This window comes from Siniperca chuatsi, linkage group LG6 (genome assembly GCF_020085105.1).
Source record: "Siniperca chuatsi isolate FFG_IHB_CAS linkage group LG6, ASM2008510v1, whole genome shotgun sequence".
NCBI classification, from domain to species: Eukaryota; Metazoa; Chordata; class Actinopteri; order Centrarchiformes; family Sinipercidae; genus Siniperca; species Siniperca chuatsi.
This window is the reverse complement of record NC_058047.1, coordinates 432,335-504,152: the sequence shown is the minus strand read 5'-3', so window position 1 is coordinate 504,152 and position 71,818 is coordinate 432,335. Positions and strand designations below refer to the sequence as shown.

General features: G+C 45.3%; 5 protein-coding genes across 6 annotated transcripts in view; 1 reads left to right on the top strand and 4 right to left on the bottom strand.

Annotated features, from left to right (window-relative positions):
• The window catches only part of zbtb37 (zinc finger and BTB domain containing 37), a 14,867-nt gene extending 10,052 nt beyond the window's left edge, over positions 1 to 4,815 (bottom strand). The window contains exons 1-2 of the mRNA XM_044200329.1: positions 4,437 to 4,815; positions 1 to 881 (exon numbers count right to left, since the gene is read on the bottom strand). The exon at positions 1 to 881 is cut by the window's left edge and continues 58 nt beyond it. Of these exons, the coding sequence (XP_044056264.1) occupies positions 1 to 862 (862 nt within the window). The 5' untranslated portion in view covers positions 863 to 881; positions 4,437 to 4,815. The remainder of the gene's footprint in view (positions 882 to 4,436) is intronic.
• An 8,456-nt stretch (positions 4,816 to 13,271) lies between these two features.
• On the bottom strand, positions 13,272 to 18,807 carry s1pr1 (sphingosine-1-phosphate receptor 1). Its single transcript, XM_044199687.1, has 2 exons — positions 18,670 to 18,807; positions 13,272 to 17,547 (listed from the first exon to the last, which is right to left on the bottom strand). The coding sequence occupies exon 2, from the start codon at positions 17,428 to 17,430 to the stop codon at positions 16,309 to 16,311; it is 1,122 nt and encodes a 373-aa protein (XP_044055622.1). The 5' UTR covers positions 17,431 to 17,547; positions 18,670 to 18,807; the 3' UTR covers positions 13,272 to 16,308.
• A 20,311-nt stretch (positions 18,808 to 39,118) lies between these two features.
• dph5 (diphthamide biosynthesis 5) lies at positions 39,119 to 51,941 on the top strand. 2 transcript variants are annotated; one of them, XM_044199693.1, is made up of 7 exons: positions 39,123 to 39,396; positions 42,631 to 42,755; positions 43,853 to 43,961; positions 47,040 to 47,160; positions 48,136 to 48,175; positions 49,479 to 49,582; positions 51,521 to 51,941. In XM_044199693.1, exons 1-7 carry the CDS (start codon positions 39,262 to 39,264, stop codon positions 51,751 to 51,753), a joined length of 867 nt encoding a protein of 288 aa, XP_044055628.1. In that variant the 5' UTR covers positions 39,123 to 39,261; the 3' UTR covers positions 51,754 to 51,941. The 2 variants fall into 2 exon arrangements, with proteins under 2 accessions (XP_044055629.1, XP_044055628.1); XM_044199694.1 differs by lacking the exons at positions 47,040 to 47,160; positions 48,136 to 48,175 and having other exon boundaries at positions 39,119 to 39,396; positions 51,471 to 51,941.
• On the bottom strand, positions 51,939 to 62,826 carry slc30a7 (solute carrier family 30 member 7). Its single transcript, XM_044199686.1, is given in 12 exon segments — positions 51,939 to 52,499; positions 53,186 to 53,335; positions 53,448 to 53,538; positions 56,773 to 56,908; positions 57,525 to 57,575; positions 57,752 to 57,835; positions 57,838 to 57,972; positions 58,065 to 58,194; positions 58,316 to 58,403; positions 58,540 to 58,653; positions 62,152 to 62,253; positions 62,529 to 62,826. Coding segments are annotated over 12 exon segments (1,209 nt in total). The 5' UTR covers positions 62,609 to 62,826; the 3' UTR covers positions 51,939 to 52,451.
• Positions 62,827 to 68,306: 5,480 nt separating this feature from the next.
• The window catches only part of vcam1b (vascular cell adhesion molecule 1b), a 15,795-nt gene continuing 12,283 nt past the window's right edge, over positions 68,307 to 71,818 (bottom strand). Inside the window, exons 9-10 of the mRNA XM_044199680.1 lie at positions 70,432 to 70,692; positions 68,307 to 70,270 (exon numbers count right to left, since the gene is read on the bottom strand). Of these exons, the coding sequence (XP_044055615.1) occupies positions 70,110 to 70,270; positions 70,432 to 70,692 (422 nt within the window). The 3' untranslated portion in view covers positions 68,307 to 70,109. The remainder of the gene's footprint in view (positions 70,271 to 70,431; positions 70,693 to 71,818) is intronic.

The following is a 71,818-nucleotide window of genomic DNA, read 5'->3' as shown; positions in this document are numbered from 1 at the left end:
CCGTCATCAGTGTGCTGCGTCCTGACGTGTCGATCATCACGGTGGCCCCCTCCTCCACCGGCCCCCCATCCTCCTGGTGCTCTCCTGCTCCGATCCACTCCTCCATCCTCTCCGTCTTGATCCTCACTCGGTCCATGCCGCTGCCCTCCTCAGCGCTGCCGGTCCGCTCTGGCTCGCTGCTCGTCTCCACGTACCACTGACCGGCCCGGTTAATGCGAAGGATCGGCTCTTTGCCCGCTCTGCCGGCGGCAGCCCCAGCCCCCTCCAGCCCACTGTGCTCCACCGTCGGCGGCGGGCTGAGCGGCTCCTCAGCGGGGCTGACCGCCTCGCACGCCTCTGCACCTCCCCGTGGGCCAAGGAGCCGCAGGCCGCTGTGATGGCCGCCTCCTCGCACCACGGCCTCCAGGGTCCTGTTGCCCCTGGAGCCCCGCGCCGCCTCCTCCTCCATTGGCTCCTCATCCAGGTCAGCCAGGCTGATCTTCAGGTGGATGCCCTCCAGGATCTGGGTGCAGCGGTCGATGATGTGCTGCATTTGCAGGAAGCTGGCGGCCGTCAGGTAGCTGATGATGTCGGCGAGCTGCAGGCAGAGGCGGCCTGTGTAGCAGAAGGACAGCAGCTGCTCGAACACAGTCGGGTTGCGGATCACCGTCAGAGAGACGGTGCTCATCTGGCTCAGAGACATGTGGTCCCGGAAGTACGGCGAGCTGGCGGCGAGGACCACCTTGTGTGCCCGGAAGCTCTGGCCCTGCACGTTGACCACGATGTCGCAGAGACGGCCCTGAACACGCAGCTGGTTCAGGTGAGACAGAACCGAGTTACTGAAGTCGGGGATGTCCAGCTGGATGCTGCCGGTACGCTCCATGCTGCAGCCTGCAGGGACACTGCAAAACCAGGAACAGACCAGGATCAGATCAGAACCAGATCAGCATCAAACTCTAAAATACAAGTGTTATAATCACAGTGTGGGATTGGTGAACAGCATGTCACAACAGATGTTTTCCATTACAGGCAAAATACCTGCAGTGACATCACTGATTGGGGGTGTGGTCAGAGGAGACACCTGCTGGAAAGTTTTAGCCCAAAGCAGTTTCCAGTCTTGAATGGTTCAGAGTAGGTTTGGGCCATATGACGATACAAAGAAAGATATTTTAATATCTCTGGGTGGGAAAATCTACGAGAACTGATTTATGGTTTTTGGAAATGTCACAATAGCAAAAACAATTCGTTTTTATATCGAAATTGTAATTTCAAAGAGTGCAGTTTTCTAATTACCAGACCTGTAATTTAAATTATAACGTGCAAGACAGACAAAAGTGTCTTAACAAGATACAGCTGTTGATTTCAGGATTATAATAACGGGTTTACAGCCTGGTTAACGAGTTTACAGCCTGGTTAAAAACGGGTTTACAGCCTGGTTAACGAGTTTACAGCCTGGGCACTGCCTGGTTAATGTGTTTACAGCCTGGTTAACAACATGCTTAGAGCCTGGTTAACGAGTTTATACCCTGGTTAATGTGTTTACAGCCTGGTTACTACCTGGTTAACGAGTTTACAGCCTGGTTACTGCCTGGTTAATGTGTTTACAGCCTGGTTACTACCTGGTTAACGACTTTACAGCCTGGTTAACGAGTTTACATCCTGGGCACTGCCTGGTTGATGTGTTTACAGCCTGGTTAACATGCTTAGAGCCTGGTTAACAAGTTTACAGCCTGGTTAGGAACATGTTTACAGCCTGGTTACTGCCTGGTTGATGTGTTTACAGCCTGGTTAACAACGTGTTTATAGCCTGGTTACTGCCTGGTTAATGTGTTTACAGCCTGGTTAACATGCTTAGAGCCTGGTTAACAAGTTTACAGCCTGGTTAGGAACATGTTTACAGCCTGGTTACTGCCTGGTTAACGGGTTTACAGCCTGGTTACTGCCTGGTTAACGAGTTTACAGCCTGGTTAAAAACGTGTTTACAGCCTGGTTAACAAGTTTACAGCCTGGGCACTGCCTGGTTAATGTGTTTACAGCCTGGTTAACAACATGCTTAGAGCCTGGTTAACGAGTTTATACCCTGGTTAATGTGTTTACAGCCTGGTTACTACCTGGTTAACGAGTTTACAGCCTGGTTACTGCCTGGTTAATGTGTTTACAGCCTGGTTACTACCTGGTTAACGACTTTACAGCCTGGTTAACGAGTTTACATCCTGGGCACTGCCTGGTTAATGTGTTTACAGCCTGGTTAACAACGTGTTTATAGCCTGGTTACTGCCTGGTTAATGTGTTTACAGCCTGGTTAACATGCTTAGAGCCTGGTTAACAAGTTTACAGCCTGGTTAGGAACATGTTTACAGCCTGGTTACTGCCTGGTTAACGGGTTTACAGCCTGGTTACTGCCTGGTTAACATGTTTACAGCCTGGTTAACAACATGTTTACAGCCTGATTAACAACGTGTTTACAGCCTGGTTAACAACATGTTTACAGCCTGGTTAACAACGTGTTTACAGCCTGGTTAACAACATGTTTACAGCCTGGTTAACAACGTGTTTAGAGCCTGGTTAACAACGTGTTTACAGCCTGGTTAACAACATGTTTACAGCCTGATTAACATGTTTACTGCCTGGTTAACAACATGTTTAGAGCCTGGTTAACAACATGTTTACAGCCTGGTTAACAACATGTTTACTGCCTGGTTAACAACCTGTTTACAGCCTGGTTAACAACCTGTTTACTGCCTGGTTAACAACCTGTTTAGAGCCTGGTTAACAACATGTTTAGAGCCTGGTTAACAACCTGTTTAGAGCCTGGTTAACAACATGTTTACAGCCTGGTTAACAACATGTTTACAGCCTGATTAACATGTTTAGAGCCTGGTTAACAACATGTTTACAGCCTGGTTAACAACATGTTTACAGCCTGATTAACATGTTTACTGCCTGGTTAACAACATGTTTAGAGCCTGGTTAACAACATGTTTAGAGCCTGGTTAACAACATGTTTACAGCCTGGTTAACAACATGTTTACAGCCTGATTAACATGTTTAGAGCCTGGTTAACAACATGTTTACAGCCTGGTTAACAACATGTTTACAGCCTGATTAACATGTTTACTGCCTGGTTAACAACATGTTTAGAGCCTGGTTAACAACATGTTTACAGCCTGATTAACATGTTTACAGCCTGGTTAACAACATGTTTACTGCCTGGTTAACAACCTGTTTACAGCCTGGTTAACAACCTGTTTACTGCCTGGTTAACAACCTGTTTAGAGCCTGGTTAACAACATGTTTAGAGCCTGGTTAACAACATGTTTACAGCCTGGTTAACAACATGTTTACAGCCTGATTAACATGTTTACAGCCTGGTTAACAACATGTTTACAGCCTGATTAACATGTTTACAGCCTGGTTAACAACATGTTTACTGCCTGGTTAACAACCTGTTTACAGCCTGGTTAACAACCTGTTTACTGCCTGGTTAACAACCTGTTTAGAGCCTGGTTAACAACATGTTTAGAGCCTGGTTAACAACCTGTTTAGAGCCTGGTTAACAACATGTTTACAGCCTGGTTAACAACGTGTTTAGAGCCTGATTAACATGTTTAGAGCCTGGTTAACAACGTGTTTAGAGCCTGGTTAACAACCTGTTTACAGCCTGGTTAACAACATGTTTACAGCCTGATTAACATGTTTACAGCCTGGTTAACAACATGTTTACAGCCTGGTTAACAACATGTTTACAGCCTGGTTAACAACATGTTTACAGCCTGATTAACATGTTTACAGCCTGGTTAACAACATGTTTACTGCCTGGTTAACAACCTGTTTACAGCCTGGTTAACAACCTGTTTACTGCCTGGTTAACAACGTGTTTAGAGCCTGGTTAACAACCTGTTTAGAGCCTGGTTAACAACGTGTTCACAGCCTGGTTAACAACATGTTTACAGCCTGATTAACATGTTTACTGCCTGGTTAACAACATGCTTACTGGCTGGTTTGCCTGCAGGACTCGGTGTCGGTACTTTTACTGCAGTAAATAAGTGAATCTGCAGTTTTAACCTGATCAATGAGTTCTGGCTGATGTTCAATAAAAGATTTAGTTCTGTAGAAAAACACGTTCCAGCACCTGTCCTGAAACTCAGGTACCAAACTTCAGCCTGAGAACACCTGTTCGGCAGGATACATGTTCTCTTCAGACCTGAATCTGGGCCGGAGTTAGACCTGAACCTGTGTCCTGTCAGAGCCTGGGATGCTGTAGTTCAGGTTCTGCAGACAGACCTGAACTCACCTGTCTGACATGTGACACATAAAAACACTGTAACAGGTTTCAGTGTAACACCTGTCCCAGTCTGACAGCAGGACCCAGAACCAGATCAGGACACGAATCCAGATCCGTGCGGGTCTCTCTCAGGGGACCAGATAACCCTCCAGGTGTGTAGCCGGACTCTTACCTGAAAGGGGGGGCAGGGGGAGATCGGGTCTGGTTTCAGGGTTCGGTGCAGTCGAGGCTTGAGTCCTGCAGCTAGCTGAGCATCGTTAGCAGGGCGGGAGATGACGGCAGCTCGGCTCAGCACGGCTCGGCTCGGCCCGGCAGCCTGCAGCTCCACCCGCCGCTCCTCCAGGCTCCAGCGGCGGTCGTGACGGGTTCAAGGCCGGGGAACAGCAGCTGAGCTCGGCCTCCGGTCCGTCAGCAGCCGCTCTGCCGCCATTCCGCTGGAAGTCAGACTCGGTTCAGGTTCGGTTCAGGGTCGGTTCGGTGTCGGCGGACTGCTGCTGCTTCTCATCTTCCTTTTTCACGGCAGAAGGGCCGAGGCTGCAGGAAGGAAGGAGGGAAGGAAGAAAACGCGCGGGGCATGCTGGGAAATGCTGTTCATGTCCTGCAGGAGAGCTGGTTCAACGGCTGTTTTAGAGACTTCACTTCCCGGCATGCATCTGTGATGAGAGGGGTCATGATGGCACTCAGTTTGGCAAAGTGAGGTTCACACACACACGCACACTCACATGCACGCACACACGCATGCGCACACTTTACAAGAGCAGTGTGGACATCAAGTATCTCAGTGAAAGCCTACATATATATATTTATATAGATATAGATAGATAGATAGATATATAGGTGTATATATAGGATTTGGGGCTACAACTGTATATATATATTATTATATTATATATAATATAATTATATATATATATATTATATATATATATATATATATATATATATATATATATATATATATATATATATATATATATATATAGTTAGTTGTAGCCCCAATAATTTCTACTATGCAGTTTTTACGATTGCTGTTAAGCTACTGTCAATTACACTGAGCACTTCCTGCAAGGATTTTTCACATTAAAAGCCCACCGGAAAAGGCTGGGATTTGTTGCCTGCAACGTTTGTTTTTGACTTTTCTTTAATGTGTAGTTTTGTCATCGGTTCAAATAAAATCAGGCTCTTTAACCACAAACACCGTCTGTTTTATCGACTCTGTGTTTGCGTCCGTGCTGGACTTGGACTTTGGCTTGAGCTGGATGGTAAATGGACTGTATTTGTTTAGCGCCCTTCTAGTCTTCCGACCGCTCAAAGCGCTTGAACTGAAGTGAACCGAACTGAAGTGAACTGAAGTGAACAGTTTGTTCTCTGCATGTGATTTGTGTTCTTTGCTCAACAAACATACTGAGATCAACAGACAGCTCTAAGAAAAGATCCAATCAGAGCTGCTGTTGCTGCGGTGTGGATCGGACCTCGCTTCCTGTTCAGACACACTGATTTATCGGTTTTACAAATACATGTTTGCATTCATTAAAGGTTCTTCGTGTAACTCTCAGACAACCCTTGTTAATAATGACTCCTTCGGCCGCTAAGTGAACTGCAGTCGGCGTCCTGCTGCTCGCGCTCTGTAGGCGCGAGCGAGCATCGGCGCCGGCCAAAAGTGACATAACACGAGACTGAACGCTGAAATGAGCACGGAATGAATTATGAATTATAATAAATTATAATCATATTTAGAGTAACGTTCCTATATTTTATTTGGACCATCGGCTGCATGATGCTAACTAGCTCGCTGTTTGCGAAGCGCTCATTTCATCCCCCTGCACCTGCGGAAGCATGATGACGACAAAAGGTTTGAGAGACAAATGACAAAACAAGGATTTATAAAAACAGAATTAGATTTGTGAAAGAGAAGGATATCAGCGCTAGGTCCAGGTCATGTTTAGCCTAGCTTAGCAATAAGACTGGAAGCGGGGGGGTGGGTTGCTAGCCTAGCTTAGCAATAAGACTGGAAGCAGGGGTGGGTTGCTAGCCTAGCTTAGCAATAAGACTGGAAGCAGGGGTGGGTTGCTAGCCTAGCTTAGCAATAAGACTGGAAGCGGGGTGGGTTGCTAGCCTAGCTTAGCAATAATACTGGAAGCAGGGGTGGGTTGCTAGCCTAGCTTAGCAATAAGACTGGAAGCGGGGGTGGGCTGCTAGCCTAGCTTAGCAATAAGACTGGAAGGCGGGGGTGGGTTGCTAGCCTAGCTTAGCAATAAGACTGGAAGCGGGGTGGGCTGCTAGCCTAGCTTAGCAATAAGACTGGAAGCGGGGGTGGGTTGCTAGCCTAGCTTAGCAATAAGACTGGAAGCAGGGGTGGGTTGCTAGCCTAGCTTAGCAATAAGACTGGAAGCGGGGTGGTGGGCTGCTAGCCTAGCTTAGCAATAAGACTGGAAGCAGGGGGGTGGGTTGCTAGCTTAACAATAAGACTGGAAGCAGAGGGGGTGGGCTGCTAGCCTAGCTTAGCATAAAGACTGGAAGCAGGGGTGGGTTGCTAGCTTAGCAATAAGACTGGAAGTAGGGGTGGGCTGCTAGCCTAGCTTAACAATAAGACTGGAAGCAGAGGGGGTGGGCTGCTAGCCTAGCTTAGCATAAAGACTGGAAGCAGGGGGGTGGGCTGCTAGCCTAGCTTAGCAATAAGACTGGAAGCAGGGGTGGGTTGCTAGCTTAGCAATAAGACTGGAAGCAGGGGGTGGGCTGCTAGCCTAGCTTAACAATAAGACTGGAAGCAGAGGGGTGGGCTGCTAGCCTAGCTTAGCATAAAGACTGGAAGCAGGGGTGGGTTGCTAGCTTAGCAATAAGACTGGAAGTAGGGGTGGGCTGCTAGCCTAATAAGACTGGAAGCAGAGGGGGTGGGCTGCTAGCCTAGCTTAGCATAAAGACTGGAAGCAGGGGGGTGGGCTGCTAGCCTAGCTTAGCAATAAGACTGGAAGCAGGGGGGTGGGTTGCTAGCCTAGCTTAGCAATAAGACTGGAAGCAGGGGTGGGTTGCTAGCCTAGCTTAGCATAAAGACTGGAAGCAGGGGGTGGGTTGCTAGCCTAGCTTAGCAATAAGACTGGAAGCAGGGAAGGTGGGCTGCTAGCCTAGCTTAGCAATAAGACTGGAAGCGGGGGGGTGGGCTGCTAGCCTAGCTTAGCAATAAGACTGGAAGCGGGGGGGTGGGTTGCTAGCCTAGCTTAGCAATAAGACTGGAAGCGGGGGTGGGCTGCTAGCCTAGCTTAGCAATAAGACTGGAAGCGGGGGTGGGTTGCAGGGGGGGTGGGCTGCTAGCCTAGCTTAACAATAAGACTGGAAGCAGAGGGGTGGGCTGCTAGCCTAGCTTAGCATAAAGACTGGAAGCAGGGGGGTGGGCTGCTAGCCTAGCTTAGCAATAAGACTGGAAGCAGGGGGTGGGTTGCTAGCCTAGCTTAGCATAAAGACTGGAAGCAGGTGGAAACAGCACAACTTCTGAAACATCTGACTCTAGAGAAGATGGAGAACAAGATTTAACTAAACGTCAGAATTTTCAGATTTTTGCTTTTATGCGAACTGGTCCTCTCCCCAGACCATCACACTCTGGCCTTCCCTGGACTTTGAGGTGTATTGCTGGATGTGTGTATAAACATACAGAAGTGGTTATAGATATATACAATAACGATAAGATGCAGTTATTGATAGAAACACAAACAGGAACAGCCTCCCAGTGTGAGCTCCTGATTGGTTACTTAGCCAGTCATGAATCCTGTTGTTTTATTGGGTGTTTTTACACAGTTGACTTGTTAGAGTTTAGTGTTTAGTTCATGTTTAAAGGTCCAGTGTGGAGCGTTTAGCGGCCTCTAGTGGTGAAACTGCAGTTTGCAGCCATGTGAACACCGCTCGCCTCGCCCTCCCCTTCCAGGCGTGCAGGAGAAACTACGGTGGCCACGAAACTCACGAAAAACGTGAACGGGCCGCTCTAGAGCCGGTGTCTGGTTTGTCCGTTCTGGGCTCCTGTAGAAACATGGCGGCGCAACATGGCGGCCTCCGTGGAAGGGGACCCGCTCCCTCTGCAGATATAAAGGCTGATTCTAAAGTAACAAAAACACAACGGCTCTTATTTTCAGGCGATTACACACTGATGAAAACACACTTATGAATATTATATTTCTGCTGCTCCTAAATGTTGCACGCTGGAGCTTTAAGTAAATATTAAAATGCTTAAAAAGTAAAAACTTATTTATTTGCTGATTTCAAATATTTAATAATAATTTATTAATTTTCTATTGACCGACCGCCACTGATGATTGGAGTCGTGGATATAAACTTATGGAAAATAACAATAAAAAGCTGGTAAATGACCACAGAGTGACGTGGTGCTGCTGTTCCTGTCCTCTCCTGCAGGTGGTGCCGGTCTGCAGGTGTGGACCTGGTCTGGAGCTGGAGACTCTGAGGAGTTTCAGCATCAAACACGTGACGAACCAAAGCTGAAGGATCAGTTTTTACTGTAGTGTCCTGATGTGACCACAAGGAGGCAGCACAGACTCTCACAGCAGGAGGAGCAACAAAGACCCAAAGACCCTTCCTCCTCCTCTTCTTCCTCCTCCACTCTTCTTCCTCCTCCTCCTCCTCCTCCCCTACCTCTTCTTCCTCCTCCTCTTCTTCCTCCTCCTCCTCCCATCACCCCTACCTCTTCTTCCTCCTCCTCTTCTTCCTCCTCCTCCTCCCGTCACCCCTACCTCTTCTTCCTCCTCCTCTTCTTCCTCCTCCTCCTCCCATCACCCCTACCTCTTCTTCCTCCTCCTCCTCCTCCTCCCATGCACCCCTACCTCTTCTTCCTCCTCCTCCTCATCTTCCTCCTCCTCCTCCTCCTCCTCCCATCACCCCTACCTCTTCCTCCTCCTCCTCCTCCTCCTCCCATCACCCCTACCTCTTCTTCCTCCTCCTCCTCCTCCTCCTCCTCCCATCACCCCTACCTCTTCTTCCTCCTCCTCCTCTTCCTCCTCCTCCTCCCATCACCCCTACCTCTTCCTCCTCCTCCTCCTCCCATCACCCCTACCTACCTCCTCCTCCTCCTCCTCCTCCTCCTCCTCCTCCTCCTCTTCTTCCTCCTCCTCCTCCTCCTCCTCCTCCTCTCTTCCTCCTCCTCCTCCCATCACCCCTACCTCTTCTTCCTCCTCCTCTCTCTCCTCCTCCTCCCGTCACCCCTCCTCTCTTCTTCCTCCTCCTCTTCTTCCTCCTCCTCCTCCCATCACCCCTCCCTCTTCTTCCTCCTCCTCCTCTTCCTCCTCCTCCTCCCATCACCCCTACCTCTTCCTCCTCCTCCTCCTCCTCCCATCACCCCTACCTCTTCCTCCTCCTCCTCCTCTTCATCCTCCTCCTCCCATCACCCCTACCTCTTCCTCCTCCTCCTCCTCTTCTTCCTCCTCCTCTTCATCCTCCTCCTCCTCCTCCCATCACCCCTACCTCTTCCTCCTCCTCCTCCTCCTCCCTCACCCCTACCCTCTTCTTCCTCCTCCTCTCCTCCTCCTCCTCCTCCTCCCATCACCTCCTCCTTTTCCTCCTCCTCCTCCTCCTCCTCCATCACCTCCTCCTCCTCCTCCTCCATCACCTCCTCCTCCTCCTCCTCCTCACCCCTCACCCCTCCCTCCTCCTCCTCCTCCTCCTCCCATCACCCCTACCTCTTCCTCCTCTTCCTCCTCCTCCCATCACCCCTACCTCCTCCTCCTCCTCCTCCCATCACCTCCTCCTCCTCCTCCTCCTCCTCCTCCTCCCATCACCCCTACCTCTTCCTCCTCCTCCTCCTCCTCCCCATCACCCCTACCTCTTCCTCCTCCTCCTCCTCCCATCACCTCCTCCTCCTCCCATCACCTCCTCCTCCTCTTCCTCCTCCTCCTATCACCCCTACCTCCTCCTCCTCCTCCCATCACCTCCTCCTCCTCCCATCACCTCCTCCTCCTCTTCCTCCTCCTCCCATCACCCCTACCTCTTCCTCTTCCTCCTCCTCCTCTTCCTCCTCCTCCTCCTCCCATCACCCCTACCTCTTCCTCTTCCTCCTCCTCCTCCTCCCATCACCCCTACCTCCTCCTCCTCCTCCCATCACCTCCTCCTCCTCCCATCACCTCCTCCTCCTCCTCCTCCTCCCATCACCCCTACCTCTTCTCCTCCTCCTCCTCCTCCTCCTCCTCCCATCACCTCCTCCCTCCTCCTCCTCCTCCTCCTCCTCCTCCCATCACCCCCACCCCTCCTCCTCCTCCTCCTCTTCATCCTCCTCCTCCTCCTCCTCCTCTTCTGATGCAGAGAGTGATGGATGAGTGGAGTCACAGTCATGTAAAACTAATTTAAATAACAAATCAGTTGTTCCAGGTTCTCCTCTGTGAGGAGTCTGATGTTCCCAGTCTGATGTACTCGGGGCCTCCTGCTGCTCCAGGGGCCAGCAGGACCAGGACCAGGACCAGGACCAGGACTAGCACTTCACCTCCTCAGACATCTTGATTTGAGAGAAATGATCTCGTGTTAAAAATCACAGCTTGCACGTTGCAGATTTGGTGAAGCTGACCGCTGATCCGCGTGGATCGGACTCTGAGGTCATCAGCTGACCTTGAACTGTTCCTCCAATCAGAAGAAGAGCCCGTGTTTCTACCTATGCTCCCTGTAGACTCAGTGAGGCTCCGCCCCCTCCTGTCAGAGGTCAGAGGTCAGTGATGGTAACACTCAGAGGTCACACAGCGGCCCTGAGCGGTATATTCAGTATCGATGCACTTAAACTCAAACTCAGTGGCGGAAAGTAACTAAGGTACTTTGAGGTACTTGTACTTCACCTGTATACTTCTCCGCTACATCTCAGAGGCAAACATTGTACTTTTTACTGCACTACATTCACTACTCGATTCACATTATTAACACAAAACATAATCAACACATAAATGTATTATTATAGATAAAGATAAGACTTTATTGATCCTCGGGAGTCGTACCTATAGTAATTACAATGAGCTCCACCTTCACCAGCTGCAGCATTAAAGTGATGAACACATCACACATCAATAATTATTATCCAGTGACACAATATATGTTATTCTGAATGGGCCGTTCTGCATAATGAGTACTTTTACTTGTAACAGAGTATTTTTACACTGTGGTATTACTCCACTTACTTTACTGAAGTATAAGATCAGAGTACTTCTTCCACCTCTGATTAAACTTTGGAGAACAAAAGAAAAGAAACAAAAACATGAATTTCAGTCATGTGACAGATGAAAACTTCAAATTAAATTCCACACTTAGGTCCACACTCAGCTCCATCCGCTGAAGAAGCCCAAGACATACGGTCGAAAGCTTCAGAAATAACAAGGAAGGGGACCTTGTGATGAGAGCGCTGTTTCCGAACTCGAGAATGAACCTTTAAACTTCTTTGTCAGTTCCTGCTAATAAACAGCAAAGTATGTTGAATTTTTTTTAGTATACTGACTCCAAAGACTCTACTATGACAGATGTAAGGTACGCTGCCAGCGAGCAGACCGGTAGCCGGCGTCTACGGGCCAACTGCCGTACCTGATCGCTTGTCCTGTGTGGTCAGCTTATACGTAAGGTATACCTACCGCGAAAGGTATACCTACCGCGAAAGGTATACCTTCCGCGAAAGGTATACCTACCGCGAAAGGTATACCTTTCGCTCCAAACGAATGGTTTTCTATGCGTTACCTTGACAACGAAGCTGTTGGTCGCTGCACTTTCCCACGTGTTTGTCTTTGCGATCTGTCGCTGGTCAAACGGAGCGGCGCGCCGCGAGCCCGAACGGATCGGCCGATCAATACCCATCTTCATGAGAGTGAATGGAATCATGACATTGACGAACCTATTGATCGCCCGAGCAGAAGTCGTGATGTTGTCATTTGGTTGGCTCGTTTTTGTCGGCATCCACAATTCGTTGAAGTTGAAACAGCTGCGAAAAAAACGAAACCGCACGGCGAAGTACGAAAGTTTCGGACTCGGTGTGGATCACAGAGAAAGATGGGCTCGCGTTTTTAAGTTGACGTGCGATTTATTCGCACCGATTATTCGTGTTTGTTCTGAAAAGGCCTTTAAACTGCTGTCAGTGATCACAAACAAACTGACACTTCAAAGGCACACAGTAGAGACACCATCTCCACTTCAGCTGCTTTCATCTCTTACTCTTCCGCTGACGGCCGCACCGCCTACCTGAGCAGTGCGTCGCCGAACCTCTTGCTTTTCATTTCATGTATGTTTTCATGCTAACAGGCGAACGCAACAGCAGATCGTAAAAATGATCAGTTCGTAGTCACATCGTAGCGGCAACATTACACATCGCTGCAGTTTGTCTGCATCTGTAGAAAATGTCCCAGACGTGAAGATAAACGTCTATTTTTTTATCTCAACACTTGAGTTCGGGATTGCTGTATATTTTTATTCATTTATTTGTTTTTTTACTTTTCTTTCCGATTAAATTAAGCAATCATAGGCCCGTGTTGGCAGCAGTAAATGTGGTGTCTAATACAGCATCATTTGGTAAGTGTAGAATAAAGCGCGACCAAACTTTCTGTCACTGATGGCCGATATCAAAGGAAGTGTAGAAAGATAGTAGCAGCAGTTCAGTAGGCAGTGTGGGCTAAGCGTGACAGTTTAACTACTTTCGGTGCTTACATATCAGCTGACACTTCCAGATCAAATCATCACTTGCATTTCAACTCCTTTTACTACTTCAGCGTCAACTGATTTCACTTCTCAACTTCACTGAAATGAAACTTTAACTCTTTTCAAGACTTAATTTTAACAAATATTTCAAAATCTATTAGCAAATTCGGTTTCAAATTCCACTTCAATTTCTTTCAGTGCTTCAACTCAAGGTGCGAATGAATGTTTCAGCTTCAGCCGCTGCACAAATGCTTTTAGACAATGTCGCCTTTTCTAGTTATTATTTAAACGTCATTGTTGTTATCATGTCCGAGCTTCCTGAAGAAAACAGCTTTGATTCGTTCTCAGACACAAACTGTGTGTTTCTATTTCTACCTTTTATTAAGTGCTAAAAAACCAACAAACCAACATTCAGGAGTTAAACAGTGCGGACACACAGAGTTCAGGCTGGACGTCAACAAACACGGGAATTAATGGATTAATCGATCCGCTCCTGATAGAAGATGGAAATCGAAAAGGACTGGTCACCGTGGTAACAGAGTCTGATCTGTACGGAAGCCCGTTCCTGCCGAAAGTTAAACGTGATGATGAAATTATTGGATGCTTAAAACATAAAATTCTCTATGAGGTTCTGAGCAGCAGCTTAGAAACTAAAAATCATCAGTTTGTCACGTGACTCGCTTAGTATTTTACAGTTTGTCATTTCATATCGAGTCATATGAGATAGTTTCACCACAAGGTCCATTTAGTACCTGTCCTGGAGCTTTCAGTCATATCACATGATCCTCAGCAGATGGAGTTTATCCAGCTGTCATGAAATTGTAGATGCTTAAAATTTCCATTTTTTCTGAGCTCTTTAAGGATTTCTCATCCATGTTGACTTAAAGGCTGAGCTGCTGATCAAGATCATTGGATATGACCAAAAGCTCCAGACCACGTATTAAATGGACCTTGTTGTGAGATTGTTTTTCTCAGCTGCTGTTTTCCAGGTCAAGAATAAACGTCTGAGACTCTACTCAGAGTTTTGTTGTTTAATTGTTCCTCAATTTATTATTTTTATCTTATCATATCTTTTCAGAAATGAGCTTCCGTATTTCTGAAACCAGACTGAACAAAACAAAACCTTCTTTCGTTTATCTGACAAACTAAATGTTGTTTTTTACTTCCTGGTTTCAAATATAAATTAATTCGACTACACTGACGTCACTACTGACAACAACAACAACAACAACACAGACAGGAAGTAGAAAATACAGTTTCTACAACTTTTACACAGTTAACTTTTTTACAAAAATGTCACAACAAAAACACATAAATTCAAAGTTCAGGTGCTTCTCTGAGACATTAGATGAATTTGTTTTTTATGTGTGTTTTTATAAATTATAAGAAATATGGAAAAGCCACACACACACACTCAGCTTCTAAAGATCAGTGTTTCATGCTGCTTCTTCCTCTTCTGGATAAAATCCAACCATCAGCTGAATACATGCACGTAGGTTCGATTATAGAAATGCAAAGTAAATTGCTGTGTCATTAAAGCACTAACTCAACTTAAAATCACATTTAGTTTCTCTGACAGACGTGATGCTTTCTGATAGATAATGTTGCATTTCCTTTACTGCATTATCTTTGATGTGTTTTCAGGAGAATATTAACTGTAAATAAAAGACAGACTGTGACCACAGAAAGTTTGATAAGGAGGTGAAAGTACTTTTCTCAGCCCTGAGTTGTGTCTGCAGGCTTCCCCTCCGGCTGCATACAACACCAACAACCTCCAGGAAGAAGGCAGGCCAGCCTGTGTGTAGCCTGAGAGGCGAAACTCAGGGCAAAAAAAGTAATTTCTCTACAATATTAAATATTTATGACTAAATATACAAAAATTTAATGTGAAATTTTAGGAAATCAGGACTGTGTGGTCTGATCAGATTGGATTGACAGTGATCTGGAAACACGAGCAAACAGCTTCACAGCTGTCGTCACAGTTCGATTCAAATACAGAAAAGTCTCATGTGAAATAACCAAATTTCTGTTGTAACTCTTGACTCTTATAGGACCCAAACGTTCGCAGTAACAACCTGACTCTCACTTCTCTGGTTCTAGTTTCTGCTGGATTTTATCGTGAAGTCCATTTTATTTATATAGCCCAATATCACAAATCACAATTTAGCCTCAGGTTCACAGTCTGTACAGGATACGACCCCCTCTGTCCTCAGACCATCGATTCAGATCAGGAAAAACTCCCAAAAAACCCTTTAACAGGGGGAAAAAATGGTAGAAAGCTCAGGAAGAGCAGCAGAGGAGGGCTCGCTCTCCAGGACGGACAGGAAGTAGATGCCGTGTGTACAGAATAGACCAAACTGATATAATTACAGTTTGAACAATCAGGACGACAAAGTTCTGAAAAGACTGTAACGTATGAAGAACGTGGATCCGGGAGGACGTCGAGCAACCTCAGGTGTCACCAGGAGTCACATGACCTCCTCTCCACCAAGGACACCTGGAAGAAGACAGACTGCACAAACTCACGAGGCAAACCATTGATCTTAAACTTGAAATAACAGATTACATCATAGTTGTGCAGCTTTCGCCTTCTTTCTCTGCTGTTTGTCTGCGAGTCAAAACAGCTGATTTCCTTCAGGTGTTCCTTTTATATAAATTCTGGCGGCACAGGTGACAGTTTCCGGTCAGACGTGAAGACTTCGCTCTGAAACGATGTGCGTGAGATGCACCTGAGCTCCGAGTTCATGTTTTCACAAGTGTTTTTTTAAGGGAAGTGAAAGAAGAAAAAGAAACATTTCCATGAATTAATTCGTATTTCTTAAATATTTGACAGCTGTGTGTTTAAGCGCTACAGGTTCTAGTTGTTCTTAGACGGTCAGTTGAGTCCGATTCTTCTTCTACGAGGATCAATAACACTTTCTATGAAGCTCGCATCTGTTATTCAGTTATACTGATCTTCATAATGCGTCGTAACTCGTGACTAATGCTGTAAACCTTCATCAACAGCCAGGGAAACGTCCAACATCACGAGGACTTGACTCTCTCTGGTCTGACTGGGCCCTGAATGAACCTGGACCACCATGATCCACATTAACAGGTGAAATCATCCAGAGTTCCAGCAGTTAAACCAGCTGATCGTCCTGCAGGTGTGCTGATGCGTTCCGACTGACACGGTGACACGTTACAGGTGTGAGCTTCTTACAAAGTGTGGACCTCCTCTGTCTGAGGGTTCACTGGTCCCAGTTTAACCAGTTTGAAAGTCTCCATAAGTGCTGTGACTCCAGATCAGCTGAAGGTTCAGATCGGTCCATGATGACGCCACCGGGCGCCGTTTACACCTGTTTCCTGTACAAACACAAACTCTACATCTGAGACTCTACGACTCGTTTACTCGTTTAGGACGACGAGGTGACGTTCCCCGAGGACGCCACTGTCGTCTCCCTCGGTGAGTACTCCGCCTCCTCCTTGTTGGGGTGGGAGGAGTTATCCGACTTGCTGCGGCTGAACTCGGCCCCCACGATCGGCCCGGTAAACTTGGCGTTGGGCCGGATGCAGGTGGTGCAGCACAGCAGCGTCTTGAGGAACGCACGGCGCATCTCGTTGCTGGTCAGCGTGTAGATGAGCGGGTTCATGGCGGAGTTCAGGACGGCGAGCGCCAGGAACCACTCGGCCTTGTAGAGGATCGGGCAGCTGAGCGTCTCGCAGGCCGCGTCCAGCAGCAGGAGGATGAAGAGCGGCGCCCAGCAGGCGATGAAACCGCTCAGGACGATGATGACAGTCTTCAGCAGCGCCATGGACTTCTCCGAGCTCTTGATGTTGGCGCCGGCGTTGCCGCGGCCGTTGGACACCTTGCGGAAGACGAGTTTGCGGCTGCGAGTTCGCACCAGCGCGTAGATGCGAGCGTAGAGCACCACGATGGCCATGAGGATGATGCTGAAGACGGTGGTGCAGAACAGGATGTAGGTCTTGTGGTAGAGCGGCAGCACGGTGGAGCACTGCGTCATGCTCTGGATGCAGTTCCAGCCCATCACCGGCAGGCCGCCCAGCACCGCCGCGATCATCCACACGGTGCTGATGAGCAGGAAGACGCGGCAGGTGTTGCCGTTGTTGTGCAGCTTCATCTTCAGCATGGTGAGGTGGCGCTCAATGGCGATGGCCAGCAAGCTGAAGACGGAAGCCGCCAGCGCCACGAACATGCTGCCCTCCCTGAAGAACCACTGCGTGGGCGTCAGCTTGTAGGTGTTGGCTCCCGACAGCAGGATGTTGGCGGTGTAGACGACGCCGGCCAGCAGGTCGGACAGCGCCAGGTTCCCGATGAAGTAGTACATGGGCTTGTGGAACTTCTTGGTCCTCCAGATGGTGGTCAGGACCAGGATGTTCTCCAGGATGATGAAGCAGCACACGATGATGAAGACCACCGAGTCGGCCTTCAGACCCGAGTCCTGCTGCGTCTTGCGGAACTTGCCGGTGTAGTTGTAGTGTTTGGCGATCAGGTCGGAGTAGCTGGGCTCGGCCATGGCCTGCAGGTGCAGCGGGAGTCCAGCAGGGGGCGTCCTCAAACTTCAGACCTTCATGTCAGGTAGTAACCCTGAAGAGGAGCAGAGAGAGTCCTGCTGCTGGAGGGGGACATGATCCTGCAGAGAGAAGACGGACTACTGTCAGAGACTCGCACACCTCAAGCTGGTTTCTGATCAGATTGTTTGCGAACAAACGTCCTGAAAAACGACTTTTAAACTCCTCAAACACTCAGAGTCCCTGGAATCTGTGAACTTCATGCTTTTAGCAGGTTTTACTTTAAGAGGGCAGAAATATGTTCATGAAACCCGCGAGTCCGACCGAAGAACAGAAGAACATTTAAATCTCCACTTCAGTTTGTTAAGACTCACAAAGCAGCCGAAGGCTCATCGAACTGATCCAATAAAACCTTTTAGAACTGATCTCTGATCAGCTCTGATCAGTGAACAAACATCCTGAAAGACTCAAACATGTTCCTTCTACTTAAATCAACTTTTAGTGTCATTTTATTTAAAAATTTAAAGTTTATTGGGACCAACAGCAGAAATCTTCCTTAGATTCTCTCCGGAGATAATAAAACCTCTGATCTTCCCTGTGAACTGATCTCTGATCAGCTCGTTAGAGAACAAACAACTTTAAAACACTTCAGATGTGTTTTCTTTCACAAACTCGTCATTTTAAATCCGCAGATTTGAACTTCACAAGTTTCAGAGTCACTTTGTTAATGAATCATCATCGTGAGCAGATTTCAAATCTTCGGTTTGTTCAGATTCACGTTCAGACGTTTTAACCCTTTAAAGTGATCGATTATTTCCGTTAACTGATAATACATATAAACAGAGTTTAAATAAAGAGATTCTGTTCGTATAAAAACGATCCTTGATTCATTCAAGTTTAAATAATATATAAATAATTCGGTCATTCATCTTTTTTTCGACAGCAAAAATGAATAAAGACACTCTGACGTCACTTCTTCACTTTAGCATTTATAAAGTTTTCAATAAAAACGTTAAACTGTGATTTTATTCTCCATTAAAAACCGGATTTATTCCGTCAGACTGACGCGAGTTCGTCTGAAGCGGCTCCGCTTCTTCCGTCAGACAGACTGCTCAATAAAACTGATCAGAAAGCGACGTCACGACGTTTAATCAGCCGCAGACGTTTCAGCGAGTTTCTCCTGAAGCTTCACGCGAACTTTAAACACGAAAATCCCGCTTTGATCAAGAAAAAAGAGTTTTTACCTTCAGACCGGAGGAAGAGGAGCGCAGTCCGACAGCAGCCTGCAGCAGCGGGGAGCGACCGCACACACACACACACACACACACACACAGACACACACACACACACACACACACACACACACACACACACACACACACACACACTAACACTAACACACACACAGACACACACACACACACACACACACACACAGACACACAGAGACACACACACACAGAGACACACACACACACAGAGACACACACTAACACTAACACACACACACACACACACAGAGACACACACACACACACACTAACACACACAGAGACACACACACACACACACACACACACACACTAACACACACACACACTAACACTAACACACACAGACACACACACACACACACACACACACACAGAGACACACAGAGACACACACTAACACACACACAGAGACACACACACTAACACTAACACACACACAGAGACACACACACTAACACTAACACACACACACACTGAGACACACACACTAACACACACACACACTGAGACACACACACTAACACACACACACACACACACTGAGACACACACACTAACACACACACAGACACTAACACTAACACACACACACTGAGACACACACACACACACACACACAGAGACACACTAACACACACACAGAGACACACACACACACACACACTAACACACACACAGAGACACACACACACACACACTAACACACACACAGAGACACACACACACACACACACACACAGAGACACACACACACACACACAGACACACTAACACACACAGACACACAGAGACACACTAACACACACACAGACACACAGAGACACACTAACACACACACACACACACAGAGACACACTAACACACACACACACAGAGAGCCACACTAACACACACACAGACACACACACACACTAACACACACACAGAGACACACACACACTAACACACACACACACACACACACAGAAACACGTACACACTAACACGCACACACACTAACACACACACACTGAGGATGATGAAGACGGTGATGAAGATGCTGCCCTCCTCAGTGTATTTTTGCTTCTTTATTCTTGGTGATCAGATCAATAATGAAACTGATGATTATCAATAACTAATCGAAGGAAACATTGATAATCCAGTCCAGTTCCAGAAGTCTAACGTCTGCAATACTTAGTGTTCGTCCCTGAGCTCAATCCGCAGCTCGTGCTGATCACTTTCATTGATTTTCTTTAAAAACAAACAATATATATTAACACAGATCTTCATACTGAGCGTTCAGTAAACGTCACAGTCCGTCCGTCCGTCCCCCCCCCCCAACACACACACACACACTGACCCCCCCCAGCTCTGTGTCACTGACCTCTGACCCCCGTCATATCTGTGAGGTCAGCAGGGGCGGAGTCACAGTTTCTGGGGCCCCGCCTCCTGTCACAGGATGTCACAGCTTAAGCGAAGAAGAAGAAGAAGAAGAAGAAGAAGGGGGGCAGCAGCTGATTGGCTGCTTCTGGGTGCACAGGTGTGTATATATATATATATATATATATATATATATACACACACGGACACAGTGTTTGTTTGTATCTGGTTTGACTTGTTAAGGAAAAAGTACAAATACGTAACATAGAAAAAGATTTATGCTATTTAAATGTTGTGACTACAATGCTAGCAGTGGAGGCAGCCATCTTGGAATAATCAGTGGTGGAAAGTAACTCAGTACTCGAGTATTTCCCTTTAGTGCTACTTTCTACTTCACAACATCTCAGAGGGAAATGTTTTTACTGCTCTACATCTGTTTTACAGCTTTAGTTAGCCTACTAGTTACTGTTTGGATTAAGACGTCAAAGATGGCGAGGAAGAAATCCTGCGCCATCTTTGTTTTACGTAGTTATTAGTGACTTCAGGGGAACGCTGTCCTCCGCAGTGACTCACAGGGTTTGAACGGTGGGTAAAGAGTAGCCGTGCAGCTCAGCGCTCCGCACAGACACAGTCACAGCAGTGAGGCCTCTGTACGAACATGCTAACACTTGGCTACGATGCATTTCAGAGCGCTCAAATGGGAAATAGTGCTGTCTGCAAGCTGGCTAGCTAGCTAGTCACTACTAACTACGTAAAACAAAGATGGCGCAGGATTTCTTCCTCGCCATCTTTGACGTCTTAATCCGAACAGTAACTAGTAGGCTAACTAAAGCTGTAAAACAGATGTAGAGCAGTAAAAACATTTCCCTCTGAGATGTTGTGAAGTAGAAAGTAGCACTAAAGGGAAATACTCGAGTACTGAGTTACTTTCCACCACTGATTATTCCAAGATGGCTGCCTCCACTGCTAGCATTGTAGTCAAACTAGCTAGCTAGCTAGCTAGCTCTGGATCTGGCTGTGTCCAAGCAGCCGGTGAGTTTGTAGTTTCCACGTTAACCCTTTAATGAATGCTATAAACTAAAATGTTGTGCCTCCATCAGATCCAGGATCAGGATACGTAGCATGACGAGCTAACGCTGTGAGTCATAACGGGACATTCCTGTGAGTCTCAGAAGGTTAAACTTCCCAGAAAATAACAAAACCTTGAGTGTGTTGACGCTTCAGGACAGGAAGTGCTTCACGTGACGACATCGTAAACACCTCACACCTCTGTGGACTGATGATGTTTTTATCTCTATCAACAGAAGCGCACTGACGCCAGCTCAGAGAGGTGCATTGTGGGACCAGCTCTCGGGGATGTCTGCGCTGCAACCTCACTTCCTGTCCAGGCGGCTCTATTGTTTCAGACCTGCAGGTCAGCTGGTCGCACTGGAACAGCTGGTTAACGGCAGCCGGAGTCCAGGTGACCTCTGAACTAAACTAACCAGTCAACAGAACATGCTGGGAACTCTGGAAATCTACAGGAGAGGTACTGGGAATATACTGGGAATATATGAACACAGTATTCCCAATATATTTCCAATATACCATTGGGACCATACTGGGAATATATTGGAATTATACTGGAGACCTTACTATGGTGATAGTTATGGATCTTGCTGGGAACACTGGAAATATACAGGATATAATGGGAATGTCACAGTGGGAACGTACTGAAATTATAATGGGGCCATACTGGAAATATACTCAATGGCAATATATGAGGAAATACTGGGAATACATTGGGACCATACTGGGCATGTACTGGAATTATACTGGCACCAAAGTGGAATCATACTGGGAACACTGGGGTTATACTGGGCGATATACTGGGAATATTTTGAGAATATGCTAACTAGTAATGTGTTGGCAAATTTCCAGTTTTCCCTGAATATTACCAGTAAGTATATTCTCAACATAGTGGTATAACCTACTATTGGTACCATACTGGGAATACAGTATATTGAAATTCTACTGGCACCACTGTGGAATCGTGCAGGGAACACTGGGAATATGCAAGGGATATACTGGGAATATATTGGGACCAAAGTGGGAATATATTGGATTTATACTGGGGCCATACTGTGAATACAGTGAGAATATACAAACTGGTAATATATGGGGAATTACTGGAGACTATGTTGGGACCATACTGGAAATATACTGGAATTATACTGGCGGTGTAGTGGAATCAAAGTGGAAACATACTGGAACACTGGGGATATTAATGGGAATATATTAAGAACATACTATACTGGAATATATATTCCACTGGGAATATAGGCTACTGGAGCCATACTGGGAATATACTGGCACCAAAGTGGGAATAAATTGGAATTATACTGGGGAAATACTGGGATATATAGGGTATTTTCTTAACATCTTCCCAGTATGGCCCCAGTAAGGTTCCCATAGTGTTCTAATCAATATAATGAATATATTCCCAGTATATCCCCAGTGTTCCCAGTACGATTCCACTTTCATTTAACTATGGGGTCCAGTATAACTTTGATACTTTCCCAGTAGTATGTTGAAATGCTCTAACTGGTAATGTATTAGGAAACATCACTGGTAATATAATGGGGATATACTGGGAACAGACCGGGTCCGTACTGGTTGTTGGACATGTGACCAGTCCACGGTTGGTTTCCAGTTCGCGGCTCAGAGTCTGAAAATGGAGCTGAGATGAGGAGAAGCTGAAGGGGGGAGCAGGGGAGCAGGGGAGGTGTCAGGGGTTGTGGGTAACAAAGGCCTCTTTCCTCGGAGCTGCCGACTGTATTCAGACTCTGCATAGCTGAGCGTCACCATGACGACGGCTGGAGGGAAACGGGGACCCGAGCGGCAGAACAACTGAAGAACCTACAGACCCACAAACACAGAGACACTTCAACTCTCAGAGTTCACAACAAGTCGACTCTGAGTTCCAGCTTCCAAAGATTCAAATCCGTCTCAGTTTTGGTGAAATGTGTTTAAAACATGTTGAATATTTCACTCACTGGAACTCAGGTCCTGGTTCTGGTCCTGGCCTTCGTACTGGACCAGAACCAAGGTTTGTGCAGAGTAACGGGACGGCACTACAATGGTCTTGGTCTTGGTTTTGTTCTTTGTCCTGGCCCTGGTTAGTCTTGGTTCTGCTCCTGGTCCTGTTCTTGGTCTTGGTCCTAGTCTTTGTCTGCGTCTTCATCCTGGTTTAGGTCTTTGTCTTTCCTTGATCCTGGTCCTTTGCCTCGTCTTTATCTTTGTCCTGGTCCTGCTCCTGGCACTAGTCTTCATCGTGGTCCTGGTCTCAGTCCTGGTCTCAGGTCCTGGTCCTGTTGGTGTCTAACATTCTGCTGCAGTGAAACTGTAACTGCTGAACATCTGCAGCCTGTAATTATGGTTTGGACTGACTGTGTGTGTGTGTGTGTGTGTGTGTGTGTGTGTGTGTTGTGTGTGTGTGTGTGTGTGTGTGTAACAGGAAACCATTAGCCAGCTTCTTCCTCTCTGACTTCCTGTGATGTGATTCGTTGTTTCCCTGGCAGTGAGGAATGTGGCGGCTCGCCATCGTTTCCCTCAGTCGGGGGCGTGTAGTTCTGTCTCGACACTGTGACTGGTTTTAATCTCGTGTGTGTGTGTGTGTGTGTGTGTGTGTGTGTGTGGCGCTTCAGTGTTCACAACAAACACCACAGAAGAAAATCTCACCTGAGGGCCATTGAGTGCAGCTGTTCTGGACCTTTTGATCATATCATCTGTTTCCAAGGTCAACAGTGAGAGCGTTTACAGGAACATTAGTGTTCTGGTTTGTGGTTTGGATCAGTTTCTGAGTCTGATGTTATTGATCTCCCTGTTTACATGATCAGAACAGAGTCCAGCTTCATCGGCTCAGAATGATCGCTGACGGTGGAAGAAACAAAAGCCACAAAACTATTTCTGATCTTCTTCCCTGAAGTCAGACTTTATTTCAGGGTGTCGATCATCTCCGCAGCTTTTACATCGTATTTCTTCTTTTACTGAGTAACTGCTGCACACGTGACAGAGGACGATCAGAAACCTGGATCAGGTGTTTACAGGTCGCGGTATCCACAAATCATCGTCAGGCTGAAAGTAGAAACTCCTCAAAATAATGTTTGTGTGAGTTTAAGCTTTAAGTACGAGAGGCCGATCAGGGTGAGAACACTGAAACACCACAGACTGTGTATAACGATGGACGCCGCGGCTCCGCTTCCTCCCACAGTACAAAAATTAAGCCAAAATATCACTTCTTTATATTCAAACTAGGGCACACACGCACTGAAAACACATAGACAATGTGCACATACTATGCACTGAAAGTTTTCACACCTACCACCTTCACACACAGCAGGATATGGGCTACTTGTGAGTGCGTGTATAATCATTTCAGTGCGCTCCTGGTCCTTATTCTGAGTTTTTATCTGAATTCTCAGAGTTTTTATCAAGTTTAGTCCTTAAAACAGATAAAGTGGTTATTGTAGGTGATTTTAATATTCATGTGGATGTTGAAAATGACAGCCTTAGTACTGCGTTTATCTCATTATTAGATTCGATTGGCTTTTGTCAGAGTGTGCATGAAGCCTCTCACTGTTTTAACCACACCCTCGGCCTTGTTCTGGTATACGGCATTGAAATTGAACATTTCGGACCATTATTTAATAACTTTTGAACTGCTATTGCTGGACTACACGCCATTAGCCAAACACTCCTACTCTAGATGTCTATCTGATATTGCTGTGGCTAGATTCAAGGAAGCGATCCCATCTGCATTTAGTTCAATGTTATGTCTCAATATAACAGAGGAATCCTAAATTAATCCCAATCCCAAATTGACCATCTAGCTGATAGCGCTGCAGACTCACTGCGAACGACACTCGATTCTATCGCTCCTCTAAAAAAGAAGATAATAAAACAAAGAAGGTTAGCTCCATGGTATAACCCCCAAACCCACAAATTAATGTAAACATCACGAAAACTTGAAAGGAAATGGAGTTCCAACAACCTGGAAGAATCTCGTTTAGTCTGGCAAGATAGTCTTAAAACATATAGGAAGGCCCTCCATAATGCCAGAGCAGCTTACTACTCATCATTAATAGAGGAAAATAAGAACAACCCCAGGTTTCTTTTCAGCACTGTAGCCAGGCTGACAGAGAATCACAGCTCTACTGAGCCATGTATTCCTATAGCCCTCAGTAGTAACAACTTCATGAGCTTCTTTAATAATAATATTTTAACTATTAGAGAAAAGATTCATCACGTCCTGCCCTCAACCAGTACTGATTTATCTTCAAACACAGGGACCTTAGAAACAGCTGTAGAGCCTGATGTGTGTTTTGGCTGCTTCGCTCATATCGACCTTCTTCAGCTGACTTCACCGATCTCTTCATCTAAGCCATCAACCTGTCTCTTAGACCCCATTCCAACTAGGCTGCTTAAAGATGTTTTACCCTTAGTTGCACTTCTTTACTGGATATGATCAATCTGTCTTTATTAACAGGCTATGTACCACAGTCCTTTAAAGTAGCTGTAATTAAACCTCTTCTTATTCAGCTTTTTCCTTTAGTTTGTCCCTCGTCTGTAGGTACCAGGTGAGCTACTGGGGAACCCCTAACTGTATATAAAGCAGTTAAAACTAGCTCCACCTCGAGCGGCTACAACAGTAAGATGCTGCTCTAACATTGATGCATCAGTATTAATAAAACAATATTATGATGAAATGGGTCCTCCTGCAGAATGAGTACTTTTACTTTTTATACTTTAAGTACATTTTGGTGATAATACCTCTGTACTGAAGTACGATTTGAATGCACTTGTACCAGAGTATTTTCACAGTGTGGTCTTAGTACTTTTACTGAAGTAAAGGATCTGAATCCTCCGTCATACAGTTTGAAGCTTCTGTAGGAACATAAGAGTTCGGTGTGTTCAGAGAGAGGGGGCCCGGGCTGGATGTCCGGCTGCAGGGGGTACAGAGGGGTACAGAGGGGTGTGTGGATGGGGGTGTTGCGGGGTGTAGAGGCCTCTGCAGCACCCCGGGGTCCTCTTAGCATTCAGCAGAGCGCTCATTAGACATGCAAAGCTGCAGTGGTGGAGCTGCGGGCCTGAATGAGTCGCCTTTGTCCTGTAATTGGAGATGTTTCTGTGGGAGCCACAAAGAAACCAGGGCCTCCTCACCCTCCTCACCCCCCCTCTCTGATTCATCCTGTCCTCCCTCCTCACCCTGTTGTGTAACTTGTTGCATAAAGATTCAGTTTCCAGGAAATGATCCAATTAAAACTGGAGAAATAACAGAACATCACACACAGGTGAGGTCTGATGATGTTTACCTGCAGTGATGAACGAATGTTTGACATCACATGAGAGACAATCATCATCATCATCATCATCATCATCATCATCATCATCATCATCATCATGTCACTGTACTGTCCCACAGACCCCACATCTTCCCCGAAACAAAGACAGGAAGAAGCAATATTTGTTTACCTTTTCAAACAGGTACATTATACTTCACTGTAATGCAGTGGGAAACATTTTTTTTATATTTAAGGATTCTGGACACACATTTATTTTGTCAAAGCTAAGTTAATACAAGTTTGGCTTCAAATTATCTTTGAATAAAACATCAGTCATATAATCAAAAGTCTCAAATCTAAAAGTGATGATGTCAGAGACAAACTCCATCATGATGAAAACAAATAGTATGGACACCAGGAAGAGGTGTGGTTGCCATGGTAACAACTAATGGATGTCTAAATAAGAAAGTTGAAATTCCTCACTGACTGTTGTGAGATCACTTTCTAAATGTTTGATAAAAAAACGTTTTCATTAGATCCTTAGTTGTTGTCAGACAGTGAAACGGTTTGTCACAATACTTTTGTGTTCCCTCGCAGTACTTCTGTGTTCTGTGTTCCCTCGCAGCACTTCTGTGTTCCCTCGCAGCACTTCTGTGTTCCCTCGCAGCACTTCTATGTTCCCTTACAATACTTTTGATAGATAATACTTGATATAACGTTGTGTTACCATGACACCACAGGAGTACAGGAATAGTTTCACTACAACTCTCAGCCTACACAAACAAACATGTCACTTCACTGCATCTGTAAAAACCTCTGCATGTAGTTTCACCTGTTGACACGACAGTTCACTTCCTGTTCCAGTTGAACCGTCTCACCTGCTGTGAAGGTCGACGTCCTGCTGAGCAAAGCTGCTGCTTCAAACATGCTGATATCTGACCCTCAGATCACTGAGGACATTTCAGCTTTCAGCAGGACATAAATTCTGCTGCGAGTTTATTGTATCTTTAAATTTAGTGTTCCCTCGCAGCACTTCTGTGTTCCCCCGCAGCACTTCTGTGTTCCCCCGCAGCACTTCTGTGTTCCCTCACAGCACTTCTGTGTTCCCTCGCATCACTTCTGTGTTCCCTCACAGCACTTCTGTGTTCCTTCGCAGCACTTCTGTGTTCCCTCGCATCACTTCTGTGTTCCCTCACAATACTTCTGTGTTCCCTCGCATCACTTCTGTGTTCCCTCACAATACTTCTGTGTTCCCTCGCATCACTTCTGTGTTCTCTCGCAGCACTTCTGTGTTCCCTCGCATCACTTCTGTGTTCCCTCACAATACTTCTGTGTTCCCTCGCATCACTTCTGTGTTCCCTCGCAATACTTCTGTGTTCCCTCGCATCACTTCTGTGTTCCCTCACAGCACTTCTGTGTTCTCTCGCAGCACTTCTGTGTTCCCTCGCATCACTTCTGTGTTCCCTCGCATCACTTCTGTGTTCCCTCGCATCACTTCTATGTTCCCTCACAATACTTCTGTGTTCCCTAGCATCACTTCTGTGTTCTCTCGCATCACTTCTGTGTTCCCTCGCAGTACTTCTGTGTTCCCTCACAATACTTCTGTGTTCCCTCGCATCACTTCTGTGTTCCCTCACAATACTTCTGTGTTCCCTCGCATCACTTCTGTGTTCCCTAGCATCACTTCTGTGTTCTCTCGCATCACTTCTGTGTTCCCTCGCAGTACTTCTGTGTTCCCTCACAATACTTCTGTGTTCCCTCGCATCACTTCTGTGTTCCCTCACAATACTTCTGTGTTCCCTCGCATCACTTCTGTGTTCCCTAGCATCACTTCTGTGTTCTCTCGCATCACTTCTGTGTTCCCTCGCATCACTTCTGTGTTCCCTCACAATACTTCTGTGTTCCCTCGCATCACTTCTGTGTTCCCTCACAATACTTCTGTGTTCCCTCGCATCACTTCTGTGTTCCCTCGCAGTACTTCTGTGTTCTCTCGCAGCACTTCTGTGTTCCCTCGCAGTACTTCTGTGTTCCCTCGCAGCACTTCTGTGTTCCCTTGCAATACTTCTGTGTTCCCTCGCAGTACTTCTGTGTTCCCTTGCATCACTTCTGTGTTCCTTCGCAGCACTTCTGTGTTCCCTCACAATACTTTTGTGTTCCCTCGCAGTACTTCTGTGTTCTGTGTTCCCTCGCAGTACTTCTGTGTTTCCTCGCAGTACTTCTGTGTTCCCTCGCAGCACTTCTATGTTCCTTACAATACTTTTGATAGATAATACTTGATATAACGTTGTGTTACCATGACACCACAGGAGTACAGGAATAGTTTCACTACAACTCTCAGCCTACACAAACATGTCACTTCACTGCATCTGTAAAAACCTCTGCATGTAGTTTCACCTGTTGACACGACAGTTCACTTCCTGTTCCAATTGAACCGTCTCACCTGCTGTGAAGGTCGACGTCCTGCTGAGCAAAGCTGCTGCTTCAAACATGCTGATATCTGACCCTCAGATCACTGAGGACATTTCAGCTTTCAGCAGGACATAAATTCTGCTGCGAGTTTATTGTATCTTTAAATTTAGTGTTCCCTCGCAGCACTTCTGTGTTCCCCCGCAGCACTTCTGTGTTCCCTCACAATACTTCTGTGTTCCCTCGCATCACTTCTGTGTTCCCTCACAATACTTCTGTGTTCCTCGCATCACTTCTGTGTTCCTCGCAGCACTTCTGTGTTCTCTCGCAGCACTTCTGTGTTCCTCGCATCACTTCCGTGTTCCTCGCATCACTTCCGTGTTCCTCGCATCACTTCCGTGTTCCTCGCATCACTTCCGTGTTCCCTCGCAGCACTTCTGTGTTCTCTCGCAGCACTTCTGTGTTCCCTCGCATCACTTCCGTGTTCCCTCGCATCACTTCCGTGTTCCCTCGCATCACTTCCGTGTTCCCTCGCATCACTTCTGTGTTCCCTCGCATCACTTCTATGTTCCCTCACAATACTTCTGTGTTCCCTAGCATGCCTTCTGTGTTCTCTCGCATCACTTCTGTGTTCCCTCGCAGTACTTCTGTGTTCTCTCGCAGCACTTCTGTGTTCCCTTGCATCACTTCTGTGTTCCTTCGCAGCACTTCTGTGTTCCCTCACAATACTTTTGTGTTCCCTCGCAGTACTTCTGTGTTCTGTGTTCCCTCGCAGTACTTCTGTGTTTCCTCGCAGTACTTCTGTGTTCCCTCGCAGCACTTCTATGTTCCCTTACAATACTTTTGATAGATAATACTTGATATAACGTTGTGTTACCATGACACCACAGGAGTACAGGAATAGTTTCACTACAACTCTCAGCCTACACAAACATGTCACTTCACTGCATCTGTAAAAACCTCTGCATGTAGTTTCACCTGTTGACACGACAGTTCACTTCCTGTTCCAATTGAACCGTCTCACCTGCTGTGAAGGTCGACGTCCTGCTGAGCAAAGCTGCTGCTTCAAACATGCTGATATCTGACCCTCAGATCACTGAGGAGATTTCAGCTTTCAGCAGGACATAAATTCTGCTGCGAGTTTATTGTATCTTTAAATTTAGTGTTCCCTCGCAGCACTTCTGTGTTCCCCCGCAGCACTTCTGTGTTCCCTCACAATACTTCTGTGTTCCCTCGCATCACTTCTGTGTTCCCTCACAATACTTCTGTGTTCCCTCGCATCACTTCTGTGTTCCCTCGCAGCACTTCTGTGTTCTCTCGCAGCACTTCTGTGTTCCCTCGCATCACTTCCGTGTTCCCTCGCATCACTTCCGTGTTCCCTCGCATCACTTCCGTGTTCCCTCGCATCACTTCCGTGTTCCCTCGCAGCACTTCTGTGTTCCCTCGCATCACTTCTGTGTTCCCTCGCATCACTTCTGTGTTCCCTCGCATCACTTCTGTGTTCCCTCGCATCACTTCTATGTTCCCTCACAATACTTCTGTGTTCCCTAGCATGCCTTCTGTGTTCTCTCGCATCACTTCTGTGTTCCCTCGCATCACTTCTGTGTTCTCTCGCATCACTTCTGTGTTCCCTTGCATCACTTCTGTGTTCCTTCGCAGCACTTCTGTGTTCCCTCACAATACTTTTGTGTTCCCTCGCAGTACTTCTGTGTTCCCTCGCATCACTTCTGTGTTCCCTCGCAGCACTTCTGTGTTCTCTCGCAGCACTTCTGTGTTCCCTCGCATCACTTCCGTGTTCCCTCGCATCACTTCCGTGTTCCCTCGCATCACTTCCGTGTTCCCTCGCATCACTTCCGTGTTCCTCGCAGCACTTCTGTGTTCCCTCGCATCACTTCTGTGTTCCCTCGCATCACTTCTGTGTTCCCTCGCATCACTTCTGTGTTCCCTCGCATCACTTCTATGTTCCCTCACAATACTTCTGTGTTCCCTAGCATGCCTTCTGTGTTCTCTCGCATCACTTCTGTGTTCCCTCGCATCACTTCTGTGTTCTCTCGCAGCACTTCTGTGTTCCCTTGCATCACTTCTGTGTTCCTTCGCAGCACTTCTGTGTTCCCTCACAATACTTTTGTGTTCCCTCGCAGTACTTCTGTGTTCTGTGTTCCCTTGCAGTACTTCTGTGTTCCCTCGCAGCACTTCTATGTTCCCTTACAATACTTTTGATAGATAATACTTGATATAACGTTGTGTTACCATGACACCACAGGAGTACAGGAATAGTTTCACTACAACTCTCAGCCTACACAAACAAACATGTCACTTCACTGCATCTGTAAAAACCTCTGCATGTAGTTTCACCTGTTGACACGACAGTTCACTTCCTGTTCCAGTTGAACCGTCTCACCTGCTGTGAAGGTCGACGTCCTGCTGAGCAAAGCTGCTGCTTCAAACATGCTGATATCTGACCCTCAGATCACTGAGGACATTTCAGCTTTCAGCAGGACATAAATTCTGCTGCGAGTTTATTGTATCTTTAAATTTAGTAAATAACCACAATGAAATACAAACCACTTAAGGTACGTTTCTGTTTGTTTCACTTTAATACTCACCTCTGCCTCTCCTTAGTGCTCTATTTTCTCTTTCTATCTTATTTCTTTCTCACATGTTTTCTAACCAGGTACAGAGGCTTTTATTTCTGCTTTGGGAGGATAGAAACAACTAGAACATATATGATTTATGAAGAGATTGCATCCTGTAGTGTGTGACTGTCATTAACGGTCCTGCAGTGTGTACTGAAGAAGCATCACAGCCATTAAACCATCAAATGTGTCACAGCCTCAATAATCATAACAGCCACAGTTATAACCAGAGTTATAATTACAGCTACAGCAACTCCTGAGAGATAAAACCAACATCCACATCCTGTCCCATGACAGCTGTCACATGTGCACAACTAACCAGCCTTCACTGGATATCTTCACATCTGAACTTGTATGTTTGACCACTGAGTTACCTGCCTCCACATATGGCTGAAGAAGCTCATTTGTATTGTTGAAAGATGTTTTTTTCTGTCTCTCAGTCTTTGTCAACTGTGTTATCTTCTGTTGTCGTGTTGTTTGGCTGACAAAGTGTAAGCTGCAATCCAGATGTGATGTTGTTTCATCCCCCAGGTGAAGCAGCAACATGACAACCAACAGAGACAAAGTAGTATATGTACATTGTTTATGTGGCTGTTTAAAATAACCACGTACACAAACTGTTCTCAAAGCATGGGGGGAGGACAAAGTGGTTGTGCCAGAGTAGATAAAACTAATCAAACAAAACTCGGCTGAAGTGACTCTAAAGACAAAAACCAAAGAAAAGACCTAACATACTTAAACCAGCAGTAACCAACAAACCCAGAACCAAAACTTCTTTAGGACAGAGAACAAGTGTTGAGAGGCTTCTGTCTTTTATTATGAACCAAAACTGTGGAACAACCTGAACATAAATATCCAACATGCAACTTCCATCAACTCCTTTAAGAAACATCTTCAGACTGGATTTTAAATTGTGTGTTTTTATTGAATATTACTTAAACTTTCATTAAATTAATTTAAATTTTATTCCTATAATTTTACCCTGTTTTACTGTATTTTAATGTTTTGGTATCCCAACTTACCGAATGTCCTTAACCCCCACCATGTTCGTCTTTAATACGACAAATACATCTAAACACAGCACCAGTAGCTCAGACACACATCAATGTCTAGAGCGGAAATAAAAGTTTGTCTATTTTCGCCACAGACTTCTGCAGAGTGCTTATGTCCTTGTTATCAGTCCTGCATGTATTGGATTTCTGCTTGAATGGACTCTGAAAGGGACTCTTGCTTGACTTCTGCTCTTATATAGAGGATTCTGGTTGATGCTCGGTTCCCTCAGATTCTAAACAACCAATAAGGTGATGGACCAGGAGCTCACAGGTGGAAGCCAATCAGCTGATGGCACCTAGAGAGGGAAGAAAATACAATACAAAATAGGCATTTAACGCCCCCACCCATATAACAACTAATATATAACATAATAGCAACTCAATGACACGAGACGAATCATCAGCTAGACTCAGACTCATTTTTGTTGCAAGTTTTAAGTCTGTAGTCCTGAACAGAGAGGAACCCACGTTCTGATCAGGCTGTGATCTGTAGATAAACTTGGGAGTAAGTTAAAGTACCTCAAAATTGTACTTAAGTACAGTACTTGAGTAAATGCATTGAGGTACTTTCTGTGCAAAAGTAATTCAGAATCCCAGCATGAGTTTTTTGGAGGTCTGTAGAAGTGGACCTTCTAAATGTGTCGCACCCTCCTCCGTCAGCACCGTCAGCGTCTAAAGAAAAGAAAAATGCGAGAATATAAGATAAAAACCACAAACACGTTATATCAGTGACGACTGCAGCAGAATAAAACTGTGATGTGATGGATGCTCACAGTCAGCTGATCAGAGGTCAGATTAAACCTTCAGACAGACAAACAGTTTTAATCCTGTTCAGATTCTGTATCTGTTTAATCCTGTTTCTGTCTGACTCCAGCAGAGACAGACACTGACTGAGACGAGTCATGTGACCTCAGACACCTGAACTCACCTGAAAGGTACTGTTAGTCCTCCTGCAGGACGCCCTGGTTTGGACGTGTTGTGACTGATTTATTGTATTTGTTGGTTTGTTAAACAGGGACAGTGAACGTTAATAAATAAATAAATAATAAATAAACACAGGAACCTTGGAGACAGCTGTAGAGCCTGATGTCTGTTTTGGCTGCTTTGCTCCTGTCGATCTTCGATGATTAATTAATCTAAGCCATCAACCTGTCTCTTAGACCCCATTCCAACTAGGCTGCTTAAAGACGTTTTACCCTTAGTTAGCACTTCGTTACTGGGTATGATCAATCTGTCTTTATTAACAGGCTATGTACCACAGTGTTTTAAAGTAGCTGTAATTAAACCTCTTCTTAAAAAGCCCACTCTTGATCCAGGGGTTTTAGCCAACTATAGACCTATATCTAACCTTCCCTTTCTCTCTAAGATCCTTGAGAAAGCAGTCGCCAATCAGTTGTGTGACTTTCTAAATAACAATAGTTTATTTGAGGATTTTCAGTCAGGATTTAGAGTGCATCATAACACAGAGACAGCACTGGTGAAAATTACAAATGACCTTTTAATTGCATCAGACAACGGACTTGTCTCTGTACTTGTCTTGTTGGATCTTAGTGCTGCGTTCGACACCATTGACCATCACATCCTATTACAGAGACTGGAACATGTAATTGGCATTACAGGAGCCGCACTAAGCTGGTTTAAATCCTATCTATCATATCGATCTTATGATCGATGTTAACGATGAGTCCTCCGTGTACGCCAAAGTTAGTCACGGAGTTCCTCAAGGTTCTGTGCTTGGACCGATTCTATTCACCTTATATATGCTTCCTCTAGGCAATATTATTAGGAAACACTCCATAAACTTTTATTGTTATGCAGATGATACCCAATTATATCTATCGATCAAGCCAGATGAAACTAACCAGTTAGCTAAACTTAAAGCATGCCTTAAGGACATAAAGACCTGGATGACCTGCAACTTTCTGATGTTAAACTCAGACAAAACTGAAGTTATTGTACTTGGCCCCAAACACCTCTGAGACACATTATCTACAGATATAGTTGCTCTAGATGGCATTGCCCTGGCCTCCAGCAGCACCGTAAGGAACCTCTGAGTTAGCTTGGATCAGGATTTATCCTTTAACTCCCACATGAAACAAACTTCAAGGACGGCCTTCTCGGCAAAAATCAGGCACATCCTGTCCCAAAATGATGCCGATTAGTCCATGCATTTGTTACTTCTAGGCTGAATTACTGCAATTCCTTATTATCCGGCTGCCTGAATAAGTCCCTTAAGACTCTCCAGTTAATCCAGAATGGTGCGGCACATGTACTGACAAGAACCAGGAAAAGAGATCATATTTCTCCAATATTAGCTTCTCTGCACTGGCTCCCTGTAAAATCCAGAATAGAGTTTAAAATCCTTCTCCTCACCTACAAAGCTCTTAACGGTCTGGCACCATCGTATCTTAAAGATCTCATAATACCTTATTACCCGACTAGAACACTGCGCTCCCAGGATGCAGGGTTACTTGTGGTTCCTAGAGTCTCCAAAAGTAGACCGGAAGCCAGAGCCTTCAGTTATCAAGCTCCTCTCCTGTGGAACCAGGTCCCAGTTTGGGTTCGGGAGGCAGACACCATCTCCACATTTAAGAGCAGGTTTAAGACTTTCCTCTGTGATAAAGCTTATAGTTAGGGCTGGCTCAGGTGAGTCCTGAACCATCCCTTAGTTATGCTACTAGACTGTTGGGAGACTTCCCATGATGCACCTCTTTCCTCTCCCCTTCTCTCCCTCTCCGTCTGTATGTGGAGTGAGTCTGGATCTGTGGTTGTGGGCCACCTGCTGCCCCGTGTTCCTGCAGAGTCTGGATCTGTGGTTGTGGGCCACCTGCTGCCCCGTGTTCCTGCAGAGTCTGGATCTGTGGTTGTGGGCCACCTGCTGCCCCGTGTTCCTGCAGAGTCTGGATCTGTGGTTGTGGGCCACCTGCTGCCCCGTGTTCCTGCAGAGTCTGGATCTGTGGTTGTGGGCCACCTGCTGCCCCGTGTTCCTGCAGAGTCTGGATCTGTGGTTGTGGGCCACCTGCTGCGTGTTCCTGCAGAGTCTGGATCTGTGGTTGGGCCACCTGCTGCCCAGAGTTCCTGCAGAGTCTGGATCTGTGGTTGTGGGCCACCTGCTGCCCCCGTGTTCCTGCAGAATCTGGATCTGTGGTTGTGGGCCACCTGCTGCCCCCGTGTTCCTGCAGAGTCTGGATCTGTGGTTGTGGGCCACCTGCTGCCCCGTGTTCCTGCAGAGTCTGGATCTGTGGTTGTGGGCCACCGGCTGTCCCCATGTTCCTGCTCGACCAGTGCTGCTACAGGTGTTGTTATTGGCTCCGTTACTAATACTGTCATTATTATTATTCCTGTAGGTGTCATTTCTATTATTATTAATTTATTAATATTAATACTACAATTACATTATTACTATTTAAAAAAAATTCTAGGTGGTATTTGCATTGTGCCTCCCTCCGAGCAATGAAATGGGCGATATTATTGTTAATAGAAATATGGACTAAATAGGACAACACTGATTCTTCATAATGATTATTTATGTTTCCAGAAAATATAAACTCTCACATCCTGTGAAGATAATGTAGAATAAAATCAGGGCGTAGTTTGTTTACTGAATCAGAAAAGTGACAAAATAAAAACAGAATCGGGCATTTACACAGAAATCATGTATGTTCAATAAGTGTCACATGACTGAGCAGCCTCTGAAACCAGGATTTAATGTTTACACGGTCAAACACAGAATCCAGATCAGGATCTGAAGCTGAAGAGAAACAGTTAACGGAGAGACGGAGCGTCGATTCTCTGGATGACTGGAGCCGAACAAACCCTGAAACACAGCAACAAAAGACCACAATCCTCCTCCCCCCCTCCAGCCCCCCCATCCTCCTCCACGTCCCCCCAAAAAGGAGAGGAGCCCATTATGTAACCAACCAACCATCCCAGTCATTAACTGGGTCCCAGTTAAAAGGGGGGGGGGGTTGTCACGTGGTCCAGAGAGGCTTGTTTACCACAACAAGGGGCGAACGAGGGAGAAATAGACTGTGAAGAGAGAGAGAGAGAGAGAAAAGGGGAGAAGTTTTTCCCACCGACTCATTCACAACTCAACTGCTTTCACACGCCGCGCTGCCGACCGCCGTCACCATGGAAACCAACCAGAGACAGAGAGATAATTCACTTAGTGTATTTTTTAATTTTCAGTGTTTCTGATTTTTTTTTTTAAACAGATCACGTGAAGAGATGCTTCATCTGCTTTGGGTTAAAAAGCAGAAATTCACATTTCAGCAGAAAGCTAAAACCGACAGCAGCGCTGCACAGGAGACATTATTATCCCAAAAAAAACCCTCAATCGCCCGAGGACCAGGCTCGGGAGGCCGGATTAGATGGTGATAACACTGAGTCGTTCAGAAATAATCAAAGCAGCGTCTCACTGGAAGTGAACAGAGATGCTCTGTGCTGAGCAACATGTCGACATGTGCGACCTGCACCGTCAACACCGACTACAACCCGACACGAACCACTATAAAACCAAACCAAGGCCGACACAACACCCAGGGGCGGCCCTGCCTCGCCCTCCCTGGGTGCCCAGTCTAACCATGGGGCCCCCCCTTCAGGCCCCGTCAGCTGTCAGCACCACGTATAGATGCTCATCAAATACACGACTGAACGGATCGATTTCTGTCTGAAATGTTTCCCAGAACTCGCTGCAGACAAAATCAGCTACGTTTTTCATCGTTTGGCTTCATGATGCGATTTGATCAAAAATCTAAACAAATAAACGCTATATACAAATAAACGTTTGACACTGAATGCAAAAACTTAAGGAAAACTCTTGACCAATGAAAACAGGTTGGAGGTGGAGCAAGTGCGTGAAACAAAAGTAGAACCAGAGCGACAAGGAAGGAAAACAACAACTATTATTATTATTATTATTATTATTGTTGTTGTTGTTGTTGTTTGTTCTTTCAGTGATTATTTCTTTCATACACACACACACACACACATAACACACACACACACACACACACACACACACACACACATAACATGACACACACACACACACACAACATGACACACATACACGCACAACATGACACACACACACACACACACACACACACACACACAACATGACACACACACACGCACAACATGACACACACACACACACACACACACACACACACACAACATGACACACACACACACACACACACACACACACACACAACATGACACACACACACGCACAACATGACACATAACATGACACACACACACAACATGACACACACACACACACACACATAACATGACACACACACACACACACACACACACACACACACACACACACACACACACACACACGACACACAACATGACACACACACACACACACACAACATGACACACACACACAACATGACACACACACACATAACATGACACACACAACATGACACACACACACATAACATGACACACACAGACACACACACACACACACATAACATGACACACACAACATGACACACACACACACACATAACATGACACACACACAACATGACACACACACAACATGACACACACAACATGACACACACACACACACACATAACATGACACACACATAACATGACACACACACAACATGACACACACACACACACACTACTTTAACATACTACTCGTTGTTCTAATTTCTGAAATGTATTTATTTTGTTTCATTGATTCTTCGGCAGTGTTGTTGTTGTGACATTCATACCAATAAAGCTAATTTCAATTTTATAGTCTAAGTAAACCCTGTGGCCAAAAGTATACGGACAGCTGAAAATGTCCTGTATGTGACTGTAGCTCTGAACACAGTGTGACGTGTGAATGTGTGTGAGAGCGAAGCAGATCTGAAGATAACGTCTTCAGATCAGACGATTAAAGCAGCATCGTTACTGACATTCAGTCAAAGCCACAGCACTCTACTTTTTTCTACTTTCTGCATCCTGCTGCTTCTGTTTTAGACACTTCTGCTTCTTCCGATACACGAACCGGTTGGCATTTCTGTTTCTGTTTTATAACTCAGAAAGTATTTCAGATTAACTGAAACTCCAGTACTGACTGGAGACAAACATCCAGAGCGAATCTACCAGTTTCATCTTTTCTAAGAAACTGAATTAAACTGTGAACATATCAGCAGAGATTAGGCAGGCCAGGGAACACTGAACCTGCCTCCATTCATAATTTTTGCCATTATTGCTTGTTTTTCTTTTTAATCAGTTTAACATAAGCTGCTAAAACTATGTCTCTGCACTATCTGAAACATGATGAGTCTCTTCAGTTCGGCATAGATAAAGTCCACCAGGCTCAAATCTCCACAGACTTTAACTCTGTTGTCTGACCTGAACTGTGTTTCGCCTAATGTAGAGGACGCTAAGGAGAAAGTACTTTAAAGTTCGTATTTTACTGTAAAAATTGAACTCGTTCATTATATGTGCGCCGAATTAAAGATGTGTATATGAGTTATCTTTGACAGCACGAAGCTCGGCCGATGAGCGAGGATTTATTAAATACAAAGATTTGTCAATGGAGTTTGGCGTACCATCTGTTCACACAAGAACAGAACGTATCGCGGCTGTAGCTGTCGTGAAACGTAAACAGTTTACGGCATGCCGTATTCCAGTCAGTCCAGTGAGACCACACGTGAAAGCAGGACGACGTTAGCAGACTGATTTAAGCTTTTCAGGGAGCGGTTGTGAGGTCTTGTCAGGCCAGCAGCGGCAGGGTGAAGCCGGCAGGATGCTGTACCTGGTCGGCCTGGGGCTGGGAGACGCGGCGGACATCACGGTGAAGGGTCTGCAGGCGGTGAAGCGCTGCTCCAGGGTTTACCTGGAGGCCTACACCTCCATCCTGACTGTGGGGAAGGAGGCTCTGGTGAGTCCGGACAGACAGACAGTAGATGTGAAGGAACCGGGGGAAAGTTAGATATTGACTTTTAGATGTAATGTTTAGCTAGAGGCAAGATCAGGTTAGTCTCAGGTGAGATACGTTTTCTGCAGGAAGTGACGTCTCTCAGTCCCAGGACTTACAATGTAAACACAACAGACTGCATCTACTCTGCTAAATGTAAAAACGTGCTGGAAACTGTTATTACACTATAATAAATATCATGAAAAAGGCAAAATCACACATCAAATAATCAACCTGACGTTCGACCGATCCTGGATTCCTGAGGCCGATACCAGTATTGATATTTGAGATAAGAATATAATAAAGTATTGGCTCATATTTTATTTTTACATAAAAACATACACAAATGTTTGTTATAATGATGTTGTAGTGCTGATGGTCTGTTGATCGACTGAGTCTGATCCTGATTGGTTCGTCACTGCAGTTATGGTTCTTATAAACAGTATGTCACGTACCTCCCCCTGTATAAAAACTTTATTTATATAGCACCTTTCAAAACAAAGTTACAAAGTGTTCATGATGATGTTGGTGATGTTTGTATGTCCCATAAAAACATGATGCTGCTTATATTCCACTTTTCACCGGCAGCTCGTGTCATAACATTACACTGGAAGGTAACTGTCACTGATGTAGCGAAGCTAGCGGGGCTGTACCTAGCTACTTATCAACCTTGTAAAGCTAGCATAGCGAGCGTAGCTTTGACAGAAGTTTCACCTTTTGCACTATGTCAATGGGTATTATGTCAAAATGTCTTATTCATGTACAGTGGTGTGAAAAGTGTTCGCCCCCTTCCTGATTTTTGTTTTTTTGCATGTTTGTCACTTAAATGTTTCAGATCATCAAACAAATTTAAATATTAGTCAAAGATAACACAAGTAAACACAAAGTGCAGTTTGTAAATGAAGGTTGTTATTATTAAGGAAAACAAAATCCAAACCTACATGGTTCTGTGAAAATCAAGCCCCTACCTGTTAAAACATAACTGTTTATCACACCTGAGTTCAGTTTCTGAGCCACCCCCAGGCCTGATTACTGCCACACCTGTTCTCAATCAAGAAATCACTTAAATAGAACCTGCCTGACAAAGTGAAGTAGACCAAAAGATCTGGAAAAGTTAGACATCATGCCGAGATCCAAAGAAATTCAGGAACAAATGAGAAAGAAAGTCATTGAGGCCGACCAAAATTACCCCGAGAGCGCAGCAACGACTCATCCAAGAGGTCACAAAAGACCCCACAACAACATCCAGAGAACTGCAGGCCTCACTTGCCTCAGTTAAGGTCAGAGTTCATGACTCCACCATAAGAAAGAGACTGGGCAAAAATGGCCGGCATGGCAGAGCTCCAAGACGAAAACCACTGCTGAGCAAAAAGATCATTAAGGCTCGTCTCATTTTTGCCAGAAAACATCTTGATGATCCCCAAGACTTTTGGGAAAATACTCTGTGGACTGACGAGACAAAAGCTGAACTTTTTGGAAGGTGTGTGTCCCGTTACATCTGGCGTCAAAGTAACACCGCTTTTCAGAAAAGAACATCACACCAACAGTAAAACATGGTGGTGGTAGTGTGATGGTCTGGGGCTGTTTTTTGCCCATTCTGGAAGACTTCTTGATGGTGGAGTCATGAATTCTGACCAAAAACCCTGAAGGAGAAGGCCAAATGAGGCCTGCAGATCTTTGCAGATGTTGTTGATGGGGTCTCTGAATGGCTGAAGAAGAACAAAATGAAGACTTTGGAGCGGCCTAGTCAAAGTCCTGACCTGAATCCTATTGAGATGCTGTGGCATGATCTTAAAAAGGCAGTTCATGCTCGAAAACCCTCCAATGTGGCTGAATTACAACAATTCTGCAAAGATGAGTGGGCCAAAACTCCTCCACAGCGCTGTAAAAGACTCACTGCAAGTTATCGCAAACGCTTGACTGCAGTTGTTGCTGCTAAGGGTGGAGCAACCAGTTATTAGGTTTAGGGGGCAATCACTTTTTCACACAGGGCCATGTAGGTTTGGATTTAGTTTTCCCTTAATAATAACACCCTTCATTTAAAAACTGCATTTTGTGTTTACTTGTGTTATCTTTGACTAATATTTAAATTTGTTTGATGATCTGAAACATTAAAGTGACAAACATGCAAAAAAATAAGAAATCAGGAAGGGGGCGAACAACGGGAGCCTCCACTGTGCTAGTTACCATAGCTCCCACTGTGCTAGCTACCGGAGCCTCCACTGTGCTAGCTACCATAGCTCCCACTGTGCTAGCTACCGGAGCTCCCACTGTGCTAGTTACCATAGCTCCCACTGTGCTAGCTACCATAGCTCCCACTGTGCTAGCTACCGGAGCCTCCACTGTGCTAGCTACCATAGCTCCCACTGTGCTAGCTACCGGAGCTCCCACTGTGCTAGCTACCGTAGCTCCCACTGTGCTAGTTACCGGAGCTGCTTCTGTGTTGTGTTTGGTTTATTCTCATGGATGAAATGGAGACAGGCAGTCAGTGTCTGACTTCAGAAATATTAAAGAGGAACTGAAAACTGGAAAATTGAACACTAAAAGCAAATAACCGATAATTTCCTTAAGAAGCAGACAAGGTTGAAGGTATCATTGTTAGCTGCTTTAGCATTCTGTTAACTACTTTATCAGCGTGGCAGATATTTTAGCAGTGTGTTAGCTAGTTTAGCAGTGTCTTGGGATTTTAGCAGTGTGTTAGCTAGTTTAGCAGTGTCTTAGGGATTTTAGCAGTGTGTTAGCTAGTTTAGCAGTGTCTTGGGATTTTAGCAGTGTGTTAGCTAGTTTAGCAGTGTCTTGGGATTTTAGCAGTGTGTTAGCTAGTTTAGCAGTGTCTTAGGGATTTTAGCAGTGTGTTAGCTAGTTTAGCAGTGTCTTAGGGATTTTAGCAGTGTGTTAGCTAGTTTAGCAGTGTCTTGGGATTTTAGCAGTGTGTTAGCTAGTTTAGCAGTGTCTTAGGGATTTTAGCAGTGTGTTAGCTAGTTTAGCAGTGTCTTAGGGATTTTAGCAGTGTGTTAGCTAGTTTAGCAGTGTCTTAGAGATTTTAGCAGTGTGTTAGCTAGTTTAGCACAGCGTTTGCGGTCTCAGTTGTATAACCGGGTTCTTAAGCAGCGTGTTAGCTACCTCCGCAGTGTGTTAGTATTTTAGCTGTGCATTAGCTACTTCAGCAGGATGATAACTGTTATTTGTCGTCCTCAGGAGGAGTATTATGGGAAGGAGCTGATCCTGGCCGACAGAGACCTGGTTGAACAGGGGGCTGATGAGATCCTGAAGGGTGCTGACGTGACCGATGTGGCGTTCCTGGTGGTGGGCGACCCGTTCGGGTGAGTCATGTTGTCCACGTATCAGGACGGTACAAGCTCCATGTTGCAGCAGCTCGTATTGATCCCACAGTGCTGAGGTCTGCTGTGTCAGCACGGGAAGAGTTTGATGTGACCGCAGAGCTTCTCTCAGAGCAGCTCGGCCTTCATTTCTGCAGATTTCTCCCCGAAACCACCAGATTCCTCTCAGAGTTAATAACAGAGTGCAGAGCTTCAGCTCGCGGTCTGAAACTCTGTTGACATTTGTTCATGTGAATGCTGGTTTTACAGTTTACATGAAAAGAGAAGCTGGTTCTTTTTTGGTCCCACTAAAGACTAAAAATGGTGATTTTATTTTTTTTATCACACTGGTTTAACCTCGTCTGTGACCTCAGTACGTTACTCTGTGATTCCAACGCAGATCTGAGGGGGAAATTTAATCTGAGCTGCTCCTCTCGGTATCGCAGCTGATGGATCTTCGTCCTCTGAGCCGCAGAAACTGTTAAAACACATCAGCGAGCCGCTCTGCTGCACCTTCATCACCACGAACACACACTGTAGTTTATTCTGACTCACACACACACACCGTCCTGCTGCCCCAAACACTCACTACAGCACCACATGTGGATTCATCCGCCGCTGGAAATAGTCCCCAACAGATGCTCTGTTTCCTGCTGTTAGTCTGATAAAAACTACAGCGAGCAGCTGTTTGAGGAAACTACTGAGCCTTTTTAAACAGGAAACTACAGATCTGTGTTTTTAAAGATTTACGTCTTCAGCAGGAACCAATAGGAGCTGAGAGCCACAAACAGGAAGTGAGACGGTACTGAGGGACGCAGACAGGAAGTGAGACAGGAAGTGAGACAGTACTGAGGGACGGATTGACGTGTTGTTGGTTTGGGTCCGAACGTGAGATTTGATGACGATAATAAAAATATAGAAAAACAAAAAACTTATACTTAACATCTGTGGAAACGCTGTATCCTTCCAGGCAGACTGAAGACCGAGTACTGCTTCTTCAGATGTAAAAATGTAAACTGACGCGGAGGATGCGTTATTGTTTGTTTTCTGTAACGTGTGCACAGTAACACATCACTTATTGATACTACGTCTCCCTGCAGAGCCACCACCCACAGTGACCTGGTCCTGAGAGCAGTGAATGCTGGGATACCGTACAAAGTCATTCACAACGCCTCCATCATGAACGCAGTGGGCTGCTGTGGTCTGCAGGTACGACGCAACACACCTGTTTACCCTGAGCTGAGCCTGACAGGCAGAGCTTGCGTGTACTCTCCCTCTCTTCTTTCTGAACAGAATTTTAGCTACATCCACACTGCTACGTTTTCGTTTTAAACGCAAAGGTTTACAGCTAGCGTCCACACAACTGCGGCGTTTTCGAGCCCCTGAAACGGAGACGTTTGGACGCTGCTGCCCCCGTTTTTGTTCGAGAACTCCGGGGTTGCATTCTAGTCCGGACGGGCAAAAACGGAGGCAGACACCCGCGTTCGCTTCTTGATTGGGTCTCATCAGTAACGACGTGTCACGCAACCGTTTTCAGGAAGAAAAACAAACACAAAGCATGACTCAACGTGAATAGCGAACCGGCGTTGCTGTCGATGCTAGCGGCTGCGGTGCAGTTACATTCAGCATTTTATGATGCTACTGCTGCCCACGTGCGCAGGAGGCAAGCTGTTATTCGAGCGATTTGTGACAGTTCCCAAGTTCAGCGGCGTTATCAGCCCTACAGGGGGCGCCGGTGCCTGGCGGGATCATGTTATTAATCAAGTCGTAGTTCCTGCTGAATGGCGGGAAAACGTTCGAATGTGCAGATGTGGACGGAGCAACAACAAAAACTAGCGTGGATGTATTTACAGAAGGTATCCTGCACGTTGTACTCCCCGAGTGACGGGAGGAGACTCGTAATGCGTTTGTGTGTAAGCGTGTAAGACCATCACCACGTTCCTGGTCCAGACTACATCAGAACCCCGAAGTTCTTCTAGCAAACACACGGTGAAGTTCTGCCACAGTGCGAATCCACAGAGTCCAGAAACTTCTGTGAATGTACAAGACTGTGACTGCAGGTTCTGTTTCATGGACGTTGTTTTCTATAATGGATTCGTTTTGATGCATCCATGTTTAAACGTTTGCTAGTAGCTTAGCTTAGCTTAGCTTGCTGTTAGTGTGTTCAGCCATTTTGAACGTGTTATTTAGCATCAGCCTTCTGCTGTAAAGCAAATGCAGTTTAAAGAACAGCCCAACTAAACGAGTGCATGTGTAACGTCGTGAAGCATCGTCGGCTAACGTGAACTCGGCGTTTGTGTTGTGGAGTTTTTGAGTTTGAACGTTGACGGATGTTATGTTGTCTGTTTTCAGACACAAATAGACTTTGACGGAAAAGAGACGAACTAAATGCCGTTTACGACGTTTTAATAAAAACATTATCTTTTGTGAAGAGCAGTTTCACGTTTCCCTGCTTGTTTTATTCCTGTTCCTGTTTGCACGCACATGCTCAGTGTAATGGTCATGTGATGTGCGTTTTCAGGCGTCTTAGTGTGGACGGAGATGGTCGTCGTGTGGGTGTCGCCTCAGACGCAGTGACGACGTCGGGTTCACACTGTCTCACCACCATCTTCTGCTTTTGTGGTGTGAAACTTTCTTGACATAATCGGCAGAATTGTCTTAACGTTGCGATCGATGTTCACTAAATACTTCTGATGCAACAATTTTAACAGCAAATCTTTTAAAAGCAAAAATACCAAACGTTTTCTGGTTCCAGCGTCTCAAACTTTGAGGATATGATGAATTTCTTTGTCATAAATTAAAGTAAACTGAGGTTTTAACTGATGGTTGAACAAAACAAGTCATTTAAATTCATCTCCAATAACTTTTTCACTATTTTGTTTAAATTTAAAGACCAAACAATTAATTGATTAATGGAGAAAATAATCAAAAGATACTTTGATCAAATTATTGTTAGTTGCAGCAGGTCACAGCGACCAGACTGAGGAGCGCGTTTCCTGGATGCTGATTGGCTAAAGAAGGAGCTGTTAGGACTTAAGTTTTTTTAATTCCAAACTTTATGTACTGAATTTCTAAATAACAGAAAACACAAGTGTCGAGTTGAGCTTCAGTTCATCCGAAACAGAAAAGGAAAGAAACAAAAACTAAATATAGACACAAAAAAAGGGATTTAGTCACTGAAACTGTAGTTACGAGACAAATATATCTGTACGTAGTGTGCACACAACAATAAAAGACAGTTGTTGGTCTGGGAATAGTTTTCTTAAAAGAGAAGAAAATGTCTCTAATCCAAGAACGATGCGTAGGCGCAGCAGGTTTCTACTGTCCTATGGTTTTGGTTTTGCAGGAGAGACCGTAGACAAATCACTGCCACTCTCTGGGACGCAGCCGAGTGTTTGGCAGGTACGACGTCTGCCTGGGAGTCAGAGCTCAGGGCAGGACCTTCCCCCGCGTGTCCCATCTGCTGCGGCTCCCGATGAAACTCATTAAACTGATGTTGTTATAAAAGTGAATGTGACCTCATCAATAACTGACCTGTCAGAGCAGCCAATCGGAGAGCAGGACCCAGCTGTCCACACACACACACAGATCAGCATTAATGCTAACAGAGCGGGCGGCGTCTCCACTGGGAGGTCGTTAATATGCTAATGAGGGGCGGGGCATGTAAATGAGCTCCGTGCTCCCTCCGCTGGGAGTCCGTCCCATCAGCCCCTGCTGTCTGTGGAAAGGCCCGCCCCCTCTCCTCAGGGCCCCCCGAGCTTTTTCTGCTGCATCTGTCATAAAGCAGAAAGCAGCCGCAGATGTTGATCTGAACTAAAGCACCAGATATTCATCGAAAGCTTTCCCTTTAACTCTTATTCAGTTTCTTACTGTTTCTGTAAGAGGTTTGTTAATCCGGTTTATTGCCAAGTAGGTTTCCACATACGAGGAATTGGCTTTGGTGTTGTGGTCAAAATATACAAAGTAAAGTAATCCAACATATAAAATAGAAATTCACAATAAAAACACGTCCAGTGCAGTTTCTGTTGGAGTGGAAACTTCCAAAATGGCTGCTAATGTTTTCAAACATTTTCTGAAATCGAAGATAAGCGCTGGCTCTGGTTTACGAGACCGTAACAGACCAGCTGACCTCAGACCTGCTGTTGATGTTTTTAGAGGTTTTGATTGAACGTCAGTGTGTGTGTGGTGTTGCGTTCACCAGCTGATAACAGCTTCACCCACAGGGCTTTAATTTCCTCTTTATACACATGCACATGACCTGTGTGTGTGTGTGTGTGTGTGTGTCAGCTGTATAATTTCGGGGAGACGGTGTCGTTGGTGTTTTGGACGGAGACGTGGAGACCGGAGAGCTTCTACGACAAAATCTGTAAAAACAGAACAGCTGGACTGCACACGCTCTGTCTGCTGGGTGAGATGCACACACACACACACACACACACACACACACACACACACACACACACACACGCACACACACGGTGCTTTAAGTGAAAATATGTCAAAATAAATGCCGATGACGGACCTTCTGTCTGCGTTGGGCTACTTCCTGTTCAGTGCCGGGGTTTGTTATTTACGTGACGACGCACGAACGCAGCACACCGGCTCTTTCAGGCAGTAACGTTCACGTAGCCGTGAAGACTGAAACTTTCCGGCAGATCCGGGGGGGGTCTGGACAGATCCACACCGTGTCCAGATACTCAGGTCTTTAGGTGGACTGGTCCGGTTAAGGTGGACTGGGTAGATGCAGGGATCAGAACTTGAATGCAGCAGCTGGACGGTGCGTTCAGGGTTGAGCAGTTTTTCCTGGAGCGCCACCAGGTGTCTGTTTATCCAGAGCAGACCACCATCAATCACCAACGCACACCCCAGGGACCACCCCCCCCCCAAACTAAGCCCTGTGGGAGCTGGATAACCTGCTGGTGACTGTTTGTGTAATGAGCTCTGAGTGTGTGTGTCTCAGCTGGTTCTTAATATTCATTACAGGAAATAAAAGAATAAAAGACCATAAAAACACAGACGTCGTCCATCATCCGTCTCTGATCGGATCAGGTCCAGTCAGTTACTGATTTCACAGACTTCGTTATAAATCAGATGAGAAAATAACTGGCAGATGAATCTCTGAAGTTCTCTTACAATAACACAGATCCAGTTCTTGACTTATTGTGTTTTTATTCTGTTTATTTTTATGAATTTCCTCCTGAGGGACAATAAAGATCTGAACTGGACAGAACTTCTGATTAAAGGAACAGTCCAACAAAAACTGACAGAAATATTACTAAGAATACTACAAGCGTCAGTAGTGGTTCTTTCATCCATCTGAACATGAGAGGAAAGTTTCATTTAAACTGATTCAAATGTGTTTTTATTCTGTTTTTACTGACAGACATCAAAGTCAAAGAGCAGAGCATCGAGAACATGATGAGGTAAGAACCAGAACCAGGTCCAGATCCTGCTCTGGGTTTATCTGATGTCATCCAGCCGTTATTCTCTGAGCGTGTGTGTAGCGGTCTGAGGTGAACCTCAGGATGAGCTCACAGAAACATGAGATCAGAGCTGCTGATCTGAGACCTGCTGGAGACTTGAATCACAATCGGACTGAAAGTCTGTTTAATAAACCAACTGTGTGCAGTTTCAGCCCAGAGTTCAGTCTGACAGGCAGCTCTTCCTCCTCTGGCACTGACTCATCTCAATCAGAGGCCCCGTAATCCTTAGCTCCGGTTGGCTCATAGCCATGTTAGAGGCAGGAGCATCGAGCTGTAATATTTAATCTCCGACACGTTTCTCAGCCGTCGGAGATTAAATATTACAGCAACTCAAAAGTCCACTTTGATTCTTCTTCAGTCAGAACTGAAGAGGAGAAACACGTCCGGCCGCCTTTGACTCAGCACTTCCTGATATGTTGAGTTCAGGGGTTCAGATCAGCCCCGCCTCCTTTAGGGACGCACCGGTCCGATACTGGCTCAGACAGCTGGATCGGGTATCGGTGACGATGGCGCCGATCTATTGAATTCTCCGTTTACACCTACGTGGGCGTAAGATGTCCTGCGTTCTTCTAAGGTGCAATTTAAGGGGTACCTGTAAAGTTATTTTGCAAATTAATGTATAAATACATTCATGTAATTTGTCCTAAATCTGGGTAAAACTCAACATTGATGGATTTGTCAAATATTTCACATTCGTGAGGGGAAAGTTGTAAAACGTCTTAATTAAATTAATGTTTGTCATCAGGTTGAAACTTGTAATATTTTAAGAATAAAGTTGTAATATTTTGAACAGTCATGAAATGTAAGACAATTTTTGTTTTTTTTTTAAAGTAAAATTTATAAGAAAAAAGCTGTAAACTTTTTACGGAGTCAACATTAGGAGGGTCGGCGGTTCGATCCCGGCTTCCCCCAGATCCACATGTATTTACCATGTTTAGACAAAAAGTCATTAAATGTAAGACAAAAAGTTATATATAAAGAAAATAATACAATTTACGAGAAAAACAATCATTTTTGTGATTTTTAAGTTGTAAATGTTTTTTGATTATAAGAAAGTCATTAAATGTAAGAGTCATATTTTAAGAATAAAAAAATAAAATTTTGAGAAACTAAAAAAAAAAAAAAGACAAAAGTCGTAATACTTTGAGGATAAATAAATAAAAATGGCATTTTATGAAAAACTTGAAATGTACGAGTAATATTTCTGACTGAAGCGTCATATTGATTTTCTTCTTGATTTCAGAGGGAAGAAGATCTACGAGCCTCCTCGCTTCATGACGGTCAGTCAGGCTGCAGATCAGCTGATTCAGATCATCCAGAGGAGGAGAGAGGAGGGGGCGGAGCTAGGTGAGTGACAGCTCCTCAGCACATCTGATTGGCTCAACAGATGTACAGTGGTGTGCAGAAGTGTTTGCCCCCTTCCTGATTTCTTACTTTTTTGCATGTTTGTCACTTAAATGTTTCAGATCATCAAACAAATTTAAATATTAGTCAAAGATAACACAAGTCAACACAAAATGCAGTTTTTAAATGAAGGTTGTTATTATTAAGGGAAAACTAAATCCAAACCTACATGGCCCTGTGTGAAAAAGTGATTGCCCCCTAAACCTAATAACTGGTTGCTCCACCCTTAGCAGCAACAACTGCAATCAAGCGTTTGCGATAACTTGCCGTGAGTCTTTTACAGCGCTGTGGAGGAGTTTTGGCCCACTCATCTTTGCAGAATTGTTGTAATTCAGCCACATTGTAGGGTTTTCGAGCATGAACTGCCTTTTTAAGGTCACGCCACAGCATCTCAATAGGATTCAGGTCAGGACTTTGACTAGGCTGCTCCAAAGTCTTCATTTTGTTCTTCTTCAGCCATTCAGAGACGCCACAACAACATCCAAAGAACTGCAGGCCTCACTTGCCTCAGTTCAGGTCAGAGTTCATGACTCCACCATAAAAAAGAGACTGGGCAAAGATGGCCTGCAGGCAGAGCTCCAAGACGAAAACCACTGCTGAGCAAAAAGAACATTAAGGCTCGTCTCATTTTTGCCAGAAAACATCTTGATGATCCCCAAGACTTTTGGGAAAATACTCTGTGGACTGACGAGACAAAGAAGGTGTGTGTCCCGTTACATCTGGCGTAAAAAGTAACACTGCATTTCAGAAAAGAACATCACACCAACAGTAAAATATGGTGGTGGTAGTGTGATGGTCTGGGGCTGTTTTGCTGCTTCAGGACCTGGAAGACTTGCTCCTAAATGGAACCATGAATTCTGCCGTCTACCAAAAACTCCTGAAGGAGAACGTCCGGCCATCTGTTCGTGACCTCAAGCTGAAGCGAACTTGGGTTCTGCAGCAGGACAATGATCCAAAACACACCAGCAAGTCCACCTCTGAATGGCTGAAGAAGAACAAAATGAAGACTTTGGAGTGGCCTAGTGGAGATAAGTTGAGCAAACTGTTTGCTGTTTATTCAACATCTGTTGCATAATAGCCGAAACTTATGTGATTTTGATACAGCATTCTAGTGAGGCTGACAGACTTTGGAGCAGCCTAGTCGAAGTCCTGACCTGAATCCTATTGAGATGCTGTGGCATGACCTTAAAAAGGCAGTTCATGATCGAAAACCCTCCAATGTGGCTGAATTACAACAATTCTGCAAAGATGAGTGGGCCAAAACTCCTCCACAGCGCTGTAAAAGACTCATTGCAAGTTATCACAAACGCTTGATTGCAGTTGTTGCTGCTAAGGGTGGAGCAACCAGTTATTAGGTTTAGGGGGCGATCACTTTTTCACACAGGGCCATGTAGGTTTGGATTTAGTTTTCCCTTAATAATAACAACCTTCATTTAAAAACTGCATTTTGTGTTTACTTGTGTTATCTTTGACTAATATTTAAATTTGTTTGATGATCTGAAACATTTAAGTGACAAACATGCAAAAAAAAAAGAAATCAGGAAGGGGGCAAACACCTTTGCACACCACTGTGTGTAGATGGATGGATAGATTGATTCAGTTGAAGTTTTGGAAGTTAAAGCAACATCATTAAACTAATTTATGTTAATAAAACCTGCTGGTAAACTTCTGTTAGAATGCTAACGTGTTAGATTATGCTACTGTTTGTTAGCAAGCTAAAATATGACCCTATGCTAACTAGTGTTACCTGGCTAATTAACTCACTGATCTAAATTAAACTGTTAGCATGCTATCAGACTTAAAGCTCATGTTTCTGATTGGCTGCTGACAGTGACAAGAGCCAATCAGCTGTTCTCAGACCAGCGTCTTTGCCCACTCCAGGTGTGACGGAGGACACTGTCTGTGTGGGCGTGGCCCGGCTTGGCGCAGACGATCAGGTGATCTGCACAGCAACGTTACAGCAATTGGTGTCATGTGACCTTGGCGGTCCACTTCATTCGCTGGTCGTCACCGGTCGACTCCACCCGCTGGAGGTGGACATGCTGCGAATGAACGCAAAACCAAATGCACTGCAACACCTGCGCATGGTCGACAGCTCCACCTACTGCTCGTAACACACACACACGACAGACTGCAGGATGGTGTTTATCAACTGAATAGTATAATTATAATAAAAACAAACATGTGAACCAGATGAGAAACATTTGTCGTTGTCAAACTGAACAGACTGATTTGTAGAAACATTGAATTGTGGGAAACTGTCCGATGTGATGTCATCAATAAAGATGGAGATCAATAATCAGCTCAGAAACAGAATTATTTATTACAGTTGAAAAAAAGACAAACCCACCAGACTGGTCACATGGTTTGGTCACATGGTTTGGCACGTTAAAAAACACAGAGGGACATCACACACACCACGGACCAATCAAATGGCAGCAGTCTGGTCCCAGCAGTGATGTCACAGGGGGGCCGGGCCGGACAGGAAGCAGGCTCAGAGCGTCTCTGATTCATGATGAAGGCACTTACCCAGAATGCTTTGCTCCAGTCTACAAAGTGCAGCCAGGAAGGGGGGGGGGGGGTTGTCACGCTGCCCGCCAACACGGACAGGTAAGGTTAAAAAAGGGGTGGGGGGGTAGTTTGAGATCATCCAGGACGCATTGGGCTGGAGCATCATGGGAGATCACAGTCAAGTTCTTACTGCCCCCCCGGTCTCAGTCTGACCTTCAGTGACTCGGGGTATGGGTCAGAGGTCACCTGCAGCAGCAGACTGAAGGGGATTGGTCCCAGGTGTTCAGAGAAGGAGGAGCTTCTACATGGCAGCCATTTCGATCTGAACGTACAGCTGTCGAACTCCGGCCTGCAGAGACAACACAGTGACAGCAGGTTACTACTACTACTTTTCTGGTGCAGTCATGTACCTGTGTGGTGATTGGTGGTTCAAGAGTTTCCCCTCTGGGATCAATAAAGTATTTCTGATTCTGATTTAAATTTTATTTATACAGCGCCAATTCATAACAGAAGTTATCTCATTACATTTTTCCTATAGAGCAGGTCTAGACCGTACTCTTTATAATATTTTTAAAGACAAAAGAAAATTGCAGCTCATCCAGGTTTTTATGTCCCTAAGGCATGCTTGAAGTTTAGTTAACTGGTTAGTTTCATCTGGCTTGATCAATAGATATAATTGGGTATCATCTGCATAACAATGAAAGTTTATGGAGTGCTTCCTAATAATACTGCCCAGAGGAAGCATATATAAAGGTGAATAGAATCGGTCCAAGCACAGAACCTTGTGGAACTCCGTGCACGCCAAAGTTAGTCACGGAGGACTCAACGTTAACTTGTACAAACTGAGATCGATCTGATAGATTTAAACCAGCTTAGTGCGGCTCCTTTAATGCCAATTACATGTTCCAGTCTCTGTAATAGGATGTGATGGTCAATGGTGTCGAACGCAGCACTAAGGCAAGTCCATTGTCTGATGCAATTAAAAGGTCATTTGTAATTTTCACCAGTACAACCTCAAATAAACTACTACTTCACCTGTGTGAAGATGTGGTGTGTCTGGCTAAGGATCCAGCGGGTGTCGGCGTCGGGGGCGACCAGCAGCTTTAATGTTCCGATGTAAACGTCAGTACATAGAGTCCAGAAGTGAGGCTCCTGCAAGTTGTACACTCCCTGCAGCTGCTGCACCTGAACACAACACAATAAACCAGGAATTAGACTCATCCGACATAGAAACAAAATGGATGTGTTCCAGGTATTGCTGGAGGCGGGGTTTAGTGTGGGCGTGGTCTGTACTCACCCTCTGATAACACTCTGGCAGGGCGTGGTCCAGTGACGGAGGAGTTCTCTGCATCAGGATCCCGATGGACTCTCTCAGTAACGGCACCACGCTGAGGGTCAGAGGTCAGAGCGGTCAGAGAGACGGACTGAACATGTGTCAACACTAACAGCTGATAGTGAGGGGTGGAGCCTCTGAAGCAGAGACCACTGACATCACAACCTGGACACTCGCACAAACCACATGCACCTTGACTCTGCAGATACTTCCCTTCACTGGCTGCCTGTCCGTTTTACAATTGATTGTGAAGTCTTGACTTTGAAGGCCCTGCGTGGTGTGGCACCGAGACGCTCACCAGCCTCTGATAAGGCCCCGTTTGCTATTCCCCGGTCAAGGCGGAGGACCGACAGGGCTTTTGCTGTTAGGGCTCCAACCCTTTGGAATAGCTTACCTGAGGAACTTAGACTAGGAAATTCACTGCGTTCTTTTAAATCGTCTCTCAAGACTGCAGCTTTTTCTTAATTATTTAATCTGTTACTAACTTTATCTGTTCTTTTATGTTACTTTTAACAGCTGTGTTATTTTTATTTGTTGACTGATTTTGTATTAGATTGTTCTGCTTTCTTTTGTTTGTTCACTTTGTAACAGTAGTTTTGACAGGTACTATATAAAGAAGTTATTATTATTATTTTTTTATAGTACTACAACTGTTACTATAAATGGTACTACTACTACCATTATAAATACTGCTACTACAACCACCAATTATTCAATTGCAGTTACTACAACAACAACAACAACTACAGCAAATACTACTACCAATGCTGCAATTGCAGTTGTTGTTATTACTACCACAACAACAAATATTGCATTTACAGTTACTACTACTTCTGCCATCTACAAGACTAACTCTAAATCCAAAATCTACTCATTTTTAACTGGAGTTTGTTCTGAGTTGTACTCTGCAGTGCAGCTCAGATCCATGTGAAGAATCTGTAGATTTTTAAGTGGAGTTCAGCAGTTTCCAGCTGCAGTAACCTGACGCCTGTGGTTGTAGGAAGGCTTCTCAGCTGACCGCAGCTCCGCTCTGCTGACTGTTTAAATCGGCAGCTGCGTTCACTTCCAGCCTATCAAACCACATCAGCAAGTGAGCCGAGGCCGGACTCCAGAACTATTTCCAGTTCCATACCGGTGGTTTGGCATGTTGGAGCCCATTACCTACTAATTGCACATTCTTGACATTAGTGGAAACCATTTTCCAAAGTATCCATCAGGTTTTAGATTGATTTCCTTCCTTCCAGGCAGACGCTGGTTTCAGGTCATTTCTGTGGAATCAGCCTGCAGAGCGCTGAAACCGGAGAGACACTCCATCACAGTCACTGTTTACTTAACATTTCTGTTACCATCACACGATGACGCAGCCGAGAGCAGAGACTGTTCACAAATGTTCCCTCAGGGGTGCGTTCACGGACGCTCCGACATTTTAAAGCTCTTTAATGTAAGAAATGAACAAAGTCACATTCATTTTCACAGTTTCTATGTTTGATATTTTGTCAGAAAGTTATAGGGGTCCTTTAACTGGGGATCCATGAGGAGGTTCTAGGAGTTTTTTTTAGGAGGTTCTAATGGTCAGTGTGGAGGATCTTAGCGGTCATTAAGGAGGTTCTAGGAGTCCTTTAAGAGGTTCTAAGGGTTCTTCAGAAGGTTCTAGTGGTCACTGAGGAGATTCTAGGGCTCACTGAAGAGATAATTGGGGAGGTTCTACTGATCCTTTAGGAGGTTACAGTAGTCATTTAAGAGGTTCTAGGGGTCATTTAAGGGGTTCTGTGGGCCCCTTAGAAAGTTATTGAGGTGGTTCTAGTTTTAATTAAAGAAACTGTGATGTTGTCAGACTGTGATGTTCTGTCTGCAGGTTCTTCAGGGAAACAAAGTGAAATCATCTAGAACCTGAAAATGGAAATTAAAGCAGCAGTTCGACTGTTGAGAACAGTTTAACTTTCTCTATAAGAACAGCAGGAGGCAAACAGGAAGTGACCTCACTATTGTTCACCTTCCTGTTTTACTCCTGCTGACCACACACACACACACACAGAGTTGTCCGTCAGTGTGGTCTCAGCTGGCTACTTCAGCTACTACTGCAGTTACTACAGCTACTACAGTTACTGCAGTTACTACAGCTACTACACTACTACAGCTACTTCAGTTATTACAGTTACTACAGTTACTGCAGCTACTACTGCTACTGCAGCTACTACAGTTACTACTGCTACTACAGTTACTACTGCTACTACAGCTAGTACACTACTACTGCTACTACAATTACTACAGTTACTTCAGCTACTTCAGGTACAACAGCTACTACTGCTACTACAGTTATTACAGTTACTACACCTACTACAGTTACTTCAGCTACTACAGTTACTTCAGCTACTTCAGGTACAACAGCTACTACAGCTGCTACTACAGTTACTACACCTACCACAGCTACTTCAGTTACTACTGCTACTACAGTTATTACACCTACTACAGTTATTTCAGCTACTACAGTTATTACAGTTACTTCAGTTACTACAGCTACTTTAGTTACTACAGCTACACCTACTAGAGTTACTTCAGCTACTTCAGGCACAACAGCTACTACTGCTACTACAGTTATTTCAGCTACTTCAGTTACTACAGTTACTTCAGCTACTACAGTTACTTCAGTTACTTCAGTTACTACAGCTACTTTAGTTATTACAGCTACACCTACTACAGTTACTTCAGCTACTTCAGGTACAACAGCTACTACTGCTACTACAGTTATTTCAGCTACTTCAGTTACTACAGTTACTTCAGCTACTTCAGTTACTTCAGTTACTTCAGTTACTACAGCTACTTTAGTTATTACAGCTACACCTACTACAGTTACTTCAGGCACAAGTTATATCAGTTACTTCAGCTACTACAGTTGTTACAGTTACTACCATGGTTAAATTGACCAGCACAGACACTGTTGTTGGGCCCGTTTGTCTTTAAGCAGCTTTGATGTTTTATAAGCAGCTGTATCGCCACTCGGTCTCACAGTAACATTTAGATTGTGCATCACGTTGTTGCAGCTCTTCATAGAAGCTGAATATTTAGAAGACTCCATGTTTTTTATGGCTGCGTCTTTCCATCAAATAGAAATCATCAAGTCTACATCAACAAAGTGTCTGAAGTGACTCTAAACATCTGTTTAGTTCAGTTTGACCACAGGTCTGAAAATACAGAAACAAAAAATAACTCAAGTGTTTGACCGCTTCAGCTGTTTGCAGCTGACTTTAAGAGCAGCGAGTTCCTGTAGAAGAAGAAGTGTGTGAGTCACCTGACTCCGATGAGGAGGGCGATCAGCATGGAGCAGATGGGGTCGGCGATCATCAGGTCGTATTTCTGCATCAGCAGAGCCGAGATGATCACACCGACGCTGCCCAGAGTGTCAGCGATGATGTGCAGCAGGACGCCTGCAACAAACACACACACACATATTATTTATATATATATATATATGGCTGTGACGGTGAGAGACGGTGTGTGAGCGCCCCCCAGTGGTCCCTGCTCCTCACTGTTCTGTTTGTGATGATCAGAAGCTGCTGAATCTGTTTCATCTCTACAGAAATGTTGCATCGGTTGTTTGAGCTGATTAGCCAAAGTCCTGCCCACATTAAATATATTTGAAGTTCATCACATGACAAACTTTCAGTCCATATTGTGTGTTTTTAGGTCCTTATTTGAATTTTGTCTACGTAGTATGTGTATTTATTTACACAGATATATTTTTTTATATTTGTAACGTTACCAAGAAGCTTATTTCATTTCTCAAACCACTTCTTTGTTCGTGTTTTTTGTTTTTGTCTTTTAACTCTCGACGCCTGTTCTCTATTATCTGTTTCAATACATAAAGTTTGGAGAAAAAAATAAATCAGCCATCACAAATGCTTCAGGTACAATTATGGATCTTAAAATGAGTTACTGTATGTTGAATGTCTGTTATTAAAATGTGTGTGTGGTATGTAGATGAGGTTTATCGTGGTGCCCCGGTCTGTTAGAGACCAGGTCTGAGATGGGACCGGTTCTCACCCTGCAGGATCTGTTTACTGGAACCTTTCCCCGGAGTGTGCAGCAGCTCATCTGTAACAAACGCACAACAGAGAAGAAATACTTTGGTTTAACTTTGAAATTAAATTACAATCAATGCACGACAAGGTGAACTCGTCTTAAAATCTACTGATGAGGTGAAAAACATCACGACACAAACACGACTGTTGTTTCCTCCTCAGAGTCCATCCGTCGGTGCAGACTCTCACCGTGACAGTGTGGATCGTCATGGCCGCCGTGGCTGTGTCCGTGTCCATCGTGTCCGTGTCCGTCGTGTCCGTGTCCGTCGTGGCGTGTCCGAGTGTGCCGTGGCTGTGTCCGTGTCCGTCGTGGCTGTGTCGGTCTGCATGTTTGTTCTGGTGGTCGCGTCCTCCGTGGCTGTGGCCGTGATTCACACTGCCGTTAAACAGCGAGTGGCTGTGACCGTGACCTGAGAGAGAGACGGACCGGTTAGAGAAGTGAGGTTCTGGTGAGCTGCGGTGCGGTTCTACAGTCAGGTTCTAGATGTTCTGCAGGTATTACCTCCCTCTCCGTGCGAGTGTCCGTGGCCTCCGTGCTGGAAAACAAAGATCCCGACCAGGTTGACGAGCAGACCGGCAACAGAGACAGGAAGCAGACGGTCGTGGTGAACGTCAGGAGGCTCCAGGGCTCTCTGACAGGGAGACAGGCAGGTTAATGCAGACAGACAGGTTAATGCAGACAGATAGGGAGACAGAGACAGACAGGGAGACAGAGACAGACAGGTTAATGCAGTGTGTGTGTGTGTGTGTTACCTCGACTCCTTCAGAGAAGATGAAGAAGGCTGTGAAGATGAGGAAGAGTCCGTTGACGAAGCCGGCCAGAACCTCAGCTCTGACGTAACTGAAAGACAGCAGCAACAACAGGCTGAAAACACTCAACACACACTGAGCCCAGACCAGCACCGTCAGACCCGACTAACAGAGCCCAGACCAGCACCGTCAGACCCGACTAACAGAGCCCAGACTGATCGTCTCACCCGTAGGAGAAGCTGTCGTTGGATCTCCACCTGGAGATGACGGAGGCTGCCAGACCTGCCAGCAGAGCGGTGCAGTCAAAGAACATGTGGAAGGAATCTGAGATCAGACCTAAACTGAAGAGGAAACACACAACACACACAGCGTCAGCAAAACAGCGAACAGAGTCTCAGCCGGTTGCTGCAGACGAGTTCAGACTGAACGCGACGACCGTCCACAAGAAAAGGCTGCTTCTGAGAACTGGATCAGTATCAGTACGTATCAGCAGGAGTTAAACTGGTCTGGAGTCAGTTCACCTCCTGGGCGCTGCAGAGGGGCTATTGAGCAAGGCACCGAACCCCCGACTGCTCCGGGGCGCCGCCATCACTCCCGTGTGTGTGTATAAACCGTATAATGGAGTGAAAATAGGAATAAAGTAACTCTGCAAGGGAAACAGAGGCAGTGCCTCGGCATGAGGACAACAGGAAGATGTTCTGAAGCTCCGGGTCGCTTCACTGGTTTCACTGGTTTCAGTCCAGCAGCATCACCTGAGACACCTGGCAGTCACACCTGCAGAGCTGAAATATTAGTTACAGAACGATGTTCGTTTGTTTACGGCAGATTTTCTGGTTCCAGCTTCTCAAATGTAAATATTTCCTAGTTTTCTTTGTTTTTCAGACATTAAACATCTGAAGACGTCACCATGGAAACTGGAACAGATTATTTATTAAATCAAAAGATTAATTGAGAAAATGATCAGCAGACTGATCAATACTGTGACACACCTGACAGTCACTGTAAGATAAACATCATAAACTCAGTCTGAACAAACTGCACGTGATGTTCGAGGCTAAATTACAACTAAGATACAGGTGACATGAAATCAGGTATAATTATATATTATATCTATGTACAACACACACACACACACAGTGGTGTGAAAAAGTGTTTACCTTCCTGATTTCTTATTTTTTTGCATGTTTGTCACTTAAATGTTTCAGATCATCAAACAGATTTAAATATTAGTCAAAGATAACACAAGTAAACACAAAATGCAGTTTGTAAATGAAGGTTGTTATTATTAAGGGAAAACTAAATCCAAACCTACATGGCCCTGTGTGAAAAAGTGATCGCCCCCTAAACCTAATAACTGGTTGCTCCACCCTTAGCAGCAACAACTGCAATCAAGCGTTTGCGATAACTTGCAGTGAGTCTTTTACAGCGCTGTGGAGGAAGTTTGGCCCACTCATCTTTGCAGAATTGTTGTAATTCAGCCACATTGGAGGGTTTTCGAGCATGAACTGCCTTTTAAGGTCATGCCACAGCATCTCAATAGGATTCAGGTCTGGACTTTGACTAGGCCGCTCCAAAGTCTTCATTTTGTTCTTCTTCAGCCATTCAGAGGTGGACTTGCTGGTGTGTTTTGGATCATTGTCCTGCTGCAGAACCCAAGTTCGCTTCAGCTTGAGGTCACGAACAGATGGCCGGACGTTCTCCTTCAGGAGTTTTTGGTAGACGGCAGAATTCATGGCTCCATTTATCACAGCAAGTCTTCCAGGTCCTGAAGCAGCAAAACTGCCCCAGACCATCACACTACCACCACCATATTTTACTGTTGGTGTGATGTTCTTTTTCTGAAATGCGGTGTTACTTTTACGCCAGATGTAACGGGACACACACCTTCCAAAAAGTTCAGCTTTTGTCTCGTCAGTCCACAGAGTATTTTCCCAAAAGTCTTGGGGATCATCAAGATGTTTTCTGGCAAAAATGAGACGAGCCTTAATGTTCTTTTTGATCAGCAGTGGTTTTCGTCTTGGAACTCTGCCATGCAGGCCATTTTTGCCCAGTCTCTTTTTTATGGTGGAGTCATGAACTGAAGCTGAAGCGAACTTGGGTTCTGCAGCAGGACAATGATCCAAAACACACCAGCTAGTCCACCTCTGAATGGCTGAAGAAGAACAAAATGAAGACTTTGGAGCGGCCTAGTCAAAGTCCTGACCTGAATCCTATTGAGATGCTGTGGCGTGACCTTAAAAAGGCAGTTCATGCTCGAAAACCCTCCAATGTGGCTGAATTACAACAATTCTGCAAAGATGAGTGGGCCGAAACTCCTCCACAGCGCTGTAAAAGACTCACTGCAAGTTATCGCAAACGCTTGACTGCAGTTGTTGCTGCTAAGGGTGGCCCAACCAGTTATTAGGTTTAGGGGGCAATCACTTTTTCACACAGGGCCATGTAGGTTTGGATTTTGTTTTCCCATAATAACAACCTTCATTTAAAAACTGCATTTTGTGTTTACTTGTGTTATCTTTGACTAATATTTAAATTTGTTTGATGATCTGAAACATTTAAGTGACAAACATGCAAAAAAATAAGAAATCAGGGAGCGGGCAAACACTTTTTCACACCACTGTAAGTGTAATTTTATATATATATATATATATATATATATATACACACATACACACATATATACATATTTACTCAAGTACTGTGCTTCAGTAGAGTTTTGAGGTACTTGTACTCGAGTATTTCCATTTTCTGCTACTTCACACGTGGGAAGTACTGTACTTTTCACCGCGCTGTGTTTATTTGGCAGCTGGAGTTACGAGGTACTTTTCAGTTGAAAGATTAAACCAGATGTTGTGACCTTTCACAATAAAAGGTTTCACCTCTAAACTGCTCCGATACTTTAAATAATCGTCTCAAAGAAAAGAGAAAAGAGAACTTTCACTTCAGATACATTTGACTGATAATACTCATGTACTTTTACTTGTAATGGAGTATTTCTACACTGCTGTATTGGTACTTTTACTTGAGTAAAGGATCTGAGTGCTTCTTGCAGCACTGATGAGTTGATCAATTAATCGATTAACCCCACTGTTTCAGCTCTACCTGTAACCATGGTAACTGTACACATCAAACATGGCTGCGAAAACTACAAATTAAACATGCAGGACAAAAAAAAAAATTCCATTTTCGTCAAGTGAAGAAGAAACAGCTGACGTCACTGAGTGATTAACAGGAAGTGTTGAGCGAATCAGTTTATCGATGACCGCATCACACACACACACACACACAGCGGCTCCATGCTAACACACACACACACACACACACAGCGGCTCCATGCTAACACACACACACACACACAGCGGCTCCATGCTAACACACACACACAGCGGCTCCATGCACACACACACACACACACACACACACAGCGGCTCCATGCTAACACACACACACACACACACACAGCGGCTCCATGCACACACACACACACACACACACACAACACACACACACACACACACACAGCGGCTCCATGCTAACACACACACACACACACACAGCGGCTCCATGCTAACACACACACACACACACAGCGGCTCCATGCTAACACACACACACACACAGCGGCTCCATGCTAACACACACACACACACACACACACACACAGCGGCTCCATGCTAACACACAGCGGCTCCACTAACACACACACACACACACACACACACACAGCGGCTCCATGCTAACACACACACACACACACACAGCGGCTCCATGCTAACACATACGTGGCACATCCTGAGCAGAACAAACAGACGCAGCGGCTGATGCTAACGGCGTTAGCTTACCTGTTACTCCAGATGCCGTACGTTAACTCCACGAAGGCGAAGGAGAGGTTCAGGCAGAGGAAGAAGAACAGATTCCTGGAGGTTTTATCCGCGAGGATCGACCTGAAAACACACAACAGTCAGAAAAGCTCCACCACAGCAGCCAGAAACCCGAGAAACCCGGGTAGTTCACACCCGACGGTCACATTTACACACAACACACCGCCGATAATCCACGCTAACAGCTGCCAGTGGGATCAAACAGTTTAATACGGACATGCTAACAGTGGGACACATTTGTTTAGGCTAGCCGGTTAGCATCAGGCTAGCAGTTAGAGTCAGCTGGTTGTGGGTTAGCCCAGTTAGCCACCGTTAGCAGCTAGCAGCGGTGAGTTTACCTGAACCATCCCGAGAGCTTCACCAGCAGGTTAAACTTGGCGGGTTTGTACTCGTCGTCTTTAATAGACAGAGGTAACATTTTCACACCTGAACACACTCACACTCACTCACACACACACTCTCACTGTGCAGCAGAGCTACGGGATGCTAACTGTCCACTTCCGCTCTGCTCGGGTTTCACAATAAAGGCGCTCCAGTTACTCAAACACTGACTGATGACACTGATGTTACTACACCTACTGCTGCTACACCTACTGCTGCTACACCTACTGCACCTACTGCTGCTACACCTACTACTGCTGCTACACCTACTGCTGCTGCTACACCTGCTACTGCACTTACTACACCTACTGCTGCTACACCTACTGCTGCGACACCTACTACTGCACTTACTACACCTACTGCTGCTACTACACCTGCTGCTACTGCTGCTACACCTACTGCTGCTACACCTGTTACTGCACTTACTACACCTACTACTACACCTAGTGCTGCGACACCTACTACTGCACTTACTACACCTACTACTACACCTGCTGCTGCTGCTACTGCTGCTACACCTGCTGCTGCTACTGCTGCTACACCTGCTGCTGCTGCTACTGCTGCTACACCTGCTGCTGGTTATAAAAACTCTGACACTTTATTTGGTGTTGAACTGAACGTGAACGTGTTATTTATCTTTACAGTGTTGTTGTTCTGCGTCGTCTTTATTTCTCGCGTGGATTGTAATGAACTAACGTTCGTTTGTGTGCAGTAAATAATAATTAATAAATAATAATAATAATAAACAAATAAAGTCAATCTTTTTAAATGAAACTGCTATTTTCAGTTATTATAGCTGCCACGATGTGCAGAAGCCCGTCTGCAGCTGGGAGAGAAACGAGTTTAAAAAGTGATGCAAATAAAAAAAAGAAGAGATCAAAGTCAAAAGCTTAAAAGACTTATTGTCTCCGACTTTGTCTTCAATCTCTGGCTGACGAGGCCAAAGTTTGATAGTAGATCAAAATGAGATGGTGACAGTTTTAATTTACCATCTCAGAGCTTTGACACATAATATAACTTTATATGAGTTTATTATTTATTTATTAACTTTGGACTGTTTATACTGAAACAGTTGAAGTCATTTAGGTTTAAAGTGTGCTGCCGCTGCCACTCGTTCAAGTCAAACAGTTTCTTTAAAGAAACAACAACAACAACAAATACACAGAACTGCTCTTTGTTCCAGACTCAGTGTAGACCTGAACCCAGACGGCAACAGGGACTGAAGGCTAAATGAACTGGGAGGAACCTGGAGAGGTCTGCTCGGCTGACAGTACTTTTTATTTCATTACAGTTATCTGGCAGTTAAAGTTAGCAGTTACTTTACGTCCGAAACAGAAGCCGATCTCATAAAACAAGCAGGAAATTTAACTATTAAACAACAATAAAATGCTGCTGGCTCATCAATACATCAGTAAAACAATCTATTCATACAGCATTCACAAGTTGCACTCATGTTACCTTTGTTGTCCTTAAGTTGTGAGTTTGGAAACCTGCAGTTATATTTCAGAATAAAGCAGTTTCCTTGTTGTGTTGCAGCAGTGAAGCGAGCAGCAGGGGGCGTCAGAGCTGCACGGGTCGGAGCAGGGTTCATCATGGACGACAAACATCTCAGTTTAGTGTTTAGCCTCCCACACAAAAACAGCAGCAACAATTTAAAACCCACACAGCATCAGCACAACAAGAAGAGACTAAACAAGCAGAAATAAAGATCAGCTACGACTTGAATCCATGTGAAAAGGAAGAAAAGTGAAACTGAAATAAAACTAAAAAGAAAAGAAAAACAATCCAAAAGGTTCCAAAACACCAACAATAAACAATAAGATCTGTGTGGGACTGTGAACGTCCCCTGGTTTGAATCTGGATCTCTGAGGTTTTTCCTTCTGCTGCTTTTTTTCAGCTCAGTGTGATGACGCTAACACGCTAACAGCAACATAAAGGCCTGTTGGGAACAAACATGTCGGCAGGAAACGTTAAAGCCATCAGACGGTCTGCTGTTCTCTACAGACACGTCTGTTAGCCGTCTGTGTTCACATGTAGTCAGACTGTCCCATCAGAGCAGCCGAACCAGCAGTCAGCAGCTCCTGTCTGCAGTGGACCCGTGGACGGACAGACAGCTGTCTCTGGATCACTGTGAGACTGAAGGAAACTTAGAAACAGCAGGATTCTCAGGCAGGTTCTGCAGCCGCTTTCTTCTCTGGCGTCTCAGCTGGTTTCTGGAGGTTTATTCTGGACGGACGTCAGAGACGATGACGTCCTCTGGAAGTGAGAGTCACGCTGAACGATTCGATGTTCAATTCAATTCAGTTTTATTTATATAACACCAGTTCATAACAGAAGTTATCTCATCGTTTCCTACAGAGCAGGTCCAGACTGAACTCTTAATAATATTAACTACAGAGACCCAACAGATCCCACCATGAGCACTTGGCCACAGCGGCAAGGAAAAACTTCCTTTAAGAGGCAGAAACCTCGAGCAGAACCAGACTCGGGGGGGGGGGTTAGGGAGGCACAATGCAATGTGAGTTTCATGTCTGAGAGTTCAGATCTGAGTTAGGACTCTGAGGTGGTTTCTGACTCAGATCCACCTCCTGCAGTATCTTGGCCTCCCCTTCAGCTCTGCGGCGCCCCCCCCCTGAGGAGGCTTTAGTCTCTGTCCTGCTGACTGTCTGTTACAGACCAGGTCCTGTCCTGTCACCAGGGTCAACATGTCGCCCTGAACGAGGAGTTAAATCACCGACGAGCCGAGTGAAGGCTTCCTCCCCCGGCGACGTTCATCCTGACTGAACGCAGCTTTATTCTGCCAGAAATCAACGTTTATTTCATGGTGTGTGTGTGTGTGTGTGTGTGTGTGTGTGTGTGTGTGTGTGTGTGTGTGTGTGTGTGTGTGTGTGTGTGTGAGCGCACGCAGTGATGAGAGGACTCACTCATCGGTTTCCATGGCAACCACAAACCTCAGTGACCTCATCAGAAGAAGACGCCAACTCACCAACGGCGGCAGCTCCATCCTCCTCCACACTGAGGATTAAACACCAGCAGCTGCAGGTCGGAGCAGAGACAGGAAGTGGGGATGAGCAGAGACAGGAAGTGGGGATGAGCAGAGACAGGAAGTGGGGATGATTGGTTGGCCGGAGGTCATTGCTATTCGCAGTCGAAAGTGAACTGCAGGTCTGAAGAGAAACCTCTTGAAGCCAATCCAGAAGTGCTGAGTCGATATGTTAAAAGTTTAAGGTCACATACAAGAAACAGAATATCTTTGTGTTTATGAATATCAGAGATTAAACATTATCGCTACCAGCTGCCTTTTATTCAGCATCTTTATTCTAAAATACAGAGCGACTGGAATACACAGGATTTGCTTTTGAGCGCATTGTGAAAGTGATTATTATTATTATTAATATATTACGGTTTGTATTAGATTACACCGTATCAAATGATTTATGCTTTGACTCTTTCAGTTAGTAATGCTGAAACGAGTTGCACCAACTCAGTATTATAGTTTTAAGTTTGGGGGGGCTTTTGGACCCCACCCCAATCATTTTCATACAGTGCCTAATATCTTCTTGATGGAGCTTTTATTCTGGTGGACGTTACAGGAACTGCAGCTCGGACCGACGCAACATTTTATCCACAACAGTGAAGGTAAAGAAAAGGCGGCCATTTTGTGACGTTCCGCCCCTCGCAGTCTTTTCACTCCGGCTTCTCTCTGACTGATCCTCTTCAGACCAAAGTTCAGGTTCTCTGCAGTCACCAGCTGGACCACAACGAGTCTCCTTTAACCCTTTAACCGCCGCCGGTTGCCCTTTTGTTTCCTCTTAAAAGGACAAGTTCACAATTTTTCAAGTCATTCTTAAAATAACTCTCACACGGCCAGAAGTTCATCGAGACGGTTTCCTCCGTCACCACGGCCGAGGCAGACTGCAGCGAAGCGTTCGCTCTGCTGAGCAGGAGACCACCTGCAGTCTACCTTCCCTCCAGGGCCAGTACGCGTCCAGGGCCAGTACGCCTCCAGGGCCAGTACGCCTCCAGGGCCAGTACGCCTCCAGGGCCAGTACGCCTCCAGGGCCCTGACAGATGGTGGCTGGCCCCTCCCACCCCGGACACAAACAGTTTCAGACCCTCCGGCAGGAGGCCGCAGTCTGTCAGGACCAAAACCTCAGGCCGTCTGCAGCCCTGAAACATTCAACACGTCTGTGGAAACTTTGAATTTAAATAAAGTTCTGAGAGTTTGAAGAGTGACTCGGTTCAGACGGATCGGCCGGAGCTGCATCAGAGCTGAGAGGATGAGGATGAAGATGTGTCGGTTTCCACACGACGGCCAGCAGCTGCTGACGGAGCCTCTTCTGGGAAACAAAGAGCTCCATCTTCTTCTTTCAGACAGGAAATACCAGCCGATTAAAATGACAAGACGCAGCAGAACGCGGCGTCCTCTCTTACACAACAGAGGTCAGAGGTCACGGAGGCCCGGCAGGACACCGAACGCCTCACGAGTGAAAAAACAGCAGAAACACATTTATCAACACTTGGAGCTGAATCTGCACCGACAGCTGCAGAAACACCGAGCTCCGACGGAGACCTTTGAACTCGCCACTCGGACGCATTTATCTCAGCTGAAACGCAGCTTTGACTGAAAACTGTGGAAGGCCGTTTAATTCTGTGAGAAAATGTTCGAGACGAGAGGAAAACAAACCCAGCGAGAGGAGAGAAGAATGAAACCGGTCCGCATTCACACCTCACGTCTGGAGCCTTCTGGTCTCCATGACGACGAGCCGAGGGGGCCAATGAGCCGGGCGTTGGAGACAAAAACCACCAGGACGCTTAAATTGTTGGTTCAGCTCGTTCAACAGCTCCGAGGACTAACGAGTGAAAGGCAGACTGAGAGGGAGCCAGGAATTAGACTGATCCCACAGAAAACCACCAGCGTCTCGTCTTAACGCCGCGGCGTCGGCCGCAGTGACCGAACCTCTCCGGGTTTCGGACAAAAGGAGACATGTGAAGACGTCAGTTTGGACATTTTTCAGTGTTTTCTGACTTTTTATAGAGCAACCAAAGATGTGCAGATTATTCAGTACTTAAAACAACTGTTATTGTTAATTGCAGCACTATAAAACACAGCTTTATTTAGAAACACACATCATGTGAGCACAATATAAACCAGAGTAAGTGTTCGATCCCTGTGCAGCCATGTTTCCAACAGGCAGTGAACACGGATGGAAACGACGCGGGAACCACCTGAGCTCACGTCGCACCTTAGAGCTGCAAATCTCTCTACAAATATTCAGATTACTGAGTGACGCGCAGCAGCCGGTGGACTCCTGGGTCAGCCTTTGGGAAACGTGCTGATCGTCATGAGCGCAAACAGCGTTAACGCCACTATAAATCTCAAGGAGGCTTTAAGGAATCTTTACAGACTTTAATCCGCGGCAGGCAGGACTCTGTGGATGTGTGGCGCTTCCTGTTACAGCAGCTTTCGTGATGTGAAGCATTAAACTCTCAGCAGCATTTCTCTCTGAGCGAAAACACACTGAGTAAAAGCCCTGAAAAACAAACACAGTCTGTCTTTTAAAGTGAGTCTTCAGGACCGACGGTGTGAACTGCAGCTTAGGTGTCACCATGGTTACCGGCCGAGAGCCGGGAGACGTCCGACAGAAGTGAAAGGGAAAGCTGCCGATCGGCCTGCTGAATCACAGGACATTCCCAGGAAATCAAATCATGTTCCAACAAGCTCCGGGGGAAGCTTATCTTTTAGGAAAATATCTTTAATAAAAGCACACAGTGAGAAACTGAACACATATTTACATTCAACTCACATCAGGCAAGAAACGCAGCAGATAATTCAACACAGACACAAACAATGTGGTTCTGTAGCAGAACATATAAAGTGAAGGTGCAGCGGGGCCAAAGCAACAGAGGGACTCTAAAACTGAAAGTGAAGCTCAAACTGAAAGTTTCCGACCTCCTTCTGGTCCTTTAAAGAGTCCCTGAAGAGTCACGGTGGGAATTTTTCTTACATGTTATGAAACTGAAGACAAAGCTTTGATTCAGAGCAAGATTTCTGCTTCAGTTTAGTCTCTCAGGCCGAGCAGTTAAAGGGACGGTTCGCTGAACGGGAAGTCCGAGTTCACAGCTACTAAAAACTAGTGAAAAATGAATGAGCTGCAAAGCTGCTGCAAGCTGACAGAAGACTAAATGCTGTTAACTGCTGCTCATACGTTACATTATAAAAGGCTGTAGCCACAAGTGGTGACGTGGTAGCCAAGCACTGGAGTGTTGTGTAAATAAGTCGGCACGTGGTAGCATTGTGCCAAGCCACGAGTCACATGCTGGGATGTCCTGGAATGATGCAACCATGTGCTGGAATCCAGTAGCCACATTTTGGGTTGTGGTAGCCAAGTGTTGGAGTGTTATAGAAACAAATTTGAATGTGGTAGTCATGGGATATGAAAGCCACATATTGGGAGGTGGTAGGTCTGTCGCGATAATTACGTTATCGACTTACGTTTCGATATGTGAACGCGACCTCGATACTGCCCGTTGTGTTTACGTGTGTGCAACATTTTAGCCGACGTGATGCCGGAATGAACAGCAGGGTTTCCCCACAGCGCCCGAGCCGAATGAACAGAAACAAAACGACGCCGAGACACGTCTTTCTGTCATTTCTGGTCGCGCTGCTTCCGTCCGCTCGTCGTCTGCTCTCTGGGAGGAGTTTCACCTTTTCAGACCATCAGGGAAAAGGCGAGACATATATTCATATACTGTAATTAATTTCCCTGCACGCTGCTCAGAGTGATCGCAGTCGTCGGTCTCAGTAGGTGTCGGCAGGTTTGAGCTTCTCTCAGTCTCTCTCCGGGTCTCCGGGTCACAGGCTCCTGTAGCTTGTTCATATGTTAATAGTTCGTTTGATCTCCTCCGTCCCTTTGTAGATTTTTTAAAAACTTTTTTACTTCAAATATACAATGTACCTGTAGTGAGCTTGTGATTATTTGGCTAGAGATTTCTGCGTCTCTCCCTCCACACAACCCCGACGCTTTATGCAAATTAATTAAATGGGATGAGATGAAAATGCCCTTAAAATGACAATAATATCGTTTATCGCAGTTATTGCTGTGACAATATATCGTCCAACAAAATAGTTATCGTCACAGGCCTAGGAGGTGGTAGTCACATTTTGGGGCATAGTGGCCACATTTTGGGATACTGGCAGGTAGTAGTCATATGTTGGGATATGGTAGCCACATGTTGGGATATGGTGGCCACATGTTGGGATATGGTGGCCACATGTTGGGATATGGTGGCCACATGTTGGGATATGGTGGCCAATATTGAAATCAGGTGTTGCAAATTAGCAGCCACAAGTTGGGAGGTGGTATCCACATATTAGCATATCAAAGTCATGTGTCACGACATGGTAGCTACACATTAGGAAGTGGTAGTCACATGTTGGGATGTTGTAGCCACATAATCGGATATCAAAGCCACATGGTAGCCACATATTAGAACTTGGTAGCCGCATGTTGGGAGGTGGTAGCCCAGTGTTAGCCTCAGGCTGAAGGCGGAGCAGACTGGGGCAGCTGATAGAAGCCTTTCTTCCTGGATCTTCTCAGGTAGTCGAGGAGCAGAGCAGCAGCTGCTAGCCCAGCGGCAACACAGACGACTGGGATGATGACAACGCTGAGACTGGGAGGAAGGCTGGGTCTTCTCTCTGCATGAAACGAAGGAGAAAGACTTCAGAATAAACTAAAACACAGATTGTGAAATCTGTTTCCAACCTTTAAAGACATAAAAAACGGTAAATTGTCATTCTAAAATTAAACTCCGGGACAGAAACAAAAACAAACAGGAGAGTAAACCGGTCTAACTGACCTCTGACGCTGATGCTGAAGACTTTGACCTGGAAACCGAGGTCGTTGGTCACATTGACTTGGTAAAGCCCAGAGTCTCCGGCTGAGACGTTGACCAATAGGAAGGTGCCATTGGGGGAATACAGCTCCGTCCCATTCGTCAGCTTCTTCAGGGCCACGGCTGACGGCGGAAAGCTGATGGTCTGGCAGCAGATGGTGACATTTTGTCCCTCCTGGACCTCCGCAGACGGCAGGACGAGGACTGTGGTGTTCCTCGGAGGAGCTGGAAGAAACCAGATTAAAGTTAGAGCTTCGAGCAGAGGCAGAAACTGGTCACATGATTAACACAGAGGCCATTTCGATGTGAAACCACCTAAAGATTAGAATGTAAAGTCAGTGAGGACATCAGAAAGATTGAACTAATATTAGATAAGCAGCAAATGATGATGAATCGTGTGACGGGTGCCATTCATTGTTTTGGTGAAAGGTTCTCACAGTTAAACTCGTGTTTCCTGAACTGAACACTGATAAAGTGCGTGGGGAGGAAGATCTGGTCAAAGGGAGTTCACATGGGAAGTAATAACACTACAGATAACGTCAAAGCGGAGCCCGAGCCGCTCGGACGGCGGCGTGTTGCCATACGAACGTCTTCTGGTCATTCCTGAAGTTAAGTGACAGCTGGGAGGATGCGTTTACTGCCGTTACGTGTTTTATCACCGTATTCACGCAGTAAACCTGCAGTAAAGTGTAACTCTGGAAGGCTTTAAGGGAACCAAGACCTACAATACAAATCCTGCAAACCTGATCCCTCAAACAACATCTGGATTAAAAAATGGATTCAAGTGTTTGGAACTTTATGAGATGGAGCAACTGAAGGTCTGCTCACACCAGGAAGTGGTGCAGTGACCTCTCAAAACCTGCAAACTGCTTTTTAAAAAGCTTTTTATGAAGCTTTTAGTATTTTGCAGTTGTAACATGTTTTATCTGTTTTATTCACTTTTTATTGTGGTGTATTTGATCCTGTTTCATTGTCATCAGTAACGCTGCTGTGGTCGGAGGAGAAACTCTGACGTTAACAATGAACTTGGTTTTTTATGTATTTATAGGAGAGAAAAACAAAAGGCAGCTGTGAACTGAACAAAAACAAACTGTCGTGTTAAAATGTGAAATACTTCAAAATAACAGTCATCTTTCCGAGCTGCTGAGCTGAACCCGTTGACCTCGAGTCAAGTCTTTAGCCAACACATCGTCACCTGATACTGCTCTGCCGTGTGACTGGTTTACTTCGTCTTTTAATAAACTTTTGCATCATGTCACTTCCTGTCTTATTTTAAGGAACATTCTGCCGCCATGAAAAAAACCAAACATGCATTTCCACATTTTTCAGATAAACTGAAATACTAATCCTT

Bases quoted from the DNA above. Each gene is read 5' to 3' on its own strand.
- s1pr1 (XM_044199687.1), bottom strand. From the start codon at position 17,430: ATGGCCGAGCCCAGCTACTCCGACCTGATCGCCAAACACTACAACTAC.
- dph5 (XM_044199693.1), top strand. From the start codon at position 39,262: ATGCTGTACCTGGTCGGCCTGGGGCTGGGAGACGCGGCGGACATCACG. The intron at 48,176-49,478 runs GTAAGAACCAGA...TCTTGATTTCAG, and splicing joins AGCATCGAGAACATGATGAG to AGGGAAGAAGATCTACGAGC. The intron at 49,583-51,520 runs GTGAGTGACAGC...TGCCCACTCCAG, and splicing joins AGAGGAGGGGGCGGAGCTAG to GTGTGACGGAGGACACTGTC.